The sequence below is a fragment of the Melopsittacus undulatus genome, chromosome 5 (genome assembly GCF_012275295.1).
Source record: "Melopsittacus undulatus isolate bMelUnd1 chromosome 5, bMelUnd1.mat.Z, whole genome shotgun sequence".
NCBI classification, from domain to species: Eukaryota; Metazoa; Chordata; class Aves; order Psittaciformes; family Psittaculidae; genus Melopsittacus; species Melopsittacus undulatus.
Genome location: NC_047531.1, coordinates 73054549 through 73126637, shown reverse-complemented (window position 1 = coordinate 73126637; position 72089 = coordinate 73054549). Strand labels below are relative to the sequence as shown.

Sequence of the window (72089 nt, the reverse complement as noted above, 5' to 3'; positions counted from 1 at the left end):
AGTCCTGCAGCATATTGAAAATATCACTTAAGGCTGACTCATATCAAATGAGTTCCACTAAAAACAATTCAGTTCCAGATTCTGAAGGCTGTAGGTGCTTATTATTTTTTCATCTGAAAACTTCCATCCCTCCAAATTGAAATTTTATTTGTTCAGCCTCTACACTGAACTTCCATGCTAAATGGAAAGTGTTAGAACACATACTATAAGCATTACAAAATTTGTGGTAATCCAAATCCTTTTTTCCCTCTTTCCTAAAAAGGAAAGAACAGCTTTGGAAATTTACAAAAATGGTAATAGTGGTACAACCTATTAGCAGACCGCAACACACATTTTAGTTGTGCATGAATCTTTGTTTTTGTCATTCTAAAAAAATTGTTCACTGTTTTGCCTCAAACTTGACAGTGTCTGTATTTTAATACTGTTTAGCCTCCTCTCCACTGCTTTTCAGACTGTTTTTGCACAATACTGCACTTAATTTTACCTGAATTGTCAATGGAAAAATTCCTTTGAGTTGATTCAAAACTCTTTGATCAAACCTCTTTTATGATAAGAACTGCACAGATGAAGAAAAAATACTGTTTTTAAAACAGATTTCTATGTATATATACTGCATATTGCACTAAAGTATTTAAAACTTGCTCATCCATGTATAAAAGAAAGTCAGGTAGCCCTGGAACATGAACCAAATCAAATGATTGCTAATGTAAAGACTGTAAGAGGATCTCAAGGAGTTATTGAGTTTGTGGGAAAGTTGTGGTTACAGGTAAAAATTATAGTAGCAGCTCTTTTTTAAACAATACAGTTAATCTATAGGAAAAGGAAGAGGCAAAATTGGCAGACTTGGTTAGCTTACTGTCTATTGTTTGCATATACTAATTCTGTATCAACATAGACCTCCTTTGAAAATCATCGGTTGCTAAACACTTTCCCCTAATCTAAGCATTAGCAATGTCTGCCTGCTTTCAGGTTGCTATTGTTTAAGGTCAGATGGGATGTAGCATTGCCTACCCCAATGTGTTGTATAACACAAACCACTGAATCTCATTCTGTTACAGCTATACTGAGTTCAACAAAACACCTTTGCCTACTTATGCTCCAGAAAACATATAACCGTGGTCAAGACATGGAAAGCTTGGGAGGTCTCTAGTTTGGTGCAAGAATCTATTAATTTTTGCCCAGGCTTGTTTAAGGATATGTCTGGTTATGACAGGTACTCAGAATTTTCCTATCTGTGGGCAGAAGGTTGCATCCTGCTATGGCAACTGACATAATTCAGACTGCCAATTGAGTGAGACTTATTTATTAGTTTTCATCCTTGTTAATCTTGCAGGCAGTACCCAGAAGAAGAGGGCTTGTTCCCAGGTGTCGTGGTTTAAGCCCTGCTGGTAACTCAGCACCACACATCCTCTTGGTGACTCTGCCCCTTTCCTCCCCACCCTGCCCCACTCCCAGAGGGATGGGGAGAAGAATTGAACAAATGTAAATCCCATGGCTTGAGATAACAACAGTCCAGTAACCAAGTATAACACAAAACCGTTGCTGCTGCCACCAATAATAATAATGGTAAGGGAAATAGCAGCGGGAGAGAATAAAAAACTAAAAGGGGAAGGTAAAAAAAAACAACAATAAACAGCAGTGATGCACAATGCAATTGCTCATCACCCGCTGACCGACACCCAGCCCAACCCAAACAGCAATCTGGGCCTTCTGGGTAACTCTCCCCCAGTTTATATACTGGGCATGATGTGGGTATGGAATACCCCTTTGGAGAGTTTGGGTCAGGTTTCCTGTCTCTGTTCCCTCCCAGCTTCTTGTGCTCCTCCTCACTGGTAGAGCATGAGACTGAAAATTCCTTGATCAAGGTAAGCATTACTTAGCAACAAATAAAACCATTGGTGTGCTATCAGCATTGTTCCCAGGCTGAAAGTCAAAACCACAGCACAGCTCCAGACACTAAGAAGATGAAAAATAACTGTTACAGCTGAATGCAGGACAGTATCCCCCCCTTATTCCATACCATCCCATACATCATGCTCAGATCTCACATTTATCAATATATCATTTTTGTCTCTCTCTATATATAGAGAGAGGCATACCATCATGTCCCAAGGGGTTTGGGTGTCCCACGAAGTGCTGGGGGCACTATGGATGACAGTGTCACCATGAGTGATGTCCCAAAGGGTAACTGTGTCCCCATAGGTGACAGTGTCCCTATCTATCTATATATATATATATATATATATATAAAAAGAGGCAGATATATGTAATATATATATTTATATATGTAAAAAAATTAAAAAAGTCTATATATATAAAGATATATATATAGATATACTTGTCTTTTTATATATATATCTATATATTAAAAAATACAAAAAATGGTATCAAAAAGTCATTTTTGTCTATATATATAGACAAAAAATATTATTTATTCATATTTAATTTGTACTCGTTGTCTTCTGTCTGTGTATTTGTAGCTCTATAAAGTTACCAGAATTCATTTCCCTCATGACAAACTTTAGCTTCTTTCAACTATCTTTAGCCATGTTATCTGTGGATCTATCACTGACACCATCAGTGCAACTTGAGGTTTTTTTTGCCTTATTGCTAATATGTACAGAGACACTATTTATATACTTTATATTTCCCCATTCTTCATGTCTCACACTTTTCCTTAATTTTAACTTCTAATTGTATTTCACTTTACTACTTAAACAAGAAAGCTTATGGCTAAAGTTGTCCTTTTTTTTTTTCTTTTTGTAAACTCAGGAGAGAGAAGATATTTGAGGACAATCTCTTAAATTCTTTTTAATTATAGGCATTCTTATTTTTCTTCTATTTTTTTTCTCCCAGACAAATTTGATCATCCTTTTCCTGTTTTGGGACATTTAGCTTCTCTGAAGTACTGGCTGGAAATATGCTTTTAACCATATTAAATGGACATCTTTGACAACCACAGATTCCAGTCCAGTGATTAACTTGTCTTTATTCATCATAATGAGGTCCAGGATGGATTTACCTCATGTTGTATACAATACCTTTTGTCTTAGGAATTATGCAGTGTTGAGAAACTCTACTAATGTTTTATTATGAGCTGCACAGCACTGCTAGCAACATCTCACAAAATAAAAATTCCCATTACAAAAGATGTTTGTTCCACTAATTGCTCCATCTTATATGAAGATTACCTCCATTTCTCTGTGTGATATAGGACACCTCTTTTATAAATGGTCTCAGATATTGTATCTCACACTTTGGTCATGAAAGACATCAGACATAAGTGTCTACATGTGTGCTAGCAGGCCAAGCGTTCTTCAAGATCAATGGGGCTCTAGTATATGGAGTTATAGAGCCTAGGAAGAAGTTCAACTCCTTAACATAGGTGCAATAACAGTTTTCAGTTACCTGAATGTAGGCATCTAGTACCATTTGAGATGCTCTAAGGCATCCAGCTCATTTGTATAAGTTATGAGAAAGGACATGAAGACCTGTTACCTTTCAAGTGGCAGCTGATGACAAAGCACAGCACCCCACAGTACGCAATAGCAAGGCATCTGCGTTTAGGCAATTGCCTGTTTTCAAGGGGCTTCAGTGAGCTGGTGGTGCAAAGACATCTACCACTGTCTGACTTGCCTTGGACACTACAGCACATCCAAGTGGGTCTAGCTGCTGTGACTCCGGATCTTGAAGAAACCTGTTCTGTCCTGAAGTAGTGGCTGGAGGCCAGGCACATCTAAGCAATCTAGAATGACATTAGACATGTTTTGATACCCTTGGAGTGCCAGTTGGAGAGATAGTCAGTCTCCTAAATGAGGTAATATCCTTACTTTACGTAAACTGTCTGAAGATTATTTTCTCCAACAGTTTTCTCTGTAGACTTCTCTTAACTGATCATTCAGCACAATGTCTGCAGAGAAATGTCACAGAAATAGAGCCAAGCAAAATGAGATGTACAAGACTGGAAACAGTCATATTCTATTCCACCAAAGGTATTTTCCATTTTCTTACCACTTTAAAAATCATAATATTAAAAAAAATAAAATAGGGAATTTTTTGAAAGTCAAATCAAACTTTAGAAGACAGTCCTCTGCTTCCATTAAATCATCACCTGAGTCCCATGGACTTTGTTTTAGTCAAGCAAAGCTTTTCAATTGCATAAGTTACACACATTAAAGAGGACAGAAGCAATTTAAGAGATTTTTGTGTCACAGGCTTCATAGGCTTAATTTGAACTGACACATCAGTGCTTAAAGGTCTAATTTGCTCTCCATCCAATCCAAGAAGGGACAAGATGGAGCAACATTTCCCTAATTCTGTTCTGATAAAGAAGAATACACCACTTCCCAAATTCTCTTTTTCCTTTCCATAGATTTTAGATCTCTGCCTGCTTAGCCTGACTCTTTTTTCTTTACCTTTTTGTGTTTTTTGGACTTCATTAACCACTTAGCAATTGTATTTGGATAGTTATGTATCTGCACTTTTATACATACCTATGTCTGTTTGCTAATTGGCAACATGATTTGCACCAAAACCTGAAATCAACGACTATCACTTTAGCCTCCCAGTAGTCTTTTTCATGTTTCTTAATATTTAGAATTATTTTTGTTTATATAGGTACATCATAATACAAAACAAAATAGTATTCTCAAAGATGCTCCTCCTTTTTAAAATAGTGATGTAAAGTCAAGCTAGAGGAAAATTCTTTCCTTTTCTCTTCAAATGCTGGATTGTAATTTCTTTTAGATTGTAGCTATGGAAAGTAAAACACTGTAATCAAATATTGTATCTCATCAAAACTCAGTCAGATCAAAACTCCATGTTATCAGCGGTTCAAAGATATAAAAACACAGACTTAAACTTTGCCATGAAGGGCTGAAGAAAGTATTATAACTGACTGAGAAGAAAAAAATAAGAAAACATTCAGATAGCAAGCAGGTAGTTGTCAATATTTGGATAGACTAATGCAAAATATTAATGTCACTACACTTAAAACTATGGTATATAAACAAATGGATGACTTATTTCCCCCTAAGGCTCTACCTCCACCAGTAAATCACACAGTGCCTCTGGCACTGACAAGATATTCCTTATAGTATTAAGTTGTTAGAATGGGATTTTTCATGAATCTAGCCTGAACTGAACAATTCCTAGCCATAGCTTAGTACTTAACACTCTCAAAAGAGAGTTTAAATGAAGTCATTCTGTTTCATGGTGTAGAGATAGTCAGACAGTAGAGACGGGGTTAAGTCATAACAGTCGATCCAGACCTGGAAAATGGCATTATTTCTCTTAATAATACAGATGCAGCTTAGTCTCTTAATTATAACCTTGGCCGTCAATACAAAAATAGACATTCAGGTCCTAAGATCTGCTGACATGAGCTGACCCACAATTTGAAATTAATTAAATTATACTTTTATTGTTTTCACCTGTCATGGTTTGAGCATGTTTTGAGGGTGTTTTTGTTCAAGGTTTTTTCCAGCCAGGGGGAGTCTGGGAGGAAGGAGAGACAGGACACCTGACCCAGGCTAGCCAATGAGGTATTCCATACCATAACACGTGATGCCCAGGATGCATACTGGGAAAGAGAAAGCTGGAGGGGGGAGCTGTGGAGAAAAATGGAGGAGGGAGCACATGGTGCTCGGCCGGGCAGGGTGGAGTGAGTTATGGGTCGGTGGCTGGTGGGGTGTTGTATTCTTTTCACTTGCTGTTTGCTGTATCATTAGTATTTGTAGTAGTAAATGGCAGTAGGGGTTTTGTGTTATGCCTTAGCTATTAAACCGTTCTTATCTCAATCCGTGGGGGCTACATTCTTTGGATTCTCCTTCCTAACTCTCAGGGAGTTGGGGGACTTGGTTTAAACCACGACATTTTTGGCGCCCAACGTGGGGCCCAAGGGTTTGAGATAAGAACAGATCTGAGCGGATTTATGGTCTCTTGTCACAATGCTGATTTATTGGCTCTTAGAGGTTTTTCTCTGGATCTCGCTGTTTCGGGATTTTACCGGGTACTTTGTATATGGATTGGATGTGTTTGTGTTTGTGTCGGAGGCTTGTAATACGGTGGGGCTCCGGCTGCAGGGGGGGATGGACGTGGCCGTGGACTTGAACTTGTACCAGGCTGTCCCGCTGCTCTTCGCTGTCCTTGTCCTTATCCTCATCGTCGTCTGTGTGGAGCTGCGTGAAGCCAGGAAGGAGCGGCCCCGGGAGCTGCCGGCAGCTGAGGCTGCCAGGGAGAGCGGCACGGGGAGCCAAACGGCTGTGGCAGAGCAGCGGGAGCAGGCGGGGGAGGAGCGGAGCAGGGCGGTAGCTGAGCAGGGGGATCAGGCTGTGGGGAGGGTGAGTCCTGCGGCCGTTCCCGACCCTCCGACGGCCGAGAGTGTCCCCCGGAAGTCGCCCGCCGACCCCCAGCAGGATGCAGGAGACTACGCAGCACTTCCCAGCAAGGCAGAGGAGGAACCGAGTCCTGCCGCCGTTCCGAACCCCGCAGCATCCGAGAATATTCCCCGGAAGTCACCCGCCGAGCCCCAGCAGGATACAGGAGACCAGGCAGCACTTCCCAGCAAGGCAGAGGAGGAAGATCCGGACTCGGGAGAAGAGAAGCTGATAGTGGGAGAGCTGGCAAGCAGGGCAGCTACATCAGCCCCAGTGACAAGTGCAGCAGCATCATTTGAGAGTTCTGATGGTTTTGAATGGCTTTTGGGTGCCCTTGGGACCTGCCTGCTGATTGTAATGGTGATCGGCATGTTGGCACACACACAGAGTGTGTTCTACCCACGGCCATTTTGTCTGATCCCAAAAGTTAAGCAGAGTCAGGTTTGGGTCTTGTCTAGGGTTAGACAAGGATATAGGAGCACCAGGAGACTGTCCCCAAGTCTGGACAGTCATGAGTGGCAGGGCATGTGGGACAGTATAGCCGGGTATCTGATCCACTGGGCCCCTCCAGTGCTTTGGAAGCACTGGAGGTGGAAGGCAGCTGTATGGAGTCCCCAGCAGCAAGCTGTAGAACTGCTGAAGGGGACGGTGAATGATTTTGGTGGGCCCAGATACTTCAGGCTATTAGTCCAGAGATGCAACTTAGAGATGTCTCATGATCGAGGGGTGGACTTAAGAGTGATGGTGTATTGAAAATGTGGGATCTGGGCATGACGTGAATGGTATGGAATAAGGGGTGGATAATGTCATGGTTTGAGCATGTTTTGAGGGTGTTTTTGTTCAAGGTTTTTTCCAGCCAGGGGGAGTCTGGGAGGAAGGAGAGACAGGACACCTGACCCAGGCTAGCCAATGAGGTATTCCATACCATAACACGTGATGCCCAGGATGCATACTGGGAAAGAGAAAGCTGGAGGGGGGAGCTGTGGAGAAAAATGGAGGAGGGAGCACATGGTGCTCGGCCGGGCAGGGTGGAGTGAGTTATGGGTCGGTGGCTGGTGGGGTGTTGTATTCTTTTCACTTGCTGTTTGCTGTATCATTAGTATTTGTAGTAGTAAATGGCAGTAGGGGTTTTGTGTTATGCCTTAGCTATTAAACCGTTCTTATCTCAATCCGTGGGGGCTACATTCTTTGGATTCTCCTTCCTAACTCTCAGGGAGTTGGGGGACTTGGTTTAAACCACGACATCACCATTTTCTAAAAAAATACGTGTTTGCATGTGTGCCTGCATGTCACTCTTGCTATACACTCAAGTTTAGATGAAGATACATGGATTATTTTTAATTTTCATAAGAGAAAAAGCATGGTCCAGAAATAAGACCTAATTACAAGCTTTAGCAGAGTAATAATTTTTAAATGGAAAAGCTGGTTTTGCACAGAATTGCTGACACAAACTGAGCTACAGCACTACCAGTGAGCAGCACTATAATTTAGGTCATGTTCCTGTCCCATAGATAACTTTGATAATATGGTTAGCCAGTTGCAGTATAGCAAAATCCATTGCCCCTATTCCAATCTCATGAAAGAAGGACAAGACCTTGTTTCCAGAGCTGAGCATCACTCAATTGTAATAACTTTGGTCATGAATGGAAAGGTTTTACAGTTTTATGCTGTGTTTTAACTGTTAAATCTTCGTATTTATTATGGAAGTTTTAGCACAACATGATCATTGAACAACCCTGAGAGCATCTAGTGTAAGAAAACAATATAAACAGGGTGATCACATTAGAAAGACACACATTTTCTTTAAAAGTGTTTTGTTGAGGTTTTCCTGCTTTTGTCCATTACCCCTTTTGCTCTTCCCTCTTTCTAGGACTTAGTAGAAGGTTTTCTAAGGCATGTGAATGTTGATGAATGTGCAAGGCAGTTTCTGAGCACATATGTGACCCTGTATCCTCGTGTCCCCTGCATCCAGACGCACCAGAGGTTTGTGCTGTTTCAGATTGCTAACTTTTCTAAGGAACCCACAAGGGTCATTCTTTCACATAGGTAGGGAATAGATGTACAGGTGATAGCCCACAACATTTTGATCTAAAGTCAAGTGAAGTTGTTACCTTTACCAATGAGCATGGTATCCTTCTCCTGAAAGCCACTTAAATGACTTGTCACATATTCACATGTTAAAACTTTATCAGAAATGTGCCTTTCAAGGTCTTGGAAAGTGACTTTTGGGCTTCTAATTCACTCAGGTGATGGTGAATATTTTACTCCATGCTTATGTGCCTAGTAAAAGGTATCTTGTTTATGCCTGAACTGCCTGTTCAGCTTGGAGCCAAGAGTGTCCTCAGGGAAGAAACTCATTTATTTTCCCCATTTCAAGCCTGCAAACAAGGTTGCTGGAGTGGCTGGGAGCTTCTGCAATCTCTATATGTGACAACACACCACATTCTGGGCCTTGAGCACACCAGCAGGCTCTGATTGTCCTGACCAGGCTCATCCATGCTCTCCAGCCATGCTGCCTCCACTCATTGACTCAACAGCTGTATTTAAACTGAAGTGCCAGTCCTAGCTGCATTGTGGGTATGCTATGCCTGGTTTTGTACCTGGAGTTATCTTATTGACTTCATAGATGAGCTTGACCTTGGACCTGCCTCCTCAGGAGACATATGTCACTGGATGGTTGTCCAATCCTCATTGCAGCTGCCAAAACAGCTCTGCTCTTCTTTGTTAGATGCAATGAGACTGTGCACCTTGCTCATGAGGTTGCTGTGGGACTATGCACTTTGCTTATGAGGTGTAACTGCTGGCTCCCAGCTTTCCTTCCTTTGCACAGCTAACCTTATCTTGCTGAGCTCCAATAAACTCAAGAAAAGAACAAGGACTTGAGCTTAAGTGTAGGTTCTGGGGCAATGAGTGGTGGATGTCTAGGTAGGAAGAGGCTCTGGCAAACCATGGTCATAGTAGCAACAGCCTCCCAGTGTACTCAGGGCTTTGGCACTACATATAGAATCACAGAATGCTTGGGGTTGGAAGGAACCTTTAAAGTTTATCTAGTCCAATTCCCCTGCCATGAGCATCTTTCACTTGTTCAGTTTGCTCAAACCCCCATCCAACTTGGCCTTGGATACTTCCAGTGATGAGATATCCACTTCTCTGGGCAACCTGTTCCAATGTCTCAACACCCTCATTGTAAAGAATGTCTCTTTATATCCAATTTAAATCTTGGCAAAACCTCTCTCTCCACCTTTCTTGGAAGTCTCCTTTATATACTGAAACGCTGCAATGAGGTCTGCCCAAAGCCTTTTTATCTCTGGGCTGAACAGCTCATTTCTCTCTGCCTTTTTTCCTAGGAGAGGTATCCCAGCCCTCTGACAGTTCTTGTGTCCCTCCTCTGGATTTACTGTAATACGCCCATGTCTCCCTTGTGCTGGGGACCCCAGAGCTGAACACATTATTCCAGATGTGGTTCTAATCAGAGCTGAGTAGGGGGTAAGTATCACTTGACTGGCTGGCCATGCTGCTTGCTATGCAGCCCAAGATGTGATTAGCTTTCTTCATTGCAAGAACACATTGCCAACTCTTATCCATTTTTTTATCCACCAGAACACCAAAGTCCTCTGCAAAGATGATCCCAGCTCATCACCCAGTCTATACTGATACTGCGATTGCCTCAACCTTCATGAGGTTCACGTATGTTCATGTACTGCTGCACATGCTCTCCTACCAGCTGTCCGTGATGTAGCCAAGTAGCTGGAAAGATCTTTTATCTCCCCTCTCTCACCTGAGTGGGTAGAGTGGGTGGGAGGCATCCCCTTAGCTTCCTCCTCTGTAAGGCAGAGCTTTGGTAAATGGGACGTCTTCTCCAATTCCAGTTCCTGCTGCCTTTTTCTGTTTTCAGCTCTGCACAAGAATCTAAAATCATTGGGCAGTTGTATTTTTTCCATAGTGTGAGCACATTCCGACTGCATAAGATGCAGAGAACACAACAATCCTGTGCGTCAGAAGTTTGACAAGGAAGTTCAAAGGAAATACTAACATTTCACAGTAATTTAGTCCTTTCACAGCAGTAAGGAGTCCAAATACTTAACTTCTTCCAGAACAATCCAATTATCTGCATCTGTTGAACAGAAATTTGCACAATCTTCTGTAAATCCCTGTAACCTACACATGGAGTAACTCCTAGTATATATCAAAAATGATTGTCAAGTCTTTAAAGAACTTGGTGCTTGAAATGAGCAGTAAGGGACAGAAAAGAAAAAAACACCCAAAAGGTTAATATTTTTGTTTAATTTTGGTGATGCCATGATTAAATATTAAATTGCCTGAGGTTTAGAACCTCTGAATTGCTCTCCATTAGTCAACACTTCAAAGACAGTGCTTTGTTTCAGGACTTCATTGCCACATACCCACTTTCTCCTTCCACATTAGAATGATGTGTACAGACAAAACTCTGAAGGATTATTCTCAGAACCAAATAAGCCTTTTGAAGCATTTTACTTGTCTGGAGTTTCTAACATAGCCAAGCAATTTTTAGAATTATTCGGTCTTTCATGTCAAGAATATTTTATGCATTTTGAAATTACTTTTTTTTCCCCTGCACTCTGAATTTTAGTTCATTTTTATAATCTTTTGATTCCAGTGAAGATTCAATATGTCGAAATTAAAAGATTAAAGGATTCATTAACAGAATACTACATGATTAACTTAGCTGATTCTGAGGTTTCCTGTTGAAAGGGCTTTCTAATATGCATTTAGTAGTAGACACATGATCACTATTTTCTATGCCTTTATATTGGAATTTGAACACATTCATAAAGTTACAATGTGGAGAAACACTAGCTTAATTCATCTCAATTATGTCTTCATCTGGAAGTAATAATGTAACTTGTTCAAACCTGAAGTTCGCAAAAATAGTAGCAAAATCCTTAAGGTTTTTTCATTCAAATATAATGCTTAGTTTAATATAATAGTTGAAAAATTAATAAAAGATGTAAGTATGATTTATCACAAGTTATATACCTCAGTGTTGTTGAGTCAATAATATAAAGAGCTGGAGAAAAAGTATGGAATTTTGATTGATTTCATGTCAGCTATGAAAATAGAAATTATAGCAAATTGTAACCATTTGCATATAATAAACCAGTACCTATTCAATTGCTCATTCTGCCAAATACCTGGAAGAACAAAATCTACCTGTTAATATTTGTGCATATAAAAAAAAAATATAATGCCATTTATCACCAGAAATCATAATTACCAGGTATTTGTGTTCTCTGTCTTTGGATGGGCTTTAATCAAACACAGTACCTTTTGGGACAATTTTTTTTGGATGAGACCAAAGGTGGTTTCAGCAGTTTTTGTTTGCTTGTTTGAAAAGTGCCTGTTATATTTAGACACTGGGTGGCATTTTTTCAAGTTCCCTTCAAAATTGAGTACCCATCTGCAGCTTTCAGTTCCTTTAACTGAAAACACTGTAACTATTCATGTTGGTAAATATTTGTAGAGGCAAGACCTACAATATTTGTCAATTTCCAAAAAGTTTTTCATTGCATTGCTTGCTGCAGCTGTATGTGTGGATTCAGAAACATGACCATTGCTGCAGATTCCCTGATTTTATTAGTCCCCTTTATTATATTTTTTGAGTCTAAAAAGATGTGTGTGTGTACATATCTATATAATTAAACCAATATATTTTGCCATAGTTTTGCCATTTTTTATGACACAGATTTAAGTCCTGGTTTAAGCATGCAGTAACACAGCATTAACATTCTTCTGGTCTGCTGACTTAAGACACCCACATAGAGGTAATCTCCAAAGCTTTCAGGCAGCATAATGTACACACTGAGTAAGAGAACAGCCTGACAAAGCAGTCTTGAAGAAACCACATCTTTGTATCTCAGAAAGGGAAGTGTGGAGCTCAACAGGCAAGCAGCTTTTCCAAGCAGCCCTCAGTAGTGCCTGCATCCAGACCAATCCTTAGGCACTCACTGTACACTAACAGCCCAAAACTTCCGGAGCAGGAAAAGGGGCAGGAGGCCAAAGGCTGGTTTATGTCACTTTAAATGTATCTATTGATGAGCCTAGCTGTTTGAGTGTTTGAGTTTGAATCTAATTCAAATGATAAAACAGTCTTTGTGCCTTTTCAGGAGATGCACACATCCTTTGTTCTATTGCAGCTGGAGCTGCTGGAGCACTGTTAGCATAATATTTTATGCTAAAATTTATCAACTATTTTTAGTTCCACTATTTTAGTTTGAAGATGATGAACTTAATACTGAACATCTTACAGCCCATGTTTCCTCTTCAGTGCTGTGCAGACTGGTCACTAACATGTTCCTTACTTTACTGATTTATTTTTTACTGAATAAACTGCTCCCAACTAAATTCGCACTGACTAAACCTCTTTCTTGGTTTAAAATTTGAAATGGAAAAAACCACCTAGCAATAGCTTGGTAATGACCATGGAAAATAAAGCAAGCTCTTTTGAAAAGAAAACAGAAAACCAAAGAAACAGAGCTGTAGGCCAGTTCCTGTAGCAAAACTGACCAGAGCAATGTGTACTTCCAGACAGGATGAGTAAAACCACATCCATCTGCAAAGCCAGAATATTTGACTGTAGATGTACAAAAAGGCTAAAGTAAGTATGTGAATTTGTGTAGCTTCTTTTCATAAAACTTTGTAAGCATCTTTCCTTAGTTTTCACGATTAGCAAACGGTAACTTTGTACTGTCCCTCAGTGACACTAGATGGCACTTCAGAGTAGTGGTGGGATCAGAGTCTTCTGCAGTCTTTTCTAGTTACTTCACTGACGATATTAAAGATACATGAAATTAATGATTACATCAAACAAAAGCAATTTCTCAGCTTTCTGCTAATTTGTATGTATGACTGTGAGCTGGATGATACTATCTGTTTCAAAAAATAACAAGCATAAGCAGAAAGAGATTATAACAGCGTGGTTCACCAACAGCTCAAAACCCCAGGTTATGGGCCAAAACACTGTTGCCAGACATTGTGTTTAGAGGATTTGAGAAGCAGTTTGTGAAGGGAACTGCAAAAAGATCTATCGAGCTGGAAAGCAGAACAACATACTGATGCAAGGGATTTAAGAGTTGATCCTATCCTGGAAATTAAATTACATTTAATGTCACCAGCATTTGATACACCAGCATAGTACCCAATGACTATCCATAACCTGATGCACTTTAGGAGAAACCAGTCAGCTCCCTTCCGGCCTTAAAAGACCAGGACAGTATGAAACAGCTAATTGATTTGTAGTCAAGTTTTGAAAAATAATGTTCTTTAGCAACATATGCTTTTGTTAACAAAAAATGTGTATGTACTTTTGGAAAACCTAAACCTGAGGGTTACTTTTAATTAAAAAAAGAAAATAATGTGGGAAGGATACAACAAAAGCAAAAGAATAAGTTTAGAGGATTGCCATCAAACTGCATTAAAAACTTATATAAGCATCACTTCTGCAACACATAATTTTCATTTCCAACTTATTTAGCCAACTCAGTTAAAAAATTCTTAGAGGAATTTTAATTAACACTTTAATAAGGGGAAAAATGATACATTTAGACAGTAAAAAGTAGCAGAAAATACCATTCATAATTGCAAAAAGCACTTTAAGTAAGAAAAAGGGAAGTTCAAAATATTTACTCAGGCATGTTCCTGAGTAGTGTGATGAATCACAGGCATTGTGAATTTAAGATGGCAGAAAATACGTTGCTGTCTATAATTTTATTTTTCTGTCTTTAATATAATCTTTTATCCGAGGACCTGTCAATACAACTATTTATCCTCAGATCTCTTGTTTACACTGGCTTGACTTTTCTGATTATTAGGATATATTTTATTTCAGGCTTCCTTTGAGGGTCTATTCTAACACCCAAGAGACAGTCACACCCTTGCCTCCTGGATAGGATGAGATGCCTTAAGCTGCACATGGAAACAACAGGTTAGTTCCTTATGTGTTTGAGATTATAACTGTTTACCGTCTTCGTACTTTATGGAAGGATCAGAGAAGCACTCTTCGGCCTACAGGCTTTCTACTTGAGCTGTCTTATTTCTTTCTTCCCAACTGTACATAGTTTGTTTGGGTTTGTTCTTTTTTTCTTTCTTTTTTTCTTCTATTTTTTTTCTTTGTTTTGTTTTGTTTTCAAGTCGAAGAGCCATCTGTTCTGTATTTATATGAAAAACAGTTTTAAAAGTATACAGCTTCCCACTGCTTTGAAGTCTTTGCAGATGCTGTATATGAAGAGGGTCCTGTTGGTCAGACATTGTAGGTAAGGCTGCACTATTTATGGGAAGCCAACAGTGTGTTTACCTTTTGAATTTGTCATGATCTTGTTGAGGTCTCTTATTATAGGATTTGTTTATTCAGTTTTATTGCACAAGACTGGGAATTAGGAACATCCTGTAATTTTTGCAGCCCCTGGTTATTACCACAGAATGCATTTTAAACTAAAGGGGGGAAATTCAGGCTGGACATGAGGAGAAAATTATTTACAATGAGAATAGTAAAATACTGGCACAGGTTGCCAGAGCGGTGGTGGGTGCACCACCCCTGGCGACATTCAAGGCCAGGCCGGATGTGGTTCTGTGTGACCTGATCTCATTCAAAGATGTAACCTGCTCATTGCAGGGGGGGTAGGCTAGATGACCTTTGAAGGTCCCTTCCAACACAAACTATTTTGTGGTTTGATAATTATATTTTATGAGGAATGACTTGTTCATTAGCACAGAGGGCAGCAAGCTTTCTGTGGAACAGACATGTGGGACATACATGTATTACAGAGGAGGACCAGGCTCAGGTATTTTCTTCTGGATTTAAAGTTGCTTCTGGTTTGAAAGAAAAGCCTTAGTATGTAGAGACTTGAAAGCCATGGAGGTAAAAATAGGAAGTTTACATATATGTTATGTAAAGTTGTATGTAATATGAAGTTTTATGTAATAAATTATTTTTATCATTTATTGAATAAATCTCTTCCTGTAAGTTTTTAGCTGTGTCTAATTTGAACATAAAACCTTGTAGAGCTGTTCAGGCTAAGACAATGCCTTTGTTCTCTTTTGAAATGCCAATTCTTGGCTTTCTGTATCAAATCTGTCTCTAAATGATAGCAAATATCCAACCAAGAACCAAAAGAAAAAATCTAACTGCTTTCTGGAGGGTTTTCCCTCCAGTGACAGAAGGATATTACATACTGTTAGTTTTGTTTTTTTGTGTTTTTACACTCAGAAAATGTGAAACCCGGAAGAAAAAACAGATGCAAATGGGGAAAATCAGTGACTGCTACATGAAGAAGACAGCTAACAACAATATAAACATGTTTTTTAATGTGTAATGGCTTTAGTGATTCACAATTGCTTTCAATTATTTACTACCTGTAGAAATTACAGCTATAAAGAAAATATATTAATTTCATAGAAAAAACCCTATGAGTGTAGGCATGAAAAATTGTCTTGAGGGAAGTGAATTTCACACAATTTGTTCCTATTTTAACTATCACCATTACAAAGATGTTCAACTAACACTGTGATACAATATGTTCTGTTATTCTATCAAAACAGAAAATAAAGACAAACACTTTGGAGTTTGCCTGTATTACATTATTCTTTAATATAAATGACATATAAGTTTTACAAATTAGAGAGATTGACCTAGGAGTATTAAAAGGCTGCAGAAGATTCTTTTAAGGTGACATTTTTATTGAGTATATGTTTAGCTTTGTAGATTGATAGTAGAAATGTGCAGCCTACCTTTGATGTGCTTGCTACCCACTGGTATGGATTGAAGAATCCCACTTTGTAGAGGGCTTCAAATTGTTCTAAGAAGACACTTCTACAAATGATATCCCAGTAATGTTCAGCTAGGTCTTGCAGTTATCTCACTTCATATTTTGCTATACCTTACTTTTTTTCTTACAACATAAATTCCACAAATTCATCACATGGGAAGCTTGCATATCTCTACTTGGCAATTAAAAACATTGTTTAAAAAACAAAAACAGTAAAGGATGCTGACAAATGTACAATGCAGAACAAGTGAACAGTGAACTGCTATTGGTTTTGGTTTAGATATATACATGGATTGATAACAACGACTAAACCCTAATACCATACTCTGCAAGGCAGTCTCACTGAAGTTGTTATAACTGCTCTTGTAACTGAGGTGAGAGGGATATGACCTCGAGAAATTTAGTCATTGAGCTCCAGACAGAAGTTACAGGTTTTGTACTGCAGACTACTCATTATTTTTGTTCAGTAGGATTATGTTAGGCTAATCCTGAATAGCATTGTTCTAGAAGAATGGCAAACCTTTGAGAAATATGTGTACAATATGATTTTATTGTATTTTTTCCAAAATAATAACATTAGCAACAACTTTTTTGCTCTGCTAAACAGATACATTCAGAATTGGCTTAGTGTTATAGTGGATATTTTTAAACCTCCAGGGCTTGAAATAAATTTAAAGGAGGCAACTCTTGCCTTCTCAGGTCTCAAGATGATTTGAGAGTCCTTATTCCCTCTACTATTTTTGTGTGTGTGGCTATAAAAATAACCTTAATCACTATCTTTTTTTTTTTAACATCATAGCTTGACAAATATTTACTCCGAATCTCATATACAGTGGAATCTGAAAATCTGTAGCCTTCAGTAGACTGAAAAATACCACAGAAAGCATGCTGTAAAAGAAGGCTGAAATAAATCAGTTTAAAGCACAGTCGGCAATTCCTTTTGTGGTATGCTTGATCTTGCACATCTGTAATGATTCGTTTATTCTACATCAATGGATCACCTCCACTTTAAAGTGAACTTTCTGGTATTTGACATTGTTAGCAACAATTTTTTTTGAACAGGCCTATAACAACAGGTACTTTAGCTGAAACACAACCGAACCCCATCTTTAGACATCTATTTGTAATTTCCAATCTGTACGGCAGAGCGTTCATGAATACATCGGAAAGCAGAGGGCTGGATTTCCCAGTACTGCACGGGGTTGCTGAAGAGACTCACACCAGAATAGCTAGCCTTTTTGGTGTTGTAGCCAAGAGGGCAAAAGTCGTTGATTCCAACTGAAGCAATTTTGTTGTTATGAAGATAGACCACCTGAAAAGCATAAAAGTACAGAAGTGAGAAATAGAGCTACTGTGACAAATAAATGATTTGCTGTCAAATACTTGATAGGTATTGTGCAATGTTATATGGAGTAACAAGATATCCTTTTTTCCAAACAAATGTTTGATTCTTCTTACTTTTTGAAATACCTAGAGTATACCCGATTAGAAATTATTTCTACAGAAATATCAGAAAATGTGCAAGGCAATCGAATAACATTTATGTCAATTGATCATACTGCAGCCAAACAGGAGTCAAAGATGTGGAATTATTAATACAGTGATGTGGTTCAGAAGCATGTGCTTCTGAAGAAAGAATGCATTTGGTGCTAATTGATTTCTCACTAACTCTAATGCTTTCACTCTCATGAGTGCAACTGTACAGGACTCAGAGCCAAAGTAATCACTAATGATAATTTAAGATAGCTCATGAATATTACTCTGCTTGAGAATCACCATTTCTGATTACTATTCCCAGGCTAATGCAAGAGATAGTTTACATTTGAGAGTTTTTATTTATGGGGAGTTTTCTTTGTAAAATGTTAGTCCACTTGAAGACAGATTTTAATTGGTTCCAAGAGGCCATATTTCTAGCTACCCAGTCACACAGACATCAAAAATACTGTGGATGTGAAATGCACATTGTGTCTCTGTTATCCTGAAGGCACAGCTTTGTGATATATCAAAGGGAAGGTTCTTGGTAAAAGTTGTGAAATGTCACTGAGTAGAATTAAAAAAAAAAAAAGCAACAGAAAAAGTTCTTTGAAAGCATTTTTTGAGTTAAAAAAGAAATTGAAGTACACGTATAATTCCATCTTTGTTGTGTCCCCTCAGACACACAGAGACAATGAATGCACACCTCCAGATCTACAAACTTCCATAGCCACATTCACACAAAAATCAGAATAAGAGGCATCTTGTCATATGCAACTTTTCCATGCCTATTCAACAGTTTATGAAACATTCATCAAGTTGCTTTTTCACAAATACTGTATATGTTTCTGTTCAAGACTGAATAATCACACAAATAACAATTGTAATCTTTCAACTATTGCTCTCACAAGCTGTATTATAAGTACCTGGATATATTTGTGTTCACCCAGCCCACCAGGTACTCTCACAAGTTCATTGTTGTTCAAATGGAGCTCTCTTAGGTGAGGTACATTGTTAAGAGAGCCATTTTCAACTGAAGAAATGCTGTTGAAGCTGAGACCCAATCTGAAACAAAAAAACAAATAGGTTAAATTGTCCACATAACCGTCTTTATTGGGTTAGTTACTTCTTTATACCACTGTTGCAGACTAGACCAGCTAATTTTCAGTATTACACGATGTACAGAGTCACCAGTTAGAACTAGTTTAGATAAATTTGGTTAAATATTTGACATCTGATGGAATTATCATAATTATTGTTATATTCATTCAACATGTGCTCATGGTACTGCATGCTTCCATGAGCTACATGACGAATCCCATTGTAAGCACATACTGTGTACGTACATTAGCATGAGTCTTTCTCTAAAAACTGAATAAGAACTTTTTGTATGACTTTAGAAACACCGGCTGTAACTTCCTTTGTCAAACTACATAAACCAGGGTGACCAGAACTGTTAAGTTTAAATCTCTGCCCCATCCTTATCAGATACTTGTATAGTTAGAGCCATGTTACAGGCTGAAAACAGGAGCCAAGTCATGAGTAATGATCTATTCAGCCGGATACAGAAGTGGGATATACATATTTCTCCTAGGTTCCAGTCCAGAGTTTTCATCACAAATCATCCTTCCTGCCTTCGTAAATCCACATTCTGGGTTTACTAGCATATTTATGTCCAGTTTGGAAAATCTGGTCCTATGTATGTATTTCTGTGTTAATACTATTTTGGTTTGCAATTACTTAATTACAGATTTTTTACAAGAAACCCCTAAGTTACAGTGCTCTGTGTGGCAGTGAGGAATTCAGTAGTAATTCTGCAGATGTCATGATCAGGAGTATAATTTTAAGAAAATTATTTCTATAAAGGCTAAACTTACTTCATCTGGTTTGCTTTATCTTCTTTTTTTAAGCAATCTTTCTTAATTTTGAGGGAAAAAAAATAAATACTCTGACATCTGTTACTAACTGAATCAATTCAAGAATTTAAAATAGGTAATCAGAATCATAGAATATCATGTCCAATCTTTCTAGACAAAGCATGACCAAGACTAGATGTCCAGCCAAACCTTAAAAGTGTCCAGTCTTGGAAAATCCACCACTCCCCTAGAGAGATTATTCCAATGGCTGGTTGTTCTCATTGTGAAAACTTTTCCACTTGTGTCCAGTTGGAATCTCCCCAAGAGTAATTTGTGCCCTTGCCCACATCATATCCATGGAACTCCTTGCAAAAATGTGGTCTTCATCTTTCTCGCAGCCACCCTTTAAACAGTGGAGACCTTATGATAAAATAATTTGCTATGGATGAGTACTTTTAAGGAAAGTTTTATGAATAGTAATCTACTACCTGCAGTTCTATGTGGCTTGCGCCAGATTAGAAAGTCAGAATCTGGAGCTGGCATAGAATCTAAAAATATAGAAATAAAAAATTCTTGTTTGATCTTTATGGCAGAGATGTTTCCAGAAATAACGCTATCCAAGAATGGAAGTGTATTTTATACTTTTCCTTTTAAGAATAATCAAAGAAAGCTCTTGTTAACCAGTATTCTATATAATACAAATAGCCATATCATACTTGTTTAAAGACTGCAATGTTGTCAAAATATTTAATGTCAAAGGAGAGCTTAGTGAGATCTCCCACTGACATTAACAGGGATTTATTTCATACAGAAATCAGTTCACAGTATCCCATATATTTTCTAGAGTTTGGAAGAATTTTCATAAAAATGTAAAAATCATTTTATCATATTTTTTATTCATTCATATGAATTTATATTAATATAGAATATATATACATAAAAATTATTAGAACTTTTTACTTTTGAGTAGAGCACATGTAGGATTTGATCCTACAGAGCAATTTGGTTTGAAGATCTACAGAACGTCTTTAAAGGACTTCAGTGATGGGTGCTCATAGTGAACGTCTTTAATAGGATTGGGAAAAAAACACAAAAAACAACACTTTGGCAGAAGGCTATAAATTCTTGGTTGTCACATATCTAAATATATATACTTGCTATATATGCAGGTCTACAAGCAGATGTGTCACATATGGGGAGACCAGCACGAAAAAAGCAGGTCTGACTTCATACTGGTCTGTTGAAGCAAAAGTACATATACTATAGGGATGGACAAAATCCAACTTTGCATTAGCTCATGCAGGAAAAGTCTTTAAGGGAAAGAGTGAAACTGGAGGAGTCTGTAGAAAAGTGACTCTAACTCCCATAAGCAGTAAAATTATATGTAATTACATTTCATCTAAATGTGTTACAAACAAACTCTCCATCACTTAGGGCTATGTTTACAAACGAAATAAGATTAGAGTGTAAAATACAGGGTGATTAAGAGTGTTTGGAAAGAATATAATCTCTTTTTTTTTCCCATGGGAAAAAAGAAGAATTTGAAAAATCAGTCTTGTTTAATATACTGCCATATTGCTTCCTTTTATATTAGTCAATAGGTAACATTTCTCCAGTGTTTTAGCTGATTTAGTCATGGTGTTCTAAATCATTGAAGGGCATAATCAAAAACATCCAAAATTTGAATAAATTTTCAAATATTTTACACTTTCTTTTGTCTCCAGCAAACCTGTCCAGCAACCCTGCTGACCCATTTTCACTTTTTAAAAACAAACTTCACACTTCTCAACATCCTTGGGCTTGACGCAACTCCCACTGTATGGAGTTAGATCTTTTCAGTAAACTTTAATAGGTTATAGACATTAGAAACTTCAGTTGTGTAATGTGCATACCCTCCTGTGAGGCTCATTGCTGCAAAGTCTTTGTGCGGTTTACATTAATGAGTTTTATTAGAAGCACTATATGAAGGCTTTTGAAAGACTTAAGAGTAATTCTATAAGGAAAACAACTAAACAAAAAGTACATATATCGCTGGCCTTCTAGAAGTGAAGAACTCAAAAGAGAATGAGCACTAGATCTATACCAAGCTCTTGTGTGGAACATTTTAAAGTTCAAAACACACCTTAACATAGTCAGAATAATGACCTGTTTCTCTAGGTCTGACTGTACTTTAGGGTAGCTATCAGACTGTTGAGCATGAGTTGACATGATCCAGGAGGAGAGTGGTCTGACTGATGTTCCTGAAGACTTAAATCTATCTGTTCTGTTATGTCCAATGTGTTCCTTTTTTCACCAGTCTATATTCTGCCTTACTTTTCAACTTTGCAAAACAGGATTTCTGACTATGCTTAGGTTGCCGGCCTAAGAACAATCCAGAGGAACAGAACAGCTTAAAACCTGCTTTGAGAAGCTCTACATTTCCACATCTCTGCTTCATAGTCTCCTGACTCATAATTACGGTATTTTTACTTTTTTACTAAAATCCAGGGGCAGCTTTGTTTTAATGGGGGATGAATCAAATATGAACATCAAATGTGAGTTGAAATGTCTTACTTTACAACATCTAGAAAGATTTATCACTTGGAGTTGCCAGATTCTAGATAAGTGTTAACTTACTATGTACTTCTTTGCACTACATTGATGTCCAGTATGGTTTACCAAGTGGTAAACTTTACTCCTGTTTTTCAGTAATATTTCTTTGATTTCCTTGATTTCTTTGACTATGACAAACAGAATGATTAAGATGAAGATCAAGGAATTAGATTCAGTAATCTGATTAATGGTCAATAACAGTACTATTTTAATAAAAAGTTTGAAAGTATCATAGTATTAAAATACCTTTTAATAAAGTCCCATTTAACTATTTTATCATGTTATCTACTGTGAACTAATTCACAAATAATTCTGTATATTTATAACTAATCTTTGGAAATTCTCCTTGCATTTCCTACAGCTAGGAGAACATTCAAGAACATATTCACAGATTAGCAAAGTGCAATCACCTTAAAAAAATTGTGTTTTTAATTTATAGTGTATGATTTATTTTTTTAATAAATAAATAAATTTTGTTCTGAAGTACACAAATACTTAGAAGCTTTTGCTGCTAAATTTTGTCCTGCTTCAATGATAATAACACTCATGAAGCCCAGAATGATGTTTTCTAATTTTGTGCGTAGTGTTTCCAACTTCAACCAATATTTTATTTGAAAAAAAGAAAATAATTCTTACTTTGCCAAGTTGGTGAGTCCAGACAGACTTTCAGCATCAATTTTGCTGATTTTGTTGCCGTCAAGGTGAAGTTCAGTAAGGGATGGGGGAAGGCCTGAAAGAGAGAACACCATCAATTTACTTTTGATAAAACTAGATTGCTATTTTTTTAAAAAGACTTGTGTTGTACTGAGACACTTATACAGTAAAAAAAATATTTTTACTAGACAGTGCCAAAAACAATTCTTTGAATGAAGGAAGGAACTTACACAATCATGGAAACTAGCAACAGATTTGGCATGAAATAAAACTAAGCTCCTAAAGTCAATTATAGAACAGTTAATTCTTTAAAAATAGCTAAATGAAATTCTTCTCAGATATGAATTCTAGCCTTCATGATTATGTAAATGGTACACATATAATTGTGTAAAATTGCCTTCATTTTAGCCAGGCTATCCGCATACATAAGTCTACAAACATTTTGCACCTAGATATTAAACAAAGAGCAGCAGCAGAAAATGAGAATATAAAGACGAGGTAAAATAACTTTAATGTTATTTTAGGTAAGGCACATAGTAATTTGAAAATTCTGTTTATCAGGAAAAAACAAAATAGGAAAAAAAAAATTTACCTATTGGAGGTCCCTCAAAGGAACATCCAAAACATGAAATGTGGAAAGAAAGAAATAACAACTAGTATTAATCTTTAAAAAGTTTTTATCTGTTTCAAAACATGACTAAAGTATGAATAAACTGAGTATAATTTCCCCTGGATTGGAACCATTCTGGTTTGTTTTTTTCTTGTTTTTTAATAGGATAAATTGAAATTGCTCTTCTTTTGCAGCAATTTGCAATAAAGTACTTTTAAGAATAGCACATGCTTCTGGGTTTTATAGGAATAGTATTTTTGGCTTCAAACCCAGAGACTTGTGGAGGGTTAGTTTTATGTCTGTAGAACTTCACTTCATACTACATGAGTATACATCTGTGTAATGCTGATCAGCTTCACCAGCCAGGGTTGGAAGGTGAAAACATTCTTCCACTTTATACTTCAGCTAGGAGACAAGAAAGGCAAAATAACATAAAATGGCTTACTTTTGACAGTACACCTATTGTGGAGCTTCTCATAATAGAAAACTATCTTTTTCAAACCAGTAAAAGCCAACTAACCAAAAAAGGAGAAATACTCAAGGAATGGCTACTCTAGGGACGGACTCAAAAGGTTTCCACAACCAATTTTTTTCCAGCTGACTAGAAATAGCAATATTATACCTCTGCAAATCTCTGAAATATTAATTGAATTTCTTACCTTTGGGAATGCTAGTAATGTTGGTGTCCGCGATACGGACGTAGGAGAGCCTCTTCATCCCCTGAAAAGCTCCATTTTCAATGCCTGAACTCTTGATTGGATTGGTGCCTAGTTCTGCCAACAAAACACAGTCATGAGCTGTACTGAAGTGTAGGTACTTATACCTTTCAGATCAAAGCTAATTTGGAGGTACAATTTATTGGAACATTTGTTTTCTACCAAAAATCACTGATTGAGCTAAAAAACAACATCTTGAAAGAACACTGAATGGTTTTTGTTATAATTTCATATGCTCATACCTAAGACAATCACTTGATTCAGTCCATTAAAGACAGCTTTCCTCAACTTGGAGATCTCATTCTCATGAGCCCGTATCTCCTGAAGAGACTTTGGCATATTTTCTGGGAGTTCCTTCAGGTTGTTCTTGGACAGGTAAAGTCTCTCCAGTTTCTTCAGAGGAGTAAAAGCTTGTGGGCTTATTTTGCTGATTTTGTTGTTAACAAGGATCAATGCCTGTGGAGTAATAATGAAGATCTCAGATGATCACTAGGGAAATGATTTTAGGAATGAAAAATTTAAAAAATTATTATTATTTTTTAATGTCTCTTGATGTCTTTTGATGGCTAATCTAGTGAGCTGAAGAAAATGAAATGCAGTACTAAACCAAATAGATGAAGAACTTCTGAAACAGTCAAACAAGGCCTACTTAATAATTACAAGTATTATTTTATTACAGAGGTATATGCAGATTCGGTAATTCATACCCGAGAACAAGTACAACCCTTCTATTTGAAAGCTGTGAAAAACAAGACATTCACATAAAACTAACATTATTAGCTTCATTTGGTTTTGCTTTTGCCTTTTTTTTCCCCTGATTTTTTCTCAAGCTACTTTTATACTTTGACCATCATCATACAACCATTAAATATTTTTTTCCTGAACAGAGAATTCCATAACTCAATAAGCTGAAGGCACAGACCCGCTTAAGAAAAGTACTCATATCAACACCTACTTCATCTTATAGTATGCCCTTATTAGATATCTGTCTGAAAATCACCTAACTTCTTCAGTAATATAAACTATTTTTTTGATAAGTGGATCTTGTTATGGAAGGCTAGCAATTTGAAGTGTTAGACCCTAAGTCCAGCAGCTAAGGATCATGAGCCATATTAATTCTTCCTGCTATATAGGTGCTGTCTCATAACTTTAATATCTAGATTCAGGGTAGAATCACAGAATAGTTAGGGTTAGAAAGGCCCTTAAGATCACAGAATCATAGAATCATAGAATAGTTAGGGTTGGAAAGGACCTTGAGATCAAGTTCCAACCCCCTTGTCATGGGCAGAGACACCTCACACTAAACCATGTTACCCAAGGCTTGGTCCCCAACCCGGCCTTGAGCACTGCTAGGGATGAGCATTCACAACTTCCCTGGGCAACTCATGCCAGTGCCTCACCACCCGAACAGTAAAGAACTTCTTCCTTATAGCCAATCTGAACTTCCTCTGTTTAAGTTTGAACCCCTTGTCCTGTCACTACAGTCTCAAATGAAGAGTCCCTCTGCAACATCCTTATAGGCCCCCTTTAGCTACTGGAAGGCTGCAGGTTACTATGAGTACTCCATGTAATGTCCCCTTCTTCAGGCTGAGCAGCTCCAACTTTCTCAGCCTGTCTTCATATGGAAGGAGCTCCAGTCCCTTGATCATCCTTGTGGCCCTCCTCTGGACATGCTCCAACAGTTCCATGTCCTTTTTATGTTGAGGACACCAGAACTGCACACAACACTCCAAGTGAGGTCTCACAAGAGCAGAGTAGAGGGGAAGGATCACCTCCTTCAATCTGCTGGTCATGCTCCTTTTGGTCCAGCCCAGGATACAGTTGGGCTGCTGACTCATGTTCATTTTCTCATCGACTAACACCCCCAAGTCCTTCTCCACAGGGCTGCTCTGAATTTCCTTTTTGCCCAACCTGTATCTGTGCCTGGGATTGCTCCGACCCAGGTGTAGGAACTTGCACTTGTCATGATTAAACTTCATGAGGTTGGCATCAGCCCACCTCACAAGTATGTCAAGGTCCCTCTGAATGGCATTCCTTCCCTCTAGTGCATCAACAGAACCACACAGCTTGGTGTCATTGGCAAACTTGCTGAGGGTGCACACAATCCCACTGTCCATGTCACCGACAAAGATGTTGAACAAGACCGGTCCCAACACTGATCCCTGAGGGACACCACACGTTTCTGTTCTCCAGTCGGACATTGAGCCATTGACCACAACTCTTTGAGTGCAGCCATCCAGCCAGTTCTTTATCCACCACGTCAAACTGATGTCTCTCTAATTTAGAGACGAGGATGTCATACACGACAGTGTCGAGTACTCTGCACAAGTCCAGGTAGATGGCATCAATTGCTCTACCTCTGTCCATCAGTTCCTTAGCCCCATTGTGGAAGGCCACCAAATTGGTTAGGCAGGATTTCCCTCCTGTGAAGCCATGATGGCTGTCACCATACACCTTGTTGTTTTTCATGTGCCCTAGCATGCCTTCCAGGAGAATCTGCTCCAAGATTTCCCAGCCACAGAGGTGAGACTGACTGGTCTGTAGTTCCCCGGGTCATCCATTTTCACCTTCTTGAAAATGGGGGTTATATTTCCCTTTTTCCAGTAATCAGGAACTTCACCTGACTGTCATGATTTTTCAAGTATGATTGACAGTGGCTTAGCAACTTCATTCGCCAGCCCCTTCAGGACCCACAGATGGATTTCATCAGGTCCCATGGGCTTGTGCATGTTCAGGGTAACTAAGAAAATTAGCTCTGTGTACAGACAGGAGAGAAAAGCCTCTGTGAAAGTTCTGTTATGTGTAATAGGTGGTCTCCATAAGCCTCTGAGCATATTACTGTTAACTCTCTTATTTATTAAACAAACATGACATAAAAAGGGTGAAGAAAATCTCATTACTGTCAGAAATGCAGTGTCAGGTAATAGAAAGGATTTACAGTATGATACATACCAGAATGAATCTTATAATTCCATCCATTTGCTAATTCTCAGAATTACAGTGTTGCATGTTTGCAATGAATTAGGTAGAATGGGCTGTATAAATACAGATATAATACCTACTTATATTTTTAACTAAGGAATAGCTATAGAGCATCTTTGTTCACTAATTCCATTGTGCCATTTTCAGAATCAGAAGACAGCAATTGCTGCTAATCCAGAATTTTTTATGTTGCATATACTATAGCTGACATTAAGCACATTTTAATATTTTCAGAATTACACCTAGGTATGTTTTTTGGAAGGAAATTGAACATTCAACTCTTTCCATAGTCAGTTATGTAATCAAACAGTTCAAATAAGTGTATCAGCATCTGTGACATCACCTATCCATCATGGAAACTGGACAAGAGGTGAAAAGATGATTTAGAATGCTATTATTTGATGTGTTTTTTTTTTCCTGATGGACTCCTCTTGCACATCACCTTGAGGAAACCAAGCAATGTGTATTGTACATGATTCCACCGGGTATATGTAAAGCTGAGCATATCTGGTTTTAATTTTGTATGCTAGCTAGCAATAACACATTTTCAAGAGGAGGCAGAAGAGGTCACTCACAGTTCAACAGGGTATTTCCCTAGCAATAAGCCTCTCTGAAAATAAATATATTGGCCAGTGGAAGCCACGGCCCCAGCTCTCATCTATTTGAACCCTAGTTATAAGAGCTGCTATGAGAACACATGGGGTACACACAGGGTGTGGTTTCCTGAGTCATCATTGCCAGAACTGTAATACAGATGTGGTCTTTGCCTGTAGTATAATACAGCTACCTGCACAATATTAGGCTACGAGCATCAATCCAGTTATTATGAGGGGTACAGCTTGAATTATGTAGATAAGCCTCTTTCATTGTTTTTTTTTTTGCATGATAATTGAATAACTGAATTTGCACTGCCAATTACATTTTTTTTCTCTTAGCTTTACTGTGGATTTCTTTTCCATAGATCCCTAAGCCAATATTCAACAAGTTTAGACTCAGCTTATGCACTTGAAATTTTTATACTGCATCCTGCTTTGTACTGCTCTGTCATTTATTTCAGCTAAAAGTCTGTCATATTTTTTCTGTTTCATTTATTTGTTTTATTATAGTTGCCTTTTAGTTAAAAATTTTTCAGCTACAATTATCACAGCTGATGCTCTGATGTGAAATATTTCTTGCTAGAAATAGATAGAAATACATTCAGCTAGGCAGTGCTGTGTAAATGTTCTCTTAAGTAGTTGATGTTAAGAGAATTGCTACAGCTCTTCAGAGCAGAACTTATAGTCCTGACCAAAACCAGAAATTATCTATGCATATAGGATTAACCTGTTCTGCTTTGCCAATGTTTTCTCTTGAATATGATCATGTTATCTTGTGGAAACTTATATCTTGTTTTATTCAAACATTCAGGAAGTCTCTTAGTTAGAAAGGACAGCATCTATCAACTGTGTGTTTAAAAATACTGATTTCACAGTGGGAATGTCTGTACAATGATATAAGGTGGGAGGGTATGACAAGGCCATAGTTCTGGTGCAACATTTTTTATACCAGTATAACATTTCCCATTTACACCCCTCTCTGCCAGTCCCTGCTCCCAGTATTTTAAGCCTGCATTATTTTTCCACACTGTTGTGCAGCCGTAAAGAAGAAAAAATAAACCCACACACTAGAATTTGCAAGAGAATTTTACTGTCTCCCAGAGCAACAGCAAATAATGAGGATAACACTCCAACATAGCACCTGGCAAGCCATACCCCTGGGTTCCTTTTCCACTTCACAATAACTCTATTATATGCAAGACTTCAAGAACTAAGTTATTAGCCCTAGAGCGATGCTGTTTACTTTCCTCAGAATGTGCCCCGTATGGTTTGGATGTAACAAAAGTTAAACCAAACCAAAATAAAATAAAATGAAAAACTCAGGGGAATTTAGAGGTCAATGAAAACAGGAACTGGAGGAGAAAAACCTAGGGAAAACATCTGCAGGCAGTGTTATTAAAGGAAGGGATGTTAGGCAAAAACATGCCACATGGACTAGTTATCCTGAGTAAAGCCCAGATGGCATGATGGGGCATTATATTATTTTTTTTAAAGGACATACCAACATTTAATATAGGGCAAGAAGTACTTTGAAGGAAAATTAAGGGTCAATCTGAAAGTGCTGAACATGGCATTTGGCCACAGATAGTACTGGCAATGCTGCTAATATAAGATGATTTGGCAGAAATCTGACAGCCCGGAACAGAGCCACAGGAATAGATACTTTTATTCAAAAATATATCTTCTTCCATGCTTCAATTTTTTTTTTTTGTGGAAGGAAAAAATATTTCTTTTAAAATAAATGCAATTTCTCTCCATCCCACAAAAATCAAAAGGCTGAGCGCATGAAGTATGAATTTACAGCTTTCAGCATGACCTGATATGGGTGCGAAGATATCTAGCCAAAGGTGAAAATAGAGGCAAGAAAGACAGTGAATAAAGAGGCACAAATACACCAAGTATTAAATACATCACTTAGGCCTACAGAGTTCATAGCAGTCACCTATGGATAAGAGAAAAATTAGATTTCATCCTCATTTTCTTGAGATAAGGCCTTTTTGCTTTGTTATATATAATATGCAAACATTGCACAATAAATAATTGAACCATAAAATCATAGAATCAAATAGGTTGGAAAAGATCAAGTCCAACCACTACCCCAGGACTGCCAGGACCATCACTAAACCATGTTACTGAGGGCCTTATCTATATGGCTTTTGAACACTTCCAGGGACGGTGATTACACCTCTTCCCTGGGCACCCTGTTACAATGCCTGATCACCCTTTCTGTGAACAAATTTTTCCTAATACACAGTATAAACCTCTCCTGGTGCAGCTCTGAGGCCGTTACCTCTTGTCCTAGAACTTGTTACTTAGGAGAAGACACCAGACACCTCCTTACTCCATCCTCCTTTCAGGTAGTTGTACAGAGGAATAAGGTCCTCTCTGAGCTTTCTCTTCTCCAGACAGAGCAACCCCAGTTTCCTCAGCCATTCCTCATAAGACTTGTTCTTCAGACCCTTTACCAACTTCGCTGCCCTTCTCTGCACCCACTCCAGTACCTCAATGTCTTTCTTGTAGGGAGGAGCCCAGAACTGAACATAGTATTCAAGGTGCAGCCTCACCAGTGCTGAGTACACATTCACTTTGTTGTAATATTGCACTGTGGTAGTACCTAACAACCACCTCATCATGACCAGCAGTTTAAGTGGTGATCAAAGAGTTAAAAAATATCCAAGCTTTGCTCCAAAGATGGCTTACTTTTTACTGAAACACCTCTGGTATTAGTGTAAAGAAAAAAAAAGAAGAAAAAAATCACTGTAAGGCAGGAATAGATGCTGGCTCAGTTGAAGTGAGTGGGAGTCTGGCCATTTAGCTACCTCTGGCCTGGTTTCTACCTCAAATATTTATTCCCAAAACAAAAAGGAGGATTCACAATTCAGGAAAATTTTGGAACACTTGTTGGCAGGCTTTGGCAAAATACACCCTGACAAACTGCAGAGGGAGCATGTAGCAATCATGTAGGAACTAGCACATGGTTGCTCTTCTTGGGGTTACCAAAACCTACAACTTTTGCCCTGTCAGGGAATGGGAAGCAGGGGACTGTATTTGTTGGTGTAATTTCATTATGTGATAATCTCAGGGGATTGTTCTGGGGGAATTATATCCCTAGTTTTGCTCTTCTTTGTTTAAAATACTTTGAAGAGAAAACTTTGCCGAAATTAAAAGTGAACTGTAAAATAAGCAAATTGTTATCAGCCATAATAAATAGCAATCTGTTTTGCCAGATGGGGATGGTACTCTTACCTAATACCAAATCTTTAATGATGCATGCGTCCTTCAGGGTTTAAACTGAAAAGTCAATCTGCCGACCCATTGGAATTTCTTTAATTTCCTGGGTTATGTATTACATTATTACCTGGGGTTTATTGCAGTTCTGCTAGGAACAGGAATGCCTTAACAACTGTAAACTCAAGAGTCAGGCATCCAAGTAAAAATAATAATAAATTTCATCCCTTTTGTTTGCCTTATGTTTTCAGTTGTTAGGTCATAATCAGAACCTGGACATACAGTCAAGCTGTTTTGCCAAATTATTAGGAGTGGACTTACACTTAGGAAAACAACAAAATAACCCCCCTAATTACACAAAAAAAATATAAGATTGAATTTTACTTTCTTTTCTAATTGTATTATAAAAGAAGTCAGAGTTCTACAAAATAACTATTCATTTTAAAAATAATTTAAAAAAATCATAAACGTTGGTAAACCTGAAGGAACAAGGGCCCCTGAATCTAAGAAGGTCTCTGAACAGAATTCCAGATCGTATGTCTCCTGAAGGTCCCTTGGTCTACAGTTTGGGCAGGAAAAGGATAAAGGTATAAAAAACCATGATGGTGTAATTATTCGTTGTTACATAAATTATTTGGTGGATCAAATGTACATAGCTAAGAAAGGCAAGGAAAAAGAGATGACATAGAAACAATGGGAAAGAGCTGAACGAATTGTGAGGGAAGGAGATGGCAAGGCATTGAACAACAACCTGTCAGTATAAACAAGGGAGGACTGTGGGAGCAGTGTGATCACTTCCACAGTACCTTGTTGAATAAACTCACAAAGCCAGGGAGCCTGCTTCAGATTAATCTATGTGATGTTTGAGCTCTCACTGATAAACCTTGTGTAACATGCACAGATGACAAGGGAGCAACTGTTCTTACATAAAAAGATCTTTACCGTCTACACATTAAAAACATTTTGCATGGATGTGGTATGTTGCACACTCATTTCAGTGGAAAGTCTTGTGTGGTAAGCACAATGCAAAGAAGAGTCTGAGGAAATGGCAACTCTTTGAGGGAGTGCTGCATTTAAGATTTTGGTTTTTATCAGAATATTTGTTAGAAACCTACAGCTGCGTCAAGTTGAAAAATAAAAAATATATCAATCGGTCCTGTTGAGACTGAGTGCCATTGAAGAGAGTAGGAATGAAGTTCAGAGGTAGAAACTGGACAAATATATAAGTGGCTTTTTTTTACAGAATGCTGGTATTTACTAATTCTTCTTTCTATGATTCGCAGAGCACTATGTTAACTTCTCTTTTAATTGTGCCTGGGAAAAAGAAACTGAAGCTGTAATGAGTCATAAGACTGTGTTCTTTCCTTAATAATTTTTGATCTGTTAGGAGCTTTTCTGTGTCCCTGGAAGACGGTCTTAGACTTATCTTCAGTTAATCTGGGCTCTTGTCCCTCCATAGGGAGCCTTCATTTGATTAAGAATAAAAAAGGGAATGCATGAAAGTTTACTAATGCAACACATTATTTTTCCGCTTGATGTTACTACAAAGAGTGTACCGATTTATTTGCCCATACATTTAGTGTTAATAATCACTTAGTGTGGATATGGTCATAACCGCAAGCCCCAATTTTAAATCTTTGATCTCTTTCATGCAGGTTTTTTCTTTCAGTATAAATACAACTAGCATTAGCACTGTTGTATGCACAACCATGGCTTTGAGTAGTTCTGCTATCCTAAATTAAGCAATGTTCCATTTGATTTCGGGCCAACAGCAATTTTGTCTTCTTTTGCTGTACTTTTTGCTGTACACTGTTCCATTGAAAAAAATCCTGTTAGAAAAGCATGCAGTCATCATTCTGTTGTTTGTGCTGTTCTTAGGGTGATCTAATACACAGTAGTTTCTTTTTACTTTTTTTTCCAAGTGCCAGGTGTTATGCTGGTTTGATTTGGCTTTGCCACACAGCATGCAATTCCATGGGCTGTTTTTGTAGACTCCTCCTTCACTCTGCATGAGGGCTTACTCATGTAGTATTTTGGATTCGTTATTGTGTCCATGGGGTCAGCGTACTGTACTCTGTCCAGAAGTGTCAGTCTGTCTGGAAAATTCTGACAGTTTCATAGAAGATTTTTTTCCTGGCTTTTCAATAGCAACCCTCTGATTATTTTGCCATAGGTCTAAATCTGAAGTAAATTTTTTACACATAAGATAATTTTCTGAAACTGCAAAAGTCAGTCCTTGACTCTAAAAAGAAAGACTGTCTTCAATATTTTCCCTGTTCTCCCAAGTCCCCTGGTGAAAAATATTTCTTATCTTTCATTTTTAAATACTGTGAAGTCTCACTGGGTCTAACATTAACAGTTAAGCCACTTTTTCCTGGATAAATTTAGACTATAAAAATATCAAGTACACCAAAATTGTTGACTCTGGTGTTTTCTGGCAGGCAACTATTATTTGCAGATAAATATTCCCTTAGTTCAATCTAATTGCTTGCCATATTTCCACAGCTGCAAATTTTGACTTCTCTTTACTTATCAGGAGAACTTTCTGATAGAAAGAGTATTTATATAGGTACTAGTTTCTATGTATTGTGCACTCAGTGCATAAGCAATTACATTTGTGCTGAAAGAGAAGACATGGTCAAGTTATATGTAGATGAAGCCTTGGGTGATATGGTTTAGTGTGGGGTGTCCCTGCCCATGGCAGGGGGGTTGGAACTAGATGATCTTGAGGTCCTTTCCAATCCTAACTATTCTATGATTCTATGATCCTATCTTTTGCCCTTATTTCATTTTTTTTTTTTTTAGTGCAAGCTGAACTTCAGGTTCAAACCAATTTCTCCACTATAATGTCTTCTAAAACTATTACATTTATAGTTGATGATGGCTGTAGGAATTAGGAAGGAATTTGAAAGGAATATTCAAACAGAATAAACTTATTTTTTTCAATATCTACCAAAACTGGGATTTAAAGTGTTCTCTTAAGTGACCATTTCATGCAAGAGGTTAAGTGGAGTTGCTAATAGTTTTAGATTTTGGACCAATAATACTGATAATTTATGTAAATCTTCCTGGTTTAGTAAAGTATAAGAAGGTTTACTAAAGCCTAAGAAGTCAAGAAACTTTTGACCATCCCACTGTCAAGTATGATATTAACACAAGGTATGTTTATCAGGGCATGTTATTCATTATATATACCTATACATACATATATATCACACAGATATATATATATATAGCTCATTAAAACAAAAGTGGAAATGGAGATCTGTCAACAACAAACATTTCAGCTATCTTTATCTAAAACCAATATTCCCCTTTCACTGTGACTTTGTAGAATTTTTAATTGCAAGGTGTCCTGGGTTCAGCAGTAGCAGTCATTTTTTCTCCTTGGTAGCTGGTGCAGTGCTGTGTTTTGACTTTCGGGCTGAGAACGGTTGCTGATAGCAAGTATGTTTTGAGTTACTGTTCAAATGTTTAGTTTTGTTCAAGGCCTTTTCTGAGCTCATGCTCTGCCAGGGAGGAGGGGAAGCCAGGAGGAAGGAGAGATAGGACACTTGACTTAGGCTAGCCAAAGAGGTATTCCATACCACAGCACATCATGGTCTGGGAGGTAACTGGAAGTTGGCCAGAAGGGGGGGGGGTTAGCTCTCTTCAGGGTTGGGCTCATTTTGGTGGGTGGTATCTTATTCTCTTTCCTTGTTTATTTCCTCTATCACTGTTTTTATTAGTGGTAGCAGTAGTGATTTGTGTTGTACCTTAGTTACTGGACTGGTTTTTATCTCAACCTGGGAGTTACATTCCTTCGGTTCTCCTCCCCATCCCTCCGGGAGTGGGGAGGTGGGGGGGAAAAGGGGTGTGTGGTACTGCAGGAGACTGAGGTGGGGTTTTAAACCACGCAAGCTGTGCGGACTTGGTTTTAAACCATGACACAAGGTAGGATATGGGAATCATTCCCAGATATTACACAAGAAGAAGAATGGTGCCTGCTGAGAGTAAAGATGGTGCTTAGTTACATAAATGTACTGCATGAATAAATTGTTATTTTGAGAGGAAATGAGAGGATTGGTTTTTATGCTTGAGCAAATCCAGGAAAACTGCATTGTTTCGAAGGTTATTTGTTAAAAACTTATGTTACTGTTGTTCCTCTCCTGTATGATTTCCACTAGTCCTTAAGCATGTACTGGGCACTTTTGGGAGTAAGAAAAACAAATAATCTCTTCCCAGAAGAGTTAAATATTTAATTAATTGTTAAATTATACCTGCAGTAATAAAAGAAAGGAAAAATAAAAATAAAAAAACAGATTACTTCCATGAGATGACATAGCTCACAACAGCTTAACCAAAAGTAGGATGCATAAGAGAGACCCAAGCTGAGTTCCCACTAGGTAGAAGTCCCTGGGAGCAGTGCTTTTTATCTTCAATACCACAATCTAATTCATTTTTTGCTGTGTCATGAAGAAGGATGTTAAAAAATTAACATAATTGATAACACTTTTCTCTTTTTTAGCACCTTGCAAATGATGGTCACTTAAAACACAAGACTTTTCTCCAAGTGGAAGAAAACCAAAACAGGTGAACAAGAATCAGGATATTGAATCTGTTCAGCAGCCAAGAAAAGGAATGGGAAAAAAAAATCCTGGGACATCATCTTATCCTAAAAGCAAGTCAGATGACATATGATGTAGAAGCACCTATTTCTCTTTCTTGACTGAAGAGTTTATCTAACTAACACAAGTATAGACCTCTGTGCTAAAATTAGATGGCATGAGCCCAGAAACTTCTATCCCTAGAAATTTTGTAAAATGCTTCTTTTTTGATGTTGCATTAAAAGAAACATTTAAAAATCAAATTGAAAGCAATTCAGGAGATAATTGTCTATAGGATTACTTTTTTTTTTTTACCAAGTATGAGTGACTGAATGTGGATTCTTATTCAAAACAGCGCTTATTTGGGTGATGGCATTGGCATCATGAAAGGACAAAAAGCGGGAGTTGGCTTCTTGGTTGTGAATGAATAGAAAGAGGTTCTGAGAAGCCAGGAAAGAAAAGAAGTTTATATGGATTATAATAATAATAAAAAAATAAATGTAATAATATACAGAATAAATTCAATTGGTGAAATGCTAGAAAACTAACATTTTCAGAAATATTCCTGAGTTGGGGTATTACTTTCAAAGGCAAAGAACTAATAGTCTTTTTCAGAGATAGATATTTAAACAAAACAGAGGCAAGACTATGAGGTATGAATTTTAAAAAGTTTATAAAAAGTATAGAAATAAGGGAGGAGGGCCTCAGACAGAGAAACAAAAATTCAGAAGCAGAGGAAGGTAGCTGTCTGATGGAAACTTGGAAAAGAAGAGGTGAACCAGAAAAAATCTCAGAAACCAGGGAAGGAAAATATTTCAGCAAAGGGAAATGCAGTTCTGGAAGAGACTGGCAGGTAAAGGAAGATGAGGATGGAGTTTTTCTAGGAGAAAGTTATAGCAAAAACACAATTTCATGGGGCAAAATATTGAATTCAAAAGACACTCGAACTAAAACTAGCACAAAAACCCTGCTGGCAAATATATACAAATCTCTGTGAGCTCAGAGGTGGGAGAGTGAGTGGGGTGGGCAGGGTTGAGATGGATCTGCTTTTTAATAGGAATAACAAAGTCACTGTGCCAAAGGGAGTGAAAGCATCAATTAAGAAGTGGGAGAAACTGATGGAGACTGGGAGACAGGACCAACAGGAGGCAGGTAGGAAGCAGATGAAAAGAGGTGAGAAGCTTCTGTGGTATGAGAAGAGAGTTTGCAAGAGATGACTGGAAGAAGAAATAGTAGGCTGGGCTGGTGGAGGAAGACCACAAAGTATTTGAACAGTTCTCCTTAAAAATCTGGGCAGCAGCACAAACCCACATTCTCCATTTTCTCCCCACCCTTTTTTAATTTTTTTGGTTTTTTTGCAAGTGATAGTTCATTTATACACTTACATGAAGATTCTTCAAGTTCTTGAAATCTCCTTCTTTAATTTCAGTGATTTTGTTGTTCTGTAAGTCCAACAGTGTTGTGTCGGAAGGAAGGTCTTTTGGCACTCTTTCCAGACCTAGGGATAGTGAAAAGAATAAGCAATTGACTTTGAAAGAAATTTTAAATAGGGGGCAGTACTTTTCTTAGCAGCATTTACCTTCTAGTAAACACCACTTCTAGAACCCATTTCCTACAGAAGCTTATGAAGACTTATCTGAAAGTATTTCTTTCTCCAAACAGTCAAAGAGAGTTTCATTTTACTATGTAAATCAAAATTTATTTATTTACATTTCCCTTCTGCCGCTTTCTGAGTATATATCTGAGTTATAGCTTGAAGCAAAGGATTGATTTCTAACATGTTTAATTCCACTGAATTGTGTGAATAAAAATTGCTTTCAGAAAGAGGTATGGTAGTTATTAATTTCACTGTGTGTTAGTGTTTGTGGACAGAGAACATTTCCTGCTATTTAAAAAGTAGTAGTTTTGGGGTTTTTTTTCAAAGAATTATAGTTAATTACAGTAATTCCCAGGAAATATACTGTTTGTTTGACAGTAACTGAATAACTTGAAGGAAAGTCCACCTTCAAAAATGACCAACACAACAATCCATCTCCCCCTTTTTCTTTCATCTAAAACTATGTCCAAGTTTTCTGGAGAACAAATCTCTTGGTTTCACTGCAACTGCCAAAAGAACATCAGACAATTTAAATTAAAGACTCTCTTTGGGACTATTTTCTGAATAGTTGATATGTAAGTCCGATGAAGTCATGGAAATGAAATTATTTAGTGTTAAATAACACTTGGTTTACCCAGCTTTCCTTTCATACTGTGACTTGGAATAGAGCAAATCCTTTATAGTCATTCTGATTTATCATAAAATTAAAATCTTTTTTAACTAGACTTTTTTTTTTTAACAGAATGTGAAATACTTAATGAATTGTTGGTAAGAAGATTTAGAAACATTAATAAAGTTCCTAAGTGAGCATCTAACAGAAGTGGACTTCTCTGGATAGAACAATCTTTTTACCAATAAGGTTTTTAACAAATATTTCTGAAGTTATATTTGAACTCTCCTGGGAAAGATCTCTCTGCAAGTATCACCAGTGTCTCCCCGGTATGATGGTGGACTGTATGATATTGCTTTCAGATGGAAGACAGATAGCCCTATATACATATTAACACATATTAACTTTTTAAACCTATATATTTTAATATGAAGCATGTCATTGCAGACACAGTGAGATATGCTTGTCCAGAGATAAGACATGCTTTGCCCACAGAGGGTGGGGTATATACAACATTCAAAAGTTGACTGGACACAGCCCTAAGCAACCTGATCTAGCTGATCTTGCTTTAGCAGGGGGATAGACTAGACAATCTCAGTAGGTGAACTCCAAACTCAACAATTCTGTGATTCTGTGGTGTTTAACAATCATCACAAATTAAGTATTTTCACACCTGGAATCTAGGTTTCTTCATCAACATTCAGTGTTAAGTGAAGCCACCTCACTTTCAACCTTTTTAAGAATACATATATATATGTAGAGTAAAAAATATGGTTGGCTTTTATCTGGAAGGCTTACAACAAACCATGAAAACAAGTATATGCTTGGTACTATATTTAATCCTTTTAACCTACACAAAGAGCACTATTCTACAGTCACTGCTATAAAACCTCACCATAAACTCTATAGAGGCCACAGTGATGTGTTCTGGAGCTTTTTACTGCAATTAGTGATGCAGTAAGAATTCATTATAGATGTGGCTATATTCTTAAAAATTTCAGCATGCAGATGAAACCTCCAAGGTTTAAACACACCAGCATTCAAAAATTTTTAGAAGTATAATCATCCAACCTGGGATGAATTAGCAAGCTTCTACCATATATAAAATGCCAAGCTTTAAAGCTCATCCCTCATCTTGTTTACCTTACTGATACTCAGTATATGGATCCATGATATAGATTAAGATTCTTCATATTACTAAAATAACCTTTCCTTATTCAGGCATGGACTTCATTTTTACTGAAGGCAATTGCAAAACCCTCATTACTTTAAGAAGTGTGGGACTAGAGTTCCAAATATATAAAAATGTGATACCATATAATTTGTATGTTGGTTGTCTTTGGACAGTTTCTGTCTTGACTGGACAGAAATTATGTCAGCATCTAAAAATTCTTTCCCGAAAAGAACTACTTTTACAGGACTATAACTTTGTTATAAGTTCTTATAGCCTAGCAACTTTTACAGCATTTTTCACATGTAAATATAAGAAAAAAAGTTTAATTACTTGATTTCAGAGTAATATTGCTATGTTCTGGTTGTCAGTATATTTATATTACTGGTCTGGTATCTGTAAATAAGTCCTTATGGCAGAAACAAGGGTATATGAGAGCTATACAGTTGTCTTTATGTGATGCTATTGGAACTTTTCAAGAACAATTTGATTGCTACTGAAGGGATAATTTGCCAAAAACTACACTTTAAACTAAATTGCCAACTGTACATTTCAAGCATCACATATCAGCTTCTAAAAGCTCAGGTGTTATCTTTGAATAAGGCAGAACTGATAATTTATCACACCAATTAAGTTAAACATTAAATGTTTCATATTATAATGACAAAGACAAATTTAATAATTAGGTATCTATTTGTGAAAAGTGATTTATAAAACTTCCTATCTTGTACTAGAAACTAGGAGGATGTACAATACCACAATTGGCTTTGCATGCAATGAATATAACTTCCATCTCATAAAGTGTTAAGCTTGTTTTAATTACCTATCTTATGTGTATACTGTTATGCATTTCCTGAAGTGGGTTTTAAAAATGTTTCAGAAACAGCTATATAAATTATATTTGATTTTTTTTTTTCTTGACTCATCTGAGATTTGAAGAACAAAGCATAGAGTACAGGATGCACCCTGGGTGCTGGAGAGACATTAAGCAGTTTAGTATATCCTCCAGCTGAAAGTGACATCAACTGCAGTCCTTCAGTAGAAGAAAAGTTTATAAAAGGGTGGATCTGGACACTGCCTCATAAAATCAGCAGCTAAATAATTCAGGACTAAACTGTGTTTGAGGTGTGGACTAGATCCAAGTATTTCACCACTTGTCACATCTACATTGGCTTCAAGAACTGTTCTTCATTTCAGCTTGTGGGTCCAGGTATCTATATAGGTACACATATCTCCCGATAGATATGTATGGAAGGAGTATTGGTGTAGTACAAACTAGTGTGTGCTGGAGATCCCATACCTGGAGGGAGAACCTTCAAACCTTTCTGGTCAGGACAGGTCAATAGACAGCCAGCTCAGATGAATGAGGAGCCTGAACTAAAATGACAGCATGACAGAATTCAAACTGAAGCAAGAAAAAATTGCAATCCCACTAGAAGCTGAAATGGCTTTTGGCTCCTGGTACGGAATTACTATTTTCCAGGAAGATTTTTTGATTCCTCTGTCTGGGAGAGACTGAGAATTTTAGACATGAACTGTGGTCTGTTCTTACTACTAATTTCTGAGAAACTTGAGTGAAGGCCGTACACTCCTGAAGCCACGTTGTACAGTATGACTGTAAATCCACTAACAAATGCCTCCGAATGAAATTTCTGTAATACCAATTAAAAGGAGAACTCGTGTTGTAAAACGTCAACTGAGTCACCTCTCAATCATTTTAAGAACAGTTTACACAAGTATTCCAGATCTTGGTTGTGATTTTTTCTATACATAAAAGCTTGCTTCTTAAAAAGCCATGTGGAAACCTTTCAGAGCTGTCTGACTTTTTATGTGAATAATCAGTGCCACACAATTTGACATTCAGTTCCCTGGAAATATTTATGGCTTCTGGTTCCTGAGATTAATTTATAACTGTCTAAAGATTTAGATTCTTCTGCCTTTCCCACTGCATGTTAAATTGAAAATACATATGTTTTACTTTGGTTGAATAAAACCAAGTTAGCTATTATTTATGTTGGTAAATACATTTTAAAAAATCTACTTATACACAAATAAGCAGATAAGGTACAACTCCACCCTTCAAAAATCCTTGTTTACGTTGAAATTAAGAGCCTAAAGATTCTGAAAATATAAGGGATTTAATAAACTAGTTCATGTACCCTTAGTCGTGAAGACCATTCCAATTTTCACAAAAATATTTATCTGGGAGAAAACATGACTTCCTTATAAAACCCATAAGTTCCTGCAGCACATTTCAGATATGTGTTATTCTCTGCAGATTTGCAGAAGTAGAAATGTTCTTCTGTTCTACATTATCAACCTGTAGCACTCAAGTATTCCTACCAGTGTACATACGTGTGTGTAAAAATGCATGCATATGAAAATACATAACAGAATATGCCATAGAACTACAAAATGGAAAAAAAAAAAGTGTGTAAGTAACCTTGAAATATTTCCTTTTGTTAGTCAATATCAGCTGAACTTCTATTATCTCTGGCAGAAATTTTTCTAACTTTTTCTTACGCTAGTTATTATACCACAGATTTTGGGAATAATAAACACTACCAAAATGTTTTCATCAAAATCCAACAGAGCTAGATCATCAACTGACATGCAGACAAGGACCCACGCTCACTTCTGGAAGCACTGAAACGCTCATCTACTGTCACATATAAGATGCTTGGCTGGGAGAGGTTAACAGGACCAGGAATCCCTCCTTAGTGGGAGGATGGAGAAGAAGGTACCTTTGCAGAAATTGGGCTTCCTCTGTGGGATCCTATCTATGTGGGGTGTAATTTTTCCTCATAATTTCATAGGCAAATTACAGTGTCTGGCTGTTTAGTTGTGATTGCCTCACCTCCTGGAGAGGTCAGAAGGCTGATGGGTCTGGAGATTTTATGAGACCAGAAACTAGGCAGAGAAGAGCTAAGGCTGGCATAATTCAGCTCTTATCCAGTCCCTGAGAGAGCAGCAGCCAGTGGCTAGCCATCTCCTGTCCAGCACTACACCAGCCCAACTAGCATATGTTGCCATTTAGCCAGCCAAACAGGTGTAGAAGATGTAGCAAGGATTCAGGAATATAGTGTGGGAACTAACAGAGGCTAAGGGGTTTGGTATACAAGGCAGGTCTTACTACTTTTGCAGCTGGGGGACATACCTGCTCAGAGTCTGTGATCAAGCAGTCATGGAATTGTTTAACCCACAAAAAGAGAAGGGTGGCTTTTGAGTTCTCGTAGCAATGGAGGGGTTTCAGTACACTGCTCCAGTTTCCCAGAAATCAGAGCCACAAGTTAGTCTGTGACTTGGCATGGAGCCACCTTTCTGCTGAAGCCATACGACTATGCAGAAAAGGAATGCAAGATTGATGGGGCCAGTAAGGGAGACTGAGCAAATGGGAGTCTGAGTCTGTAGCCCAGAGATGAGGACACTTCCCTGAGAACTGCATCCTTGAACACTTGAGACCACATAGTCAAAATAACAAATATGCTAACAGGGCCAATTATAAACAGCTTTAAAAACACAAAAGAGCTTGTGGTTTAATTTTTTTGTTTGTTTGGGATGTTTTCTTTTTTTCTCCACCTATCCATTTTACAGCAAGCAGGGATGGGACTTTTCCCCTGAATAAACCTTCCCTTACTCAGCTGCAAAGAAGGGGCCAAAAGACAAAGAGACATCTGAACGTTATAGCTCAGATACATGTGTTATTATATTGCAACACTCACGATTATTACCACAGGGGCTATAAAATGGGGCTCTTTTCAAGACTCCTTCAGTTTCCACAAACAGCTGCTGCCAGCTGAGGAATCTGGGCTGCACTACATGTAATTCCCAACCGTGATCATCAGCGGCTACTCTCCCAGCGGAGCATTCTCTCCAGCAGCTGCTTGTGCACTCTTCCTTATGCTCTTCCCTGATCTAAGCCCAGCTCTGCTGCATCTTATTGACGGGCAGCAACCCTCCAGGGGGTGAATGCCCTTTGTAGTGATCTGAGTGGACTCTGGGGCAAATGAGGTGAACAGCAAATTTACGGTGTCAGGACACAGTCACGGAAAATAACAGGACTCAAGGGCTGCTCTCTGGAAAGATGGCAAGGAGCTTAAAACAGCTTTGAATGCTTTGACTTAGAAAAGTTCACTGATGCTTTCCTAAGCTATGTACTTCAGTATTTACTGGAAATTTGTTCTCTATTGTGTGGGATTTGCAAATAAGACTTTTTCTCATTATTTGCATCCTACCAACTATAAATGAGAAACAATCATACTTCTCTTCAGAGAAGTGTCCACAGATGTTTCCTTTCTCCCACTTTCAAAGTAAAAGTTTGTTCTCCACCTTCCCCTCTCTTGCTATGAAATCAGCAATAATATATTTTTTTCCTAAGAGATATAAAAAGCAGTGACCATTTAAATGCATGAGACTTAAAATGAGTCTTTTTAAAGGTCATTCACAACCATTTTTCAGACCTTTTTTCATCTGTTCAGTCTGTAAGACTCATCTTCCATTAAGATCCATTTTGGAATTCTTTTTATCACAGATTATTATTTTTGTATACCTCTGACCCTTCCCATAGGGAAAACCAAGAAGATTAACTCCATCCCCTGCTGAGGATGTCTCTTACAAAGGTAGAGCTACTGATATGTTGCTACACTGTTTGTTTTTCCAAACATCTACAACATTGCTTCCCAGAACAGTGAAGAACATGGAAAAGAAATAAATTCACACATCATGATCAAATGTATAATTCTCCATTATGATAGTTCTACTCATTATGAAGACCTTAGCAAAGGTTTAAAAATTCATTCCTTTAACTGCTTTTTTCCGTTTCCACCCACTCTATGTAGTGAACACATATTTCAAAGAATAACGGATATTGCAAGATACAGATGTTATGAATTATTTTTCAGAGCTAGCCACATTTTTGTTACAGATAGATTCAGCCTCCTGGCTCCAAAAGCTAATACCAAAGAGTAATGATATAGTTTTGAAACTAAAAATCAAGCAACTTCTCTTTCTGTGTTTTTTTTTTTTCTAACTGACTTTTAATTTCATAAGCCTGGAAGTTTTATGCTTTCTCTAGGAGTATTGAAGTATTTTAGAAAGGCAGAAAAAATACTATAAGATAATCATGAGACTTCAGTTATTAAGACATCAAGTTAAAAAAAATAAAAATTAAATATTATGAGTTTTCTCAGCTGCTAGAATTGCCAGCTTTATATTTTCCACTGTCATGGTTACAGACATAAAGCATCCCCTCAGAGAACAGCAACTGCTCTGTGTGATTCATGCAATCTGCCAGCAGCATGTGCATTATGGCTTAAGTCAAAGTGAATGCAATGCAGATGTACTATCTATGAGTACTCATGCATTAAGGTTAAACATTAATTTTTTTATGAGTGTTTTACAGAAGTCAGAAGAGAGCATTCTGGAGACTCAGAAAAGTGAGCATTATCTAACAAATTACAGTTTGAATCATCCTCTGGAATAACATCATTTGATGTTTTCCTGGTTTGTAGTTTAACCAGTGGGTAACTGGTGACAATTTAAGGATAGCTCCCCCAATCTTTACTTTGGGATTTGCCAGAATTAGCAATAACATAATGTAGTAGCCACAAGGAGTCATTGGGAAAGAGGGGGGAGGGGGAATCTTCTCTGGTTTCAAGTAAATTTACCCCTTCCTGTTCTGACCACATGGTTATTGCACAGCCCTAGTTTTATTATGACCTGAGGGCAAATATATTTTCCTGGCTATTTCAGGTGCTTCTAAATGTAGCATGGCCATTTTTCATAAAAGTTGTAAGACTGTTTTCAACCTACTTTCATGCAAGCAAACAATGGAAGGATGGAAGGAGCTGCTGTGACCATGGACATAGGGAATAACACATACATAAATGTTGGTAGAGAACTTCCTGGCTGAATCAGGGAGTCTGCAGACCTGCTAGTTTTGCCCTCTCTTCTAGATGATGTTGTATATGTCCTTATAGCTGTTAGATGTTTTTGCTTTGTTACTTGTTTATCTTGTTAGTCATTTAGTGACAGGTCAGCTGTCACTGTAGCATTCATCTCTCTAGCCCAGAGGATGTAAGCTCTCCATCACAGGGTGAAAGAATAAAGAAGAGAAAATAAATTTTGGTCAGTTATCTTAAGTTTCTCCTTAGTTTTCTCTTTTCTGAATCTAAAGCTTCCTATGCATCTCTTTTTTTAATAATTTCTGTTATAATTTCCTTTGAAAAAGGAAATTATTGTTTAACAAATACCCTAGTAACTGGACCTCGTGAGCAGAGCTTTCCTCAGTAGCTTGAGGCCAGTGTTAGCAGCTCCTTGCAGTTATCATTGATGCATTCACATAGGATCCAAAATTTCTAGGTCTCCTCCCTGTTGGCACTGTGTTCTCAGTGAACATTGGGAAGGAGCCTTTGGATCCTTTAGCTCTTTCTAAGACTTGGCTGAGAACCTTTTGCAGTTGAATAGCACAGGCTTTATGTTGTGAAAAGACCAATAGTTTTTATACAGTTATGTCTTACCAAGTAATACAACCTTATAAAGGTGTTAAGAATATAATACAAATACTATAGTTGCCATGATACTAGTAGGTGTCAGCAGTGATTATTCAGTATGTTTTAAGTACTGTAAATACCTGCCATAACTTACAATAATTAACTCACATTTTACTAGCTATCTACTAGCTATTCATTTGTGCATTGGGAAAATCTCTAAATGAACCCTTGACACAGAGCAAACCAGAAAAGAGTCATTTATTGTATTACTTGGACTTGACAGTCAGGCTTTCCATTCCTGCCGCTAGACTTTCTTAAGCAGTATTTCCTAGTCTGAAGCAAGAAAACAATTTTTTTTAAAAAAGTAAATAAAATCAAATACACAAATAAAATGAGTTGGTAACAGTTACCTTGGAGTAAGCAGCTAATAAGGAAGGTATGTATTTAAAGTGGATTAATTTTCATCTAGAATCATGTTTATCAACTAGAACTGGAACATCAGCAATTCAGGTTGCAATGCAACAAGAACTGTCTTTTACTGTTACGCTGGCAAAAGCTAATGACTTTTTGTTGCTATTTAAGCACTCTATATCCAGGTCAATATACTTTCTTTTTCTTGACAACTTTTCAAGAGTGTTATTTAATTATTGGGTTCTTGACTTAATAATTTTTCAGGATGTACTGAGTACAGGCCTTTAATTCATGTTTTCTTTAAAATCCAAAACACACCAAAAATCTATCTAGCAGAATATATATACAAAATTTTAGTAATCCATGGCAAATTTATTTCAAACAATTTTAGTAACCCAAGTATTTTTACTTGTTAATTTTATTAGAAATAACTTCATTAATCTAAAAATAAGTTATATAGCCTCAAGTGGCCATTGAGGCCCTGTGATGGCAGTTTAATTCTCCAAGAGTGATGTATCCTTTCTGTCACTAACATGTACCTTAGACAAGATGAACTGCCCTGTGGAACAGCTGCCTAACTCTCGCTGTGGCTGTAAAAGGAGCTCAGGTGACTGTTAAATAGCTAAGTTCACCTGAGGTCACCCCTATATTAGATATAATACCTGTAAAACCTCATATAGATCCTCCAGTCTGGTCTCCAACATGTTAGAGTATTATAATTCATTCAATTAGCATGTGGAAAGCCCAGTGACTTGTGTTTGATAACATCGTAAGTAATGTTTGCCTAAAGTAAGCATTTGTCCTAGAAAGTATTTAGTTCTCAGTTTTAAGGCCATGGCATTGTGATGCAGAGGCTGCTATCAGTATGTGACAATATGCTTTTTAGGGTCTCATTTTTACTGATGATATTTTTGTTAAATGATCCAGTTCAACAAAGTCTGAGTATTTAATGAGAATCTACTCTTCTATTAAACATAGAAGTAATAATCTTCTAATCCTTATTATTAGAAGGAATATATGTGTAAGGTATAGAATAACTTTTCCTAAAAACTCAGCAATTATAATGTAAATTAACAAAAACTTTTTAATTTAAAGATTACATTTGTTAATTTGTGGTCATTTAAACATCCATGCTTTGTCTTATTACATATGTAGAAACCTGTAAGATTTTGAGCTAAACATTTAGATTTAAAAAATATGGTTTTGAAGGATTGGTAAATGTTTAAATAATGGCAGTGATTCTAAAGCTAAGTATGCTATATTAAGTGAGCTTATCTGTTTTCTTGAAGTGATAAAATGCCTGAAACTGATAATCAATGAGATAGATTTTACTTTTCTTTAAAAAGATTTCATGTTAAAAACAGAAGTTCAAATCAAGGTATAACCCAAAGGTGATCATTTCCTATATAATAAGGGATGAGGTTCCCAAAAGGGGTCATGATCACATCTAGCTGACAACCTGTCATTGGTGGTGTCCCTCAGGGCTTGGTGTGGATGAGGGGATCGAGTGCACTCTCAGGAAATTTGTGGTCAACTCCAAGTTGTGAGTGTTGATCTGCTGAAGGGTAGGAAGGGTAGGTAGGCTCTGCAGAGGGATATATGGAGGCTGGATCGGTGGGCTGCGGCCAATGGTATGAGGTTCAAGACAAAGTGCCAAGTCCTACATTTGGGTCACAACAGCTGCATCCAATACTACAGGCCTGCGGAAGAGTGGGTGGAAAACTGCCTGACAGAAAAGGACTTGGGGGTGTTGGTTGAGAGGTGGCTGAACAGGAGCCAGCTTGTGCCCAGGTACCCAAGAAGCCCAGTGGCATCCTGGCCTGTATCAGCCCTGGTATATCTAGCAAAGCCAGGGCAAGGATTATCCCCCTGTACTGGACACTGGTGAGACTGCACCTTGATTACTGGGTTCAGTTTTGGGCTCCTCACCATAAGAGAGACATTGAGGTACTGGAGCAGGTCCAGAGAAGGGCAGTGAAGCTGGTGAAGTACCTGGAGAACAACTTTGATGAGGAATTGCTGAGCAAACTGGGGGTCTATTCTGGAGAAGAGAATGTTCAGGGTGGACCTTATCACTCTCTAAAACTACCTGAGAAGAGGCTGTAGTGAGGTGGAAGTCAGTCTCTTCTCCCAAGTAACAAGTGATAGGACAAGAGGTAACAGCCTCAATCTGCCCCAGGGGAGGTTTAGATTGGATATGAGGAACAATTTCTTCACCAAGAGGGTGATCAGGCATTGGAACAGGGTGCTCAGGGTAGTGATGGAATCACCATCCCTGGAAGTGTTCAAAAACTGAGTGGATGAGGCCCTCAGTGATATGCTTTAGTGGTGGTCGTGGCAGTGATGGGGTAATAGTTGGACTTGGTGATCTTAAAGGTCTTTTCCAACCTAGTTGATTCTATGATTCTATGATTAGAAAATGGAGGTTCAGATGTTTCTGGAAGATTTTATACAATGAAATAAATCATCTTTTGTAGACAAATAAATTAGATGTTATCACATTATCATGGTTCAGGAAGTGCCATCATTTAATACAGTTTAAACACTGTGTGTGTTGAGATAAACTGCTTCATGCTACTGGATCCCCAGAATAATGCTTTACATATCTGCGAGCTTTTCAGCCACTAATCCCAAAGAGTTCTTCAAACACACACTCCAAAACCCATGCTGTGCTTTAATATACCCTTCCTTACAGCTGGAGAAACCCTGCATTTCTGAGCTGTGAGTAAGGTTCCAATTTAAGATGCAATACTGCTTGAACTTTGATTACTGACATCCATTGCTTGCACACCTTTTGGAGACCACAAAACTTCCATGGATGCTCACAGGACGCAGGGACTCCCTTACGTCCTGTGAAGTCTCCAAGGAAGGTGATCTCATTGTATCCTGCAGAACACTGACACTGCTCAGTTTGCAAGGGGCTGCCAGACTTATATGAAGGCAAAATACAGCTCTGACCACCACCTCTGAACTTGCTCATGGAGCATTCTGTATCCGTTGCAGGATTGACTAATCACGTATGCACCCTCCTGCCTACCAGGCCACTCTGGGAGGAACCTTTTCTTGAGACTCCCTTTGGGAGGATGAGACTTCAAATGGAACAGTTAATTCTTGTTAGGGCTTTTATGAGGCATGTTTGCCTGGCCAACTAAGTGCACATCTTCCCTGTATTTATGATTTAAAACATGAAAAGCTCCTCTGACCAGCTATGTCAGCTACTCCCCACCTGTAGTGTGTGCTAATAAGGGAGATGTTTGTGATTTCTATGAAAAGTCTGGCTATAGCTTAGTAATGCCTTATTCTTAGGTGTGATTGAAAAGTGAACCTGTGTCTCCCTTTAAGCAACAGGAGGTGAATTCAGAAATGGCAGTGCTTTTATAGATCCCGCAGTGGCCTTCCTGGAGAATCTTGAGCCTCTTGCACAAAGGTAATACATCTACAAGGCAGGCACATGAGGCTCTATTCTTGATCTGTCAGTAACTGCAGCTTAGAGAGAATTCTTCTTTAAGGTGTGAGAAGACAGCATTCTCCTGCTAACTCAGCTCTTGGCTTGGAGGCAAAATGAATTAATTTGGGGGTATATGCCTAGGAAGATGTGACTGAAGCTTAAAAACACAGGAATGCAAAAAGTCAGCTGACAAAAGTGCAATTGGAACACTGGGCATCTTTTTTAAAAATGTTTTTATTGAATTTGGGTATTATTATTTTTTATTATTTCCATCCAAAGCTCACGAGACAGGTGGCAAACCTGATCACTGAACCTTGGATGTGATAGCTCTCCTGTGATTTATTCTTGTAACGGTCAGATAGTTGCCTTTTTCCTTACAAATCCAGAGTTTACAAATAGCAAATGTCCCTTTGAACACAGAAAGAATCATGCTGAGGAAAAGGAGACTTTTTCCTTAAGTAGCTCATGTTAGGGTCCCCTAGTTGCCTTGCTCTGACATACTCTCTGCACTCAGGAGCTCATGGCTGTAAAGAGCCCCCCTATGACAGAAAGTGAGTGACAGAAAGGATCCTAATCAGGGTTTCAACTTTACTTTGTGGGACTTGATTTCGTAAGCTCTTAATTTATCCCTGGGAGGAGTCTTGCTGTTGCCTGCAGTTTTTCTTCAGTTAGTGCACATGGGACTAGATGACCAAGTTTGATAATTCTGGGGGAGAGAGGTAGCTAATTTAGTTGGGTCAGAAACACTCAGAGTTGAAGTGAAAGACAGTCCAGAAGCAGTGGTTAGCAGGGACATGGGACTGTCATTGCTAGTTTCATGGCTCCCATGAAAATGCCCTCCTGGTCCCTGTTTTCCAAGTACCATTCATCCCTCAGACCAGGAGCATGCTAGGTCATCCTGGCAGGATGTCCATAGTTTGCAACAGATGTTTGAGCTCTTGGGGTCAGCTCCCAGCTTTCCTCAAGTCAGTAGGTAAATCTGACTTGGTCTGGTCTGAGTCAAACAGAAATAGTTTTAAAGCTGGAGGATTAAAGAGCAGAAGGCAGATTTGCCTGTGAGCAGCAAACACAGCTGTCCTGTCCCTGCTCACAAGGGCAGCCATTGGACCTGTGCCCTGGTGAGCATCCCATTTAGTCCACAACCCATCAGGAGCTGTAATATCCATATGTGACAAGGATGGGCGAAACTTAATGCGAAGGCTGGGGAACTGTGAATGATTATTAATTCCTTGAGCTCGCTAGGGAAATATTATGTATTTTTCATGGGTGCATATTTTAAGCCCGGGGAGATTTCTTCTCCTTCATGCCCAGAGGCTGGATGTTATCAGCCCAGCTACTTCAAAAGCACTATCTTTTTATTGCAGTATCTGTGGCATGTGGGTTTAAACCATGCTCAAAATATCTCTCTTTCTTATCACCCCTCTCAAAATTATCTGGGAAACACAGACCTGAGTCCTTAATTGCTGTCTTTCTGAGTCTCCTTGTCAGTATGGGACTCTTAACCCAGAAACAGCTGTAGGCAGTGGACTGTAGCACAACCCTCTTGAACCCACGTGTGTGTGAAAGAGAACTGAATGAACGTGGGAGCAAGTACAAGCAACAAAGGGTTCCTGTGTGAATATCTATTTTTCTTTTTACCATGTGAAAGCTCCTTACATTCTGCAGAATTGAAGCAAATGGGGGACAAGTTCTCAAAATAACCCAAATTCCATCAGCATTAGCCAGTGTAATAACAATAAAACCTAAGACTTTTATGACATGTGGGGCCACGTCCTCCCTAGTCCTCAGCCCATGTTTGCTACTATCTGGCACCTAAATGGTAAAAAAGGAAAGTATCTCTCAACAGGGACAGTACTGTGAAAGCTTTATGAATGCATGGCTAGGTTAGTCCATCCTCATTTGTACAACTTGGCTTACATTGTTCACTGGGTCTTTGCCAGACCTCTCTGTTGCGTAATTTTGTGGCTTGCCTTAATAAATTCACAGAAGTTTCTAGGGATGTAACTAATATTTCTCCGTCCTTTCTGTAATTATACAACACCCACTACAGTGAGATTCAGGTCCTAAGTGGTGGATTTGTGACATAATTTATATTAACTATCAAAGCCAGTGCTATAACATAGGGAAATAGAAACACCCATTTATACACTTAAGCAGTTGGGGGAAGACTTTAAAAAAATAATCTCTATAAAGTCATAAGAGTAGTTATTTACCTGTCCACTGAATAAATTGCCTAATTTCCTTCTGAGCAAAACCAATTTTAATTGATTTTCAGCACTGCACACACTGACTTAGACTGAATAATACTGGCTTAAACCAAGAGCAGTCTCACTGAAGTCAACCTCATTACTTGAGATTTCTGCATAGGAAAGTCAAATATAGTGATGGCAGGCATGGCATCACATCCTGCTGGTCTGGCTGCAGACAAGCCCTTGTACATGGGGGAGAGAGTTTTTGAGAAAGGTTCTCATGGTTTCAGCAATATCTAAGAAAGGTATTTAATAAGGAGCTCCAAAATGTGTTCATTATTTTGCAGTGTTTCCAAGCTCTTTCCTCCAAAAAGATGTTTCCAGCATACATGATTCAGGGTTAGTTATTCCGTGCTCATGTATTCCAATGGAAATGGGATAATTTTTATGTTGAGGTACTAGACAGTATGATTAAGAGTGTTGGAACTTGGACCACGCAATATAGAACCCTTTAAAACATTTCCATTCCAACATCTGATCTCACTGAATTTACTTAATATGCATTTGAAGGAATAACTTTGAAAAGTTCTTTTCTCTGCAGCAGAAATCTGTAGTCTTTCAAAGAAGAAACTAAATGTACATACACAAAATGTACATTAAAATAGCAAACATTTTTCGTGGTCACAACAAATGTCCATCTCATCAGGGCTTTATGACTTATTTCATATAGTATGTTCCAGATAACAGTGGCAATAGCATATTTCTGTGATAAAAACCCACTAACAGAGTGGCAGTGCATAGCAGCCTCACTGACTCAGCTGCAAATCTGTGGCTAGAACATAAGTATACACCCCATGAAGATACTCTTGGGCTTACCTAGGTCAGAGCACTGTACCACGCGAAGATGACACTGGCAGCGGAAGGGGCACACTGGTCCAAATCCAGATATGACGGGATCATCTGTCGGAGGCATATCAGCAGACCCTTCATCCTCCAGCATAAAGTCAAAGAGGCCCTGCTGGTGGAACGGCTTGGCCAAGCATGTTGGCAGCAGTAGGATGAAGAGAAGAGCCAGCTTCATGGCTTAGTTCATCGACTCCGGGCAGAACCTAGGGATCAGAGCAGGAGATTTACAACAAAAGTAGCAGTTTCCCATAGCTGCACAGTTCCTGCTGAAGGAGGTGCAGCATATCCACCAATTGCATAACTGTTCCTTTCAATAAATGAAAACTGAATAATGAAAATAGGACAGTTATGTGATAGGAGACGGGTAACATCTTGTCAATAAGCTTTTACAGAACAATTTGAAGACAACTGTAAAAACATCTGTTTGCATATTTTGAGTAATATTTATTAGGAACAAGCAACACTGTCAACTTTGTTATGCAAAACAGTCAAAACAATAAGCCACATTTTCCATGTGTCTGTTTTCTGCCAATTTAATAGTCTATTTGATTTCATTAGCATTTGTTTCACAGCAATGAGTTTGTCCCCTGGAGACAAACCTAAGGTTCCCAAACTCACTGTAATGGAGTATTTCGTGTCTTAAGTAATTTTGCTGTGTGTTTGAAGTTATAGCCTAGTAAAACTGACTGAGAAAGAGTATGGTTTAGTGATGGGGTGGAGAGAGAGGTGGGAAGATCTTTAGTCGTTTAAATGAACTATACTTCTTTCCCAGTTTAAACAGCACAATAAAATGCAATACAATGTTGTGTTATATTGGATATTCTTGGCTTTCTTTCCAAAATTTTCCCTAGGGGATCTTATGATATAAACAATGCACCCTTAAAATCCTCTGCTTTGCACTGTATAAGCACTTAAAGTGATACTTTTAGTATTTTCAGCATACTTTTCTAACAGCACTTCAGCACAGACTTTCATGCTAAGGAGCAATTTTACACAAGTATGCATTGAATTAATAGACATTAACATGGAAAACTTCTTAATTACATGTTCTCAGGACCTAGTCTTCAATGCATTTCAACACACTCTACATTGTGCTACCTATGTTGTTGTGGGCTAAGAACACAACAAAAATACAAATTGCCTCCTTGCAGGCTTTCTATCAGGACAGTATAGATCAGCTAATGTTCTGAAAATTATTTCATTTTTCCATTTATTTTATATAAAAAAGCTAATCTTTTACAAACCTTCATGGGTCTAAAAACAATCCACACCAAAAAAAAAGAAACATGCCTTCAAATTTCTAAATGACAGAAAAGCAAACTAGCTATGTGATTAGGAACCTTTTATTTTAAATAGATGGCATCATTCTGAATACAGGTGTTGTTCTTTGTAATTAAAGCAAAAACATCCACTTGCTTCTTTAGGTCAATAACTTCCAGAATGCTCACGTGGGTGCCAGCTGGGATTAATTTTTTTCTAGCAGAAAGTATCTAACAGTTAGGGACATGGTATATCATTTCTCAGCTCCATATTGATTAATGGAAAGATAAAAAAATCTGGAGGAGAAGCAGAGGAGGAGGTCTGTTTCCTTCTCTACACTGATATATGGAACCCACTAGGTAGATGACTTACATGGGCAGTTGATACTGGGTAAGAGCAGTATATTGAGGCCTTTCTTTATAGAATACCACATCCAGGTATTCTAACAGGAGTGTTTAGTAGAAAAAAGGTAAATAAATAAAAACCACAGTCCTGGAATTAGATACCATCTATATTGTGCATGGGTTCAGTTTCCTTTATGCATTTCTACCTACACATGCTAACAATGCAGTCCTGCAGACTAGGCTTCTGATCTAGGGTTCAGCCTTGAAAGGCTGATAAGGTTACCTTATAAAATATGCTAGTGCTTTAAAATCGTAGCTTATATTCTTGTCATTTACCTAACAGGAAGATGGATTTCTAGCATCTTCATATGTCCCAAAGACTTCAGTGTGAATTCCCATGGAGGAAAGCACCACTTCTGTTGTCTCTTTAAGAGACACAGTTGGTTTCTTAGTTGGACCAGAAAGCATTTTCCATTCCTGGAGCAGACATATTACTTATTGCATTCACAGAGGGGTTTCACAGACCCCAATGTCAGCTAGAGGGTCAGAGCATTTTAACATGTCCTCTCAGCCCAACTCAGTGCTCTGCAAACTCTTGCGTGTAGGCTGTGTCCTTGTGTGGGCCATCCTTCTGTGCTTCCTCCTGCCCTGACCCTCCACCAACGCTGGGGCTGTGTACCTTCTCCAGCAACACCCCCATGATGCACACAGGGTACATGCAGATAAGTAAGGATGTAACAGCAAACTGGTGTTAATACATGGTGGTGAGATCTTAACACGGTTTAATCTAAAACAAGACTTTTGAAATAATGATTATTATGTACAAATTGTTGTAAAATAACAATACAATACATTAATACTTTGAAATGGGAGGACAACTTGCTAAATCATCACCATTCATCATAATTATCTGCCTTATGAAAATGATCAATAAAACATTACCCCAGTACAACTCATTTTTCAGAATGCACATTAACATGTTCAGTAAACACTGGGAATACTGCACAGTAACACTGGCAATCAGGACTTTTTAAAGAGCTTCCCCAGTTCTCTTTGGGGTATTCATACATATAAAAAATACTTTTAAATACTTAAAACTGCCTGTATTCCCTCCCTCTCCTCCCTCAGGGTCACTGCTGAAGCACCATCCATCCTAAGAATGCACAATCAGGATCGTATCCTGGAGTTAAATTACAACCCCTCGAAAAAAAACCCAAAACAATATAAATGCACTTTGGAAGTGTCATTACACTTCTTGTTCACATTAATATTGATGACTTTATTTATCTCAGTTAAACCCTGTCTTAGGCCTTTTCCTTTGCTCTATGTTTTGTCAAAACCAGAATAATATCAGTAAGAGCTGTGTGTAAAGGACAACAAAGGATATCAACTATCTAATCTAAGTACACAAAAGAGAAAATGGCAAGAAACAAACTATTAATCAGCAAATAGGAATAGATATGTGTCTGCATATCTTTATTCATGTTGACATTTTTACAGCAGGCACATGTATCTTTTCCTATTGTTTGCATGTGTAAATGAACATAAACAGAGAAAAAGACATATACAAAACTACACTAGCAAGAAATGTTTACATTTTACTCACAGAAAGAAATGGGGTAGATGGGGTGGGGGAGTGAAATCTGAATCCTTAAAAGTCTGTGACACAATATTTATGTCTGCAGGACATAACTGTTTAAATTTGCTTTAATTATGTGTTTACAATGAGGAAGACTTTTCCACAAACAGAGGAAACTATACCATAGACTTGGCCACATTTCAGTTTAAAATACCACTGGAAATATGCTTCATCAGTTCATGTCACCGCTGTATTGGTGGTCTTCTTGTCAGTTTACCTTTGCCTTAAGTTTTAAATATTAGTTCAACTACTGTCACAAATCTCTTAAAACGCCACAAAAGACAAATTAAACAATATATGCAGTTTCAAAAAAAAGCGAAAAGAAAGAAAAACCTACACTGCATGTTTTACCCATTTTGTGTAATAAAGTCTAAATGTGCAAAGAGAGGAGTTGGAAGTTTTAAAGAGATTAAAACTCTGTTAACAGAAGTTTCAGCTCCAGGAATTTTCTTTTCTACTATTTCACTTGTAGGAACTTTCTTTAAATGTAAGTCTCTTTTTTGTACACTGTAACATAGCACTTTCTAACATTACAAAGGCACACACTGAGCCCGTTTAACTAACTACTACATATTACTTTCTCTGAAGCCAAAATTATATTCATTAATGTTTGGAATACAAATGAAGAAATACAAGCTAAAAAGAAATCATGCAGTGCAATTTAAAACAGAAATGTAAGTACTCACACATCTTTTTCACTCACTACATCACCGGTTCTAAACACTGGATTGCAAACAAAGAATATACTGCTGCAAAAGTTTACAGTAAGGAAAAAGAAAGGACTATAAGTGCTTATACAAATCAAAACAAGAAACAGAAAAGTCAAATAAACAGTAGGAAATCTGCACAGTCCTTGAGAATGTATTCTCACGTTCCCAAGAAACAAAACTGCTGGATACAAAACTTAACATTGCTAAACATTTAGTAGGATTTCTTCCTCGCTTCTCTTAAAATTCAACTAGTTCTTGCCGTAGAATTGCCTGAAGTTTTATTAGTGCAGCATAGTTCAGGAGAATTACTGAAAACCGTACCTTTTAATCCAGGGATTTGCAACAGGAGCTCTCAAAGCTGAGATGCAATTAAACTAAGTATTCAACCCAGGCAAAAGGCTTTGCAGGTGTGGAAAGGAGGAGGGGGTAAGTTCAGCTCAGTGACTGTCACTTGGTGGAAAAACCCTCCTGCTTCTATTCCATAGCACAGTTAAAAAATAAGGTTTCTCTCAATGAACACAATCCAGGCTGACACCCACATTAGATCATATGGTAATGATATGTCTCCTGTATTGCAGCCAGAAACTTTATCAGCTCTTTTGCTTTCTTTTCCTCCTTTTTCTTTTTCATTTGCTTGTTTTCTTTTTTGTCTGTTTAGAATCCTAAACTACTTGTACACTATAAGACAGATTCTTAGCTGTAATTCAGATTACTTATTTGTCCTTATGTCCTTACAGCATACATTCAGGAAAGTTTTTTGGTTTTAACTTTGGTTTTTTTTCTGACTCATTACTGGGAAAAATGTTTGGCTGTTCCTCTTGTTTATAGTATTTGTAATTCAAGGAAATGATATAAAATTAAATTTTAAGTTAGTCAAAGTAGAGATTAATATCAGAAAAAAGGGGTAGCTTTAGGCAAAACTATTTAAACAGATATCAACCTTCCTTTGCTTATGCTATATTGTCAAACCAAGTAGTACATAGTAATATAATATTATCTTGGCTAATAATAGAGCTTTGATGCATTTCTTCAAACTACTGCATTTTTTATACATATATGAAAATCATGTTTTCATTAGTAGAACGATTCTAGCATTTGTGGTTAGAACTGGTTTATATAAACTCTGCTTTTTTTTACTTCTTTCTTTACCAGGACAGAAAGGCAGAAGGGAAATTAGCTTTAATTGGGTTTTGGGGCTGCATATTTTTTCTTGGTTTTCTGGGTTTTTTGAGAGACAGTGAAGATTTTTTTTGAAGCATGAAAGGAAAAGTGTACCCTACTTGTTGTTCAGATTTATATTTTAACTTAGTACTTTCTGGTTTGATACAAATATCATCGGAACCTAAAGTGTGATTTCTCTATTCCTGCAAAATTTTAAAATCCTAGAAAAATGAGAGCAAATACAATAATTACTATTTATTTAGCAATTAAAACCACATTGTGAACATGTGTAGCTTCCCTTTGCTGTTAGTTGTCTTACCTAAATACTGGAGGCTGGTGTCTCTGTGTTTTGACTTGTATCTTTTTATTTCTGCCCCCAGGCTAAGACCAGGTGCAAATCTGAAATTAAAGCCTGTAAAATGTGAAATGATGTTTAAAAGAAGTCTGTATTCTTAGAAACACAATAAACTCTTGAAAATTTTATCTATTCTCTTCATTTAATTTCAGGAAGAGACATTAAAACAACTCATAATTGTCCTCTTTTGGAGGAAGAAAAACATGGTAGAATAGTTGATAGGTTTGGTCAGTATAGCCCAAAGGTATAATCAGATATCTTTCATTACAGCTTCTTTATGGAGTTCACTCTAAAAGTTAAGGATCATTTATTCACTCCTAGTCCTTGAGCTAACTTCTTCCCTCTGCCTTTTCACTGGATTCAAGGCTGCTAACTATTTTTGTTGTGACATTTTTCTACATGTGATTAGTGATGTTCCAAGCTTTCATGCTTACAACAAAGCCTTATCTTTGTCCAGAAGTGTCGCCATGAGGCTTGCTAAAATCTTGGCTGCATCTTAGTAATGTCAGTTATTTGAACCTTGGTCACCAGCTGCATCTGGTGTTTAAAAACATTTCAAAGCAAGATTTTGATGAGGAACAGGTCAGGGTAAACTTGTTGTCAGTTTGTTTCACAAAATCCATTCATATCCTTTCCCAGTAAAATTAAAATGCATTTGTTCTAGTGTCTGTTATGGGGTTGAAAGGTGATATAAGTTAATAGCTAAGTCATCTCTTTGGAAGCACAGGAGAGGATGGACAGCCATCTCCTCTTCTTTCTTGTCTTGGGCATTAGGAAGAGTCAAACAAATTCATGAAGATCGAGGTGGGAACAGGTGGAGCACAGGGTGCCTGCTGGGTGGACTGGAGACTCAGTCTGCCTGTAGAGAAACTGCTGCCCATGGAGGGAGAATTTCCCTGTTTTCTCTTTAATGAAGTCTATCCCAATTAGCTCAGAGGGGGAAAATGTTACCATCTTCAGGAATTATGAGAACATTTATGCTGCCTATACCAGAGGTTAATAGGTTAATAGCCATAGGTAAAAGAGGTACATGTTAGGCATTCATGTCCTCCTGAAATGCAAAGTGGAGTACGTGGAGGACTGAGCAACTGAATGGGAGAGGATTTACAACACTGAATATTGGTGCAGAGCACTATTAATTGTTACGAGTCATTTCCGTGCTTTTACAGGAATGTGGACTCTTTTCTGGTGCCCTTAACCCCACACTTTGCCCCCTGCTATGTTACTCGGGAGATAAACAACTATTAAAAAAACCCAACCCAAGAATAATATGAAATCATTATATAATTTTAAGGCCCACAACTGTAGTCAGGGCCAGGCATTGATAAGCTCCCCTTCCCAATCTCACCTACTTTGACTACAGCTTAGTCAATACACAAAGTAATCATTATCAGAACAATATTGGTTTCTATATAATTTTATTACTCCAATTTAACAAACTTACAGGGCTACATTCTGCTCCTCATACTCATTCCCAGAAAGTTACAGGCAACTGCATGTTAATGTTACTTATATAACAGTCTTTTTATTAAATTTTGATGGATAGCATCTGCTTCATCTACTCACAGCTTGTTTTGTGGACCTTTCAAAGGTCTGTGGTGGGAGAGAAGACAGGAATCCTGCCTGCCTGCTGCTGACTGCTCTGCCCAGGTCCAGTGGAAGTCTCTACAGGAAGGAGATGAACAGATGCCATGTAGGGAGCATATATACCTTGGGGGAATTGCTCCTGAAGAGTGGGGCTGGGCTGGGAGAGAGGCACCAGGCAGGCATTCAGTGCTGGCAGCACAGGTTGCAGACTCCTCAGAAGAACAGGGAGCTGATATAATCTGCCCCTGGGCATGGAGAGAAAGGCTTATTTTTTAGGGAGCCTGGGGAAAAAATAAAGAAGTATCCTTTACTGTAATCCAGAATATATCTGGAATTAAAACAAAGCAGGAGGACAGGATCTGTCCTCAAGGAACATGGTAGCCCAGAGACTCAGGTTCTTCCTCATTCTAAGTTTCCACTGCAGAAAAAAAGCATTTTTTTCCTTGGGCTGCCTTCTAATAGATCCTAGCTTTGACGATCAAAGACTGATTAGTGTTGTTGTGGTAGAGGGGCAGGCAAACCTGCCTCAAAGCCCTCATGAACAAGCCAGGTAAGTGCCAATCTCCATCAGGAAGGATTAAACCAGATTCCTTGTTTGGCTGTCTCTCAAGGACCTTCTACATCTCCCCTGTATCTCATGCCTAGGCTTTACTAGCATGGCATCCTCTGTGTTCTCTAATATACCACTGCCTGTCTCTCCTCTCCTTTCTAGGCACAGTAATTTCTTCCTATTACCTGTAGTAAAGTGTTCTTACCATATCAATGGAGTTCCTCTACTAAAAATGCAAGTAAATACTGACCCAAGTTTAGCAAACATTGATCCAGGTAAATATTGACCTAGGCACAGGCTGACAAAGTAACTAAAGAGGCCGAAATAAGGCCGAAATATAATTTCTGGATGTTCTCAGTACCAAAGTTTCCTTCAGTGTTCTGTAACCTCACAAATGATAGTTCTGAATGTCTTGACTTCTCTACAGATCAAAAAGACTGATTTTACAGATTTTGGATGTGTGCTACTGGTAGCATTATTTTCCTGTGAAAGCACTTTTTGTATAACTGAACCAAATGCAACAAAACTTCAAAAGAGAGTTTTGTTTGAAGGAATAGTCCCTTCCCTCACTGTCTGTCTTCCCTCCTCTCCCTTTCCCACTCTGCCAGACAATGTACTGTGTATTCCTCATGGTCATCTCCCTGCTCCTTCTGAAGGGAATCTCTGGGATCTACAAGGTCACTGTAGGAAACAAATTCAAATTATTTTCAGCTAAAGTATCCAGTGTGTGTTTACAACCTTTACTTTGGTCTCTTTTCTTTTGAAAGTCCAATCTGCTAATGGACTCGACACTGACTTTCCTTTCTGCTGGCATTTCTATTCTCTCCTGAATCAAATTTTCTTGTGCAGGTGTATCCAGCAGCTGCAGAACCTAGCCACATATCAATGTAGTCTTACTACTCATGATGATTTCAAATGCTCTGAACTTACCTTCCACCCTTGAGCAGGAAGCCTGTCCTAATTATTCCTCATGGTTTTGTATAATAAACATACATTTAGAGATCACTGTTGCCTCTCTCCCCCAAAGAAGCAGCAAATGGGTAAAACTAGACTTTGAATCTTCCTAGCTCCAGACAGTCTAGACGGGTGAGAGAAAAGTGATTATAGACCAAAGACACAAGCACCTCACTTTGACTTTACCTCTTCACCTTTAATTTACCATAAAGAAAAAGTATGTAAAAACATTTGCTGTTGCACACGTTGATATGCCTCTCAGGTATAGTCAGGTGCTCTACTTGCTGCATTTCAGTGATAAGACAGCATTACATTTTGTTTCTGCTTGGCTTCTCTGCAGGTGTCAGCAGTCTCCTGCCTTCCAGAAAATCTCACATGAAGGAAAGAGCCTGCTGACAGATGCCCCCCAGAAAAGGTACCAGGAGGCTAAAACTCCCTCTTAGAAGCCACCTTCAAAAGAAAGTGTGTCACTGGGAGTGCAGGCCATGAAGAAAGCAGTGATGACTGGAGAGAAGAGAGGATTAGTTTACGTAAGAGGAGGTGAAATTTCAAGTGAGCAGCTGTTTCATCTGATTTTGGCCTTTCTTCATATTTTGCAGTATCTTGAGTTGCAGTCCAACAATTTTCAAGGTTCAGATGAAAAATCCAAACCTTGATTCTCATTTCAATAGCCCTTATATCATGCTCTGGATAACGCTCGTCATCCCAGCTGGATTACACAATGCCCTAGAAAAGGATGACAGTAATTCATGCAGATGTTGGAACTGTACTCCTTACATGTCATCTGTTAGTCACGGGTTATGAACCAGCATGCAAAATGAGACACATCCTGTGCAGCTCTGAACAGCCTATTCCCAGATTATGAAAAACATGTGAATGGACAGGTCATCCTTGATTTTCAGTGTAGTCATCACAGGCAGTAAACTTTTTCAGGGCGAGCTAATAACTGCATTAGAATCATAGAATCATAGAATAGTTACGATTGGAAAGAACCTCAAGATCATCTAGTTCCAACGCCCCTGCCATGGGCAGAGACACCTCACACAAAACCATATCACCCAAGGCTTCAGCCAACCTGGTCTTGAACACTGCCAGGGATGGAGCATTCACAACCTCCCTGGGCAACCCATTCCAGTACCTCACCACCCTAACAGTAAAGATTTTCTTCCTTAGATCCAGTCTAAACCTCTGCTGTTTAAGTTTTAACCCATTACCCCTTGTTCTATCACTACAGTCCCTAATGAAGAGTCCCTCCCCAGCATCCCTGTAGGCCCCCTTCAGATACTGGAAGGCTGCTATGAGGTCTCCACGCAGCCTTCTCTTCTCCAGGATGAACAGCCCCAACTTTCTCAGCCTGTCTTCATATGGGAGGTGCTCCAGTCCCCTGATCATCCTCGTGGCCCTCCTCTGGACTTGTTCTAACAGTACCATGTCCTGAGGAAAGTCCTGAAAAAAGGGAGTGGAAAAGAAAAAAAGGACCTTTACTGCAGCATTTGTGTCTGTGTGTGCATTAAAATGCTCACTTTTATACATTGGCAATTTACTGAGGAAATAGATAATTTCTAACTTCAGCTAAACATATGAAATGTTGAAAATGAAATGACACCACGAAACTTACTGTTTTTTTTTTTTTGATAGTGTGACCTCACTATATAGAAGAACTACTGAGAATCTTAAGGTGTATTGGTGATGAGTTACATGAGAACCAGCCCTGTCTAAACAGGATGTGTCCTGTGGGGTTCAAATGAAAAAGATGTGCATTTGAGTCAATTTAAAAACATAATAAAATAACACGGGAGCAGAATCCAATTAGCATAGATGACATCTACCATTTAGGATGCGAAGTGATCATGAGAACAAATTACACTATACTCAAATTTTACCTGATTTGAAGACACAAAAAAGCAGAACATAAATATTTTCAAAAAATCATAGTTCATAATAAAAAAAAATCTTGAATATCTAAAACATCTTTTTCTATCAATATAGAATCAGATTTCTTCCAAGGTCACTTGGAATTGGGGTCATCAGTCATCACATACTTCCATGTTACAGTATTGTTCAGGAAGCAGTCTACAAAATATCCATTACATTTCACTAAGTGTTTGAAGAGACATTCACTTTAACTTGGCATTAACCAGATATGTGCCTTCTTTTGACTACTATTTAAAGCATGTTCTACTTTTATTCTTCTGCTGACCAAGTAATTGCACTGATGCTCTTCAACAGTAATTTTCTATCGTTAACCTGGATAAAACATAGTGAGGTTTTCTAAATAAAACAAAGTTTAATTATACATGTAAAAGCTTTTAATGTAACAGCAGTTCATTCAGCCATCAAAGTGCAGTATAATGTTTACTTTATAGGTAATCAGAAAAATAAATGAAGGCTATCCTTTTTCTACATTATTGTTTTATTTCCTTCTTTGCAACATGTTTTTCAGTTATTTCTTTGTTCCATACTATGTTCTTGGAGAAACTTTCGGTTCCAAAAAGACCAGCTACATTTTCATTTAGAGGATAACATACATGTCCATTGTGTTTCAATTGAATAAAAGTTAAATTGTGGTAATGAATATTCTTGGTTTGCATATATTTGTCTCATTTGGGTTTTTTAGTTGTTTTTTGTTTGTTTTTCTTTTTAGATCTGTGTATGCAATAGATGAATTTATGATCATGCTGGCATACACCCCCAGACACATAAATCATAAAATCTTATTGAAATTGCAACATCCTGTGATTTATGCCATTTCAAAATTCAGGCACTGAATTTCTTGACTCATCATCATCTACCACAATATACCAGGAACTCAAATCCTTTGAGATCCAAGTCAAGGTTTGGGAAAGTGGCTGACAGTTTTTCAAATATCTCTAACAGATCTGACTTTTGAAGAGCAGTGTTTGAAAATCATGTATTGCTTAAGGCACTGGAGAGTGGACATAGAAAACAGCCAGGCACCCACATCAACCAATATCTTCTGAAAATCTCAGTATATTGAACTAGTTTGAATCTATCAACTATATGTAAAGATGGAGTTGTTTTGCCTTGCATGTAAAAATTAAATAAGATGTTTCAAAATGAAACTGTCAGCTTTTTTTAACAAGATGGAAACCTTGTCTCTGAAAAAGTCATAGATATGTTTGCAAGCAAAGGCCTATTCAAAGGTCATTCTTCATTTATAAAACCAAACCACTGTGAATTGAATCTCGAGACTTGGACAGGTTGGAACAGGCATTTGTTATGTTGTTAAAAGTCTTCAATAGTGTTCCTGTACCCTGTGTCTCCTCCAAACTGTTTGAATCAGTTCTGCAAGAAGAATTACCTATCTTTCAGTCAAAATTAGAAAATTTAGCTTTCCAAGGAGGAGGTCACACTGTATGCAACCCATTCACAGCCTGCAATGCCATTTTTATGTCAACTTAAAATGAGAAACATTTGGCAAAAGAAGCAACGGAACTAAGTCATAAAAATAACAAATTCTTTTTCAAATTGGAAAATAGAAAGGAGAAAACCAGGTTTTAAAATTCTAATAATTTAGAGAACTTTGAACAATATTTCAGGCCTCACAAAAGCCTTCTTTTATTTATTTTTTTTTTCACCTATAAAATTTTGGCTTTAATTTAGGCTATATTTTAGCCTAAAGGACACCTACTGTTTAGTTTGAAGTACCCATCTAATAATTATAATCTATTTGTCAAGTGCACATCCAGGACAGAAAACTATATGGTTTAGAGTCCATTTTGCAACTTCACTTCTCCTTTTGTGTCCCAAAAATGTTGAATTCTCTCTGCTCCAACAGAATAAACCTCTGGGTTATGGATTACAGCAGGTTTGCAGGGGCAAGTTAAGGTTATTTAGCACTCAGAAAACCTTAATACATTTTTTTTTTTCCATGGATTGAAGTACTGAACTTGAAGTCACCCGAAGTCACTGGGATCTCTTATACCTTTTGTTATAAGCAGTACCATCCCATGCAGGAGATGGCATTGCCAGACTGACCAGTCTGATGAGCTCAATTATTCAGCTATAATGACAACAAGATATGTTGCTCTGGGGTTAGATGTCTATTTCATCCCTTGCCACAACTTTACATCGTCTCATTTCTCAGTATGTTTCGACTTCTGTCCACAAATATAGGACAGCCATTTAATATGAATTTAGTACAGAGTTATGCAGCTCCCACCATCTACTGAAATTACCCCTTCTTCCTGCAAGTCTTCTCAAGACCTCTCAGATTTTGTGTTCATTGAGAAAATTTGGTGTTATTTTCCAAAGTAAGCAGCTTCCTCACATAATTTGTTATTCAAATAGTGAATTAATAATTGATTACAGTATGTTGCAGATTAGAAGAAAGCAAAATTGGTGGCACTAAAAAAATAAAATATGTATGAAATGCAATTGCCAAATATGCTGGAGACAGCAAAATGGTTTTGTAGTTTTTAAAAATATTCTTTGAATCTTGAAAGAAGGTTCAGCCTGCCTGAGATCGTTAATTTTTTATGGCTTCTTTTATAAGATTATACCTCAGGATTTTTTATTTTTTAAAAATGAAAGCATAATCTGAACTTCTGTTTATAATAAAAGATCGGTGGCTGTAGAAGATGAAAATTCACATTCTTATGTTTCAAGTCTGAAGCTTTAAAAAATAATATCAGATATCTTTCATCAAGGAAACACAGAGTCAAATTACTGCTTTATAAGGAAAGTTTGCACAGGATTTACTGTGCTGGATCTTAGCTTCCTTAACTTTCTGAGAGCTGCTCTGCCTATTCTGAAAATAAAATATGAAGTTTTCCATTTTTCACCAAATGTTCAAGTGTATATTTTTATCTTGTTCAGTTAAAAAGGGATTTGCCATTTTGAACTCTAAAGGAGAAGGAACTGCTCTTTGAAACTGAGTAGAAATAAGCCTTGTGCTGGGTGTTAAGTGGGACTATAAAAATATTGTGCTGAGTCTATGATTACTATGACTATAAATTCTTGAGTCAGGGCAGCTAGCAATTATACAGCAAATTAGTACAAAATGTAACTTAATTAAACATGATGTTTCTAGACGTTGTCCTCTTTTTTCCTAGTTTCATTTTGTTTGCATAAAACTTGTGAACAGAAGTGATTGATCTACCATAAGCAACACTTTTACCAGTCTCTGGTAAAGTGTACTCTTTGCTCAGACTTCCCAGGTTTATCTTAGTGCAAAAGCTTGATTTCAGTTTAGATCTACTGCTTATTGAATTATAGATTTCTATGTTAGCTTTTCTGAAGTCCAAGAGATAGTCCAAGACCTATCAAGTCATAATTACATAAAGGCACAGAAAACTGTGCATCAGTTTCTTAATTCTTCTAATCTCTTTGATTTTTGGAGAACAGTATACTCAATAGAGGCAGTAATTAGACAGAATATTCTCTATGACCATGAGAAATTACATTATATCCACATGCATTTTTATTTGGAAGCTTAAGCATCAAATTATTTTATCAGAATATCTTGCTTGTCTTTATATACATCCAGCTCTTTGAAGAGAAAAAGACACAAAATTACCAGATAGGAAAACTGAGTATGTGAATTGTGTGCATGAAAAAATCCAAAAGTATTTAACAAAACCAAAATTGCATTTGTATAATGTTTTTTAAACAGCCAACACAATCAAATAGAAAATTAATGAAAAATTATGTTCTTACTATAGAGTTCTGTTCTACATCCTGTTCCATGTAAAAATTCTGTTGAAAGAATATCATTCATTATTTGGTTCTCTTGGGTTTTGAGTAATTTCTATGAAAGCACATGTATTTTAGTCCTATTTAACTCAATAAGATTTTTCAATAAGAGTAGCTATAAGCTGGAGTCCCACATCTCTTCTATTTAAATATACATTAGTCATTAACCAGATACCTATTACATAGTGTTTACAGCATTGCCAAGCATAATAGTTTCATTCAGTGTTCCATTAATTTCCAGAGAAAAAGTATATTCTACCTTAAGACACACAAGTATCATTGGCTGCAGGTCTGTAAAAACCGTAGACACAAGTGTGACACTCTTTTGACACTAATATATTTTTGAGATGATAACCCAGCAGCACCTTATAGTATATGAACTACATGGTATGTCCATGACACAGAAGCTCCAGCACACATTTTCTCCTTAGCGGTATTCCACTGCAAGCTTGTGACAAAGTGCATGAAAATCACACTAACAATAGCAATGTAGGAGCAACAACAAAGATAACTATTTAGTCCATCTTCCTGCTGTGTGATGGCACCAATTAAAATACTTCTCAGAGATGCTACTTCTCCCCCTGTGCCTGTTTCTGTTCCCTGCTCCCAAGAAGATCCAGGAGAGCCCCACTTACCAGCACAGGATCCTATTACTCAGCTCTACTAACAGTTATTAAAGCTTTCCCAATATACAGCATGAGTTTCTGCTGTAAATTAAGCCAATTGCTCTTTGTTCTACTTCTTGTGGGACAACTCACCACAGTCTTCTTCATGGCAAGCTTTTCCATACTTGAAGTGTCATAATTTTCTTCCTAAGAATTCTCTAAGCAACAGCTAATCCTCTGATCATTCCTCTTGCTTCATTTTTTTCCCAGTCCTCTGATGATTCATATATCCTCTCTCAGATTATCTTAATTTAATCTTAAAATGGGCTACCTAACACTTTATATGAGTTTCACCAAAGCCTAGAAGAGTGGAGCAATCATCCTCTTTGTCTTGTCTGCTACACTATAAATTTTTGTGCTTTTATCTCTGTGGAGATATTAATTGACAATGAACAATTTTCAAAACTATTTACTCCTGGTCTGATTGCCTTTTCCTTGAAGTTAATTAAAGTTTTTCTTATTTTCAGCCTTGGCAAATGGAAAGAAAATACTGGTTTTGGTTTTTAAAAAGGGAACAGCCCTTTTTTCGAAAGAACCTTTGTCACTGTTTTTTGTTCTCTTACATGTCTCCAAAATATATGAAAAAGAGAAAACATCCACCTTCATATCCAATACAAAGGCGCCATACCACCTACCGCATGAAAATTTCAAATTATCTGAGATGATTTTGTCATATCTTGTAGCTTTTTTTTGTTGTTTTCCATTTTTATGGAAAAATGATGACATTGACTGTCCACGAAGAGTATCCTGGAGCTTGCTAAGGATTTCTACATCTTCGTGGCATTATAATCACATTTTAATGAATTGTGAGGTGAATTATTTGAATGCCTGGCCTTCCCTCACAGTCTTAACTGGCTTATAGTAACAAAACAAGATGTACATACAGTGGATGTATGTACTCCTGCATCAGAATCCAACATAATGGTTCACAAATCAAAAAGAACAGCTTCTCTAAAAACAAAGATGATACTTGGGAAAAAGAAGCAAGAGTTGATACGTCATCTTCTGGTTGAAACAGTATAAAAAGTGACCATCTTGAGTACCTGGCATTTTTGTAGACTTCAGAATAGGCAGAATCAACAAACATAATTTCAGTCATTGAAAGGCTAATTTCTAAATACCTCTTCAGGGAATACCAATACCAAAGCTCTGAAAACTATCCTAAAACTATGGATAGTAACATTTTATTTCCAATATTTTTGCCTATCTTGGTGTACTGGTTGTGTGGGCAGATCAGTTAATGCAAGCAGAACCCAGCAAAAGCAGTCACACTCCATTGGGTCTTGGAGGCAGAGTAAGAGATAAGAAACAAAAATACATGCATAACCTGCACGCCGTTTCTGAGCACTGTTCTACATTTAACAGCAAATGAATGAAACTGTACATCTACTTCAAATTTCTGGAGCAAGAGATCTTCTGAGACTGTGCAAAACAAAAGCATGTACAAAAGTTAATATTTTCTATGAGGGATTGCAGATTTGGATTTCTTCAGTTTGTCTGGTATAAAATTTAATATAAGCCTATGTTCAATCTACTATATCAGGGTTTATGGCAGTCATTTAAAACACACTGATTGAGGGTTTTCTTTACATTTGCAAAGATCATTGGCAAATATTTCATAGGAAGTATATATTATTTCAGAGAAACTTTGGCTTGTTTAATTTAGTAAAAAGCAAAAGACTCATATCTTTTAAAGTGTTTGAAGTAAGAAGTTATGGAGATGGCAATACCATAGAGCCTGGGTTTTCCTCTTCTGTGGTACAATAAAAAATGTAGATGGAAATTTTATACCAACCCCTTTCACATGAACTGAAGTAGGTTACATGAACTCAGAAATCACAGAATCATAGAATCATAGAATAGTTAGGATTGGAAAGGACTCTAAGATCATCTAGTTCCAACCCCCCTGCCATAGGCAGGGACACCTCACACTAAACCATATCACCCAAGGCTTCATCCAGCCTGGTCTTGAACACTGCCAGGGATGGAACATTCACAACCTCCCTGGGCAACCCATTCCAGTGCCTCACCACCCTCACAGTAAAGAATTTCTTCCTTATATCCAATCTAAACTTCCCCTGTTTAAGTTTTAACGCATTGCCCCTTGTCCTGTCACTACAGTCCATAATAAATAGTCCCTCACCAGTATCCCTATAGGCCCTCTTCAGATACTGGAAGGCTGCTATGAGGTCTCATACAGCCTGTCTTCATATGGGAGGTGCTCCAGTCCCCTGATCGTCCTCGTGGCCCTCCTCTGGAGATGCTCCAACAGTTCCATGTCCTTTCCATGTTGAGGACACCAGAACTGCACACAATACTCCAAGTGAGGTCTCACGAGAGCAGAGTAGAGGGGCAGGATCACCTCCCTTGACCTGCTGGTCACACTTCTTTTGATGCAACCCAGGATATGGTTGGCTTTCCAGGCTGCGAACGCACACTGAAGTCAGCTCATGTTAAGTTTCTCATTGACCACTACCCCCAAGTCCTTCTCCTCAGGGCTGCTCTGAATCTCTTCTCTGCCCAACCTGTAGCTGTGCCTGGGATTGCTCCCACCCAGGTGTAGGATCTTGCACTTGTCATGGTTAAACTTCATGAGGTTGGCATCAGCCCACCTCACAAGCGTGTCAAGGTCCCTCTGAATGGCATTCCTTCCCTCTAACATATCAACCGAACCACACAGCTTGGTGTCATCAGCAAATCTGCTGAGGGCGCACTCAATCCCACTGTTCACGTCATCGAGAAAGATTTTGAACAAGACTGGTCCCAACACTGATCCCTGAGGGACACCACTCGTTACTGGTCTCCAGCCGGACATTGAACCGTTGACCACAACTCTTTGCATGCTGCCATCCAGTTAGTTCTTTGTCCACCAAGTAGTCCACCTATCAAATTGATGTCTCTCCAATTTAGTGACAAGGATGTCATATGGGACAGTGTTAAACACTTAAATAAGCGTTAAATAGGTTACTGAGGAAACTTATTAACACTGGGATACACAATGATGTGATTTGTACACAAGAAAGAATAGCCATGCAACTATAAAACTGCAGCTCTTTTCTCATTATTCACCAAAGAGATTGAAGAAACAGGTATGCTTGAACACTGACACAGGGTGATATTTCTTTCTACTTTCTCTCACACTGAGAAATTTCTTCAGTCACATCTAGAAAAAAGAACCTGCATTGTTACAAAGCAAAATCTATGTTCAAAGTTTCTTAATTTAAAAAGTAGGCTTTTAAAAAAATTATTCCACATTACAGATAGAGTGGATGAACACTGAGATTGCATCATTAAGAACTAGACTTCTTTCAAGCTTGTAAGTCACACAGATGACACAGAAAACAGTCTGGCTGCTTACTGACCACTGCCAAACAGGGTTTTACCTGAATATTTCAGCTGGGCTGCTCTCAGGTAGTTCTAGGGTTATGCAGAGTTTGATAAGAGCAGAAGAGAAAAGGCTGTCACATGCATATCCAAAGGCTTATGTAGCTTGTTTAGGATGGACATAGAGGGAAGCACAAGGCTCATGTGCATTCATAAATTAGCAGGCAGTTCTGCTTACTAGATATATACTGCATGGTTTTCATAAGGTTTGTTGTTCAAATAGTAATTTTTTTAAAAAAGTTTTATTTGCTTTGTTTAATACATAATGCTGCTCTATGGAGCAAGTTATTCAATAAGTGAAGGTTTTTTTCCTCCAAATTAATTCAGTTTTGCACATAATTTAAAAGAAAACTTGGTTCTTTTACAAGAAACAGGAAGTTCTAAATGCTTCTTTAAAAGAGGGCAATGAACGCTTCCCAGTATGATGTAAAAGTAAAATAAATAACATTCGCAGTCACATATTGTTCAGACAGACACAGTATAAATAGATTTTCTGAGAGGCCGTGAGAAAACTGCCTGCATTAATAGGCTGAGATATGAAAATAGTTTGAATGGTATTATAGTGTAATTACTCAAGGGTATTTTCATCACTCCTAAGTTATACCTAGTTTCTCTTATGCACTGATATTTTATTTTATTTTTCCCCTCAGAAATAGTTTGGAAGGAAAATTTTGTGTGATATTCTGAACAAGAAATATTAGAATTTATACGAGGGGTTTGTGGCTGTTCTTTACCAACAACCATTATGGTAAAAAAGACTTAGAAACACATTTTCCAAAATAAGTATCAGTTATCAGAGTCAAACATTTTCCTGTACAACTTTTTAACTGAATTCTGATTTTTGAATTTTAAGGATTCTTTTGACAAACTTTCATTTGAGTGGACGTCTAAAGTTAAATGACTTAGAAATTTACTTCTTCTTCCTGCAGACAATGGAATTATTTTTTCCTTAATTTCAGTGGATGCTGAAAATAACCATAAATAAATGGGTCAATTTTGTGCCTCATCTCAGTTGTGTATTCTCAGTGGGAGATGTGGGGATTGATCAGTTCTAAAATGAGATCATATATCTGGATACAAGGATGTATTTTAGAAATTACATTAGAAAATTCAAGCTACTGTGAAACCATGTAAACATTTGGGGAAGAGTAACCAGATATTTCATATAATGAAAAAGAAAATTGTTGGCTCACATGCACTTTAATAAAGCCTTGTATTTTACTTCTGCAGAACAAGTTTAGAAAGACTAATTTCACTAATATGGACTTTCTCCAGACTTCATTTTTCTCCACTAATGGTAAGAAACCATTTAGCATTTCCCAGCTGCAGTATCTAATGTTTTCTCTTTCCCTAGCATGGGATTGATCTGACATTTTTTATATAGGGAATATTTAGGAGACGGCATGTAATATACAACTGTGAGTTAGTTGCTGCTGAGCTTTATTACCACATATGCAGAGTGTCAGAGTAGG

General features: G+C 37.7%; 1 protein-coding gene across 1 annotated transcript; it reads right to left on the bottom strand.

The window, feature by feature from the left end:
• Positions 1-15974: 15974 nt before the first annotated feature.
• On the bottom strand, positions 15975-56774 carry DCN (decorin). The gene is made up of 8 exons (XM_005147937.3): positions 56568-56774; positions 52264-52496; positions 36856-36968; positions 24321-24534; positions 24022-24135; positions 22735-22828; positions 18577-18715; positions 15975-17489 (listed from the first exon to the last, which is right to left on the bottom strand). The coding sequence occupies exons 2-8, from the start codon at positions 52466-52468 to the stop codon at positions 17295-17297; spliced, it is 1074 nt and encodes a 357-aa protein (XP_005147994.1). The 5' UTR covers positions 52469-52496; positions 56568-56774; the 3' UTR covers positions 15975-17294.
• Between the last annotated feature and the right edge of the window lie 15315 nt (positions 56775-72089).

Excerpts from the sequence above, each read along its gene's own strand:
- DCN (XM_005147937.3), bottom strand. The coding sequence starts at position 52,468 with ATGAAGCTGGCTCTTCTCTTCATCCTACTGCTGCCAACATGCTTGGCC. Across the intron at positions 36,969-52,263 it reads GGTACAGTGCTCTGACCTAG|GTCTGGAAAGAGTGCCAAAA; the intron begins GTAAGCCCAAGA and ends CACTATCCCTAG. Across the intron at positions 17,490-18,576 it reads GTGAACACAAATATATCCAG|GTGGTCTATCTTCATAACAA; the intron begins GTACTTATAATA and ends TATGCTTTTCAG.